Source organism: Psammomys obesus, unplaced genomic scaffold (genome assembly GCF_907164565.1).
Source record: "Psammomys obesus unplaced genomic scaffold, mPsaObe1.curated_primary_1811, whole genome shotgun sequence".
NCBI lineage: Eukaryota > Metazoa > Chordata > Mammalia > Rodentia > Muridae > Psammomys > Psammomys obesus.
Window position 1 is genome coordinate 4,758,228 of NW_026585580.1, and position 72,089 is coordinate 4,830,316.

Sequence of the window (72,089 nt, forward strand, 5' to 3'; positions counted from 1 at the left end):
CTACCACGGGCCACATCCGAGCAGAAGTTCTAGGTTATATCCATAGATGGTCCTTGGTTGAGTGTCAGTCTCTTAAAAGACCCTGTGCCCGGATATATTTGGTCCTTGTAAGCCCCTATCCTTTCCATATCATACTAACTTCCCTTCTTTCATATGATTCCCTGCACTCTGCCAAGGGTTTGGTTATGAGTCTTAGTGTCTGCTTTGAAACACTGCTAGGTAGAGTCTTTCAGATGCCTTTTGTGGTAGACTCCTGTCATAAGTTCAATGCACATCCCATTTGTCTTTCTAAATGAGGATTAATCACCTTCGCCTGTGTCCACTTTCTTGATTATCTTCTTTAGGTGTGTAGATTTCATTATGTTTATCATATCTTGGAGGTCTATATAAGCGAGTATATACCAAGTTTGTCTTTCTCCTTCTGGGATACTTCACTCAGAATGATCTTTTCTAGATCCCACCACTTGCCTGCAAATTTCATGATTTCCTCCTTTTTGATTGCTGAGTAGTATTCCATTGTGTAAAAATACCACAATTTCTGTATCCATTCCTCCGTTGATGGACATCTGGGTTGGGTCCAAGTTCTGGCTATTACAAATAAAGCTGCTACGAACATGGTTGAACAAATGTCCTTGTTGTGTACTTGAGCAAATTTTGGGTATATACCTAGGAGTGGTATAGCTGGGTCTTGAGGTAGTACTACTCCTAGTTGTCTGAGAAAGCGCCAGATTGACTTCCAAAGTGGTTGTACCAGTTTACATTCCCACCAGCAATGGAGGAGGGTTCCCTTTTCTCCACAACCTCTCCAACATGTGCTATCACTTGAGTTTTTCATCTTGGCCATTCTGATGGGTGTAAGGTGAAATCTCAGGGTTGTTTTGATTTGCATTTCCCTAATGGCTAATGAGGTTGAGCATTTCTTTAAGTGTTTCTTTGCTATTTGATGTTCTTTTTTCGAGAATTTTCTGTTTAGCTCCGTTCCCCATTTTTTAATGGGATTACTTGGTTTGTTGCTTTTCTGCTTCTTTTGTTCTTTATATATACTGGATATTAGCCCTCTGTCAGATAAAGGGTTGGTGAAGATTCTTTCCCAATTTGTAGGCAGTCGTTTTGTTTTGATGACTGTGTCTTTTGCTTTAGAGAAGCTTTTCAGTTTCATGAGGTCTCATTTATTGATTGTTGCTCTTAGAGCCTGTGCTGTTGGTGTTCTGTTCAGGAAGTTGTCTCCTGTGCCAATGAGTTCTAGGCTGTTCCCCACTTTTTTTTCCAACTGATTTAGAGTATCTGGTTTTATGTTGAGGTCCTTGATCCACTTGGACTTTAGTTTTGTGCAGGGTGATAAATAGAGATCTATTTTCATTTTTCTGCATGTAGACATCCAGTTGGTCCAGCACCATTTGTTGAAGATGCTGTCTTTTTTCCATTGAATGGATTTGGCTTCTTTGTCAAATATTGAGTATTCATAGGTGTGTGGGTTTATTTCTGGGTCTTCTATGTGGTTCCATTGATCCTCCTTTCTGTTTCTATGCCAATACCATGCAGTTTTTATTACTGTTGCCCTGTAGTACAGCTTGAGATCGGGAATGGAGATACCTCCAGATGATTTGTTGTTGTACAGGATCGTTTTGGAGATTCTGGGTGTTTTGTTTCTCCATTTGAAGCTGAAAATCTTTTTTTCAAGGTCTGTAAATATTGAGTTGGTATTTTGATGGGAATTGCATTGAATCTGTAGATTGCTTTTGGCAGGATGGCCATTTTCACAATGTTAATCCTACCAATCGATGAGCACGGGAGATCTTTCCATCTTCTGAGATCTTCTTCAATTTCTTTCTTCAAAGACTTGAAGTTTTTCTCAAACAGGTTTTTCACTTGCTTGGTTAGAGTCACACCAAGGTACTTTATGTTATTAGTGGCTATTGTGAAGGGTGTTGTTTCCCTAATTTCTTTCTCAGCCTTTTTGTCTTTGGTATACAAGAGGGCTTCTGATTTTTTTGAGTTGATTTTGTATCCTGCCACTTTGCTGAAGGTGTTTATCAGCTGAAGAAGTTCTCTGGTTGAATCTTTAGGGTCGCTCATGTATACTATCATATCATCTGCAAATAGTGACACTTTGACCTCTTCCTTTCCGATTTGTATCCCCTTGATCTCCTTTAGTTGTCTTATTGCTCTGGCTAGGATTTCTAGTACAATGTTGAAGAGATATGGAGAAAGTGGGCAGCCTTGTCTTGTCCCTGATTTCAGTGGGATTGATTTAAGTTTCTCTCCATTGAGTTTGATGTTGGCTATAGGCTTGCTGTATATTGCCTTTACTATCTTTAGGTATGTGCCTTGTATCCCTGATCTCTCCAAGACTTTAAACATAAATGGGTGTTGGACTTTGTCAAATGCATTTTCAGCATCTAAGGAGATGATCATGTGGTTTTTCTCCTTCATTTTGTTTCTGTGGTGGATTACATTGATGGATTTCCGTATGTTGAACCACCCTTGCATTCCTGGGATGAAGCCTACTTGGTCATGGTGGATGATATCTTTGATGTGTTCTTGGATTCGGTTTGCAAGTATTTTATTGAGTATTTTTGCATCAATGTTCATAAGACAGATAGGTCTGAAGTACTCTTTTTTTGTTGGATCTTTGTGTGGTTTAGGTATCAAGGTGACTATGGCTTCATAGAATGAGTTTGGCAGTGTTCCTTCTATTTCTATTTTGTGGAATAGTTTGAGGAGAATTGGTGTTAGTACTTCTTTGAAGGTCTTGTAGAATTCTGCGCTGAAGCCATCTGGTCCAGGGCTTTTTTGGAGGGGAGACTGTTAATGACTGCTTCAATTTCCTTGGGAGATATAGGGCTATTCAGTCTTTCTACCTGATCTTGACTTAATTTTGGTAGATGGAATCTGTCAAGAAAGTTATCCATTTCATTTAGATTTTCAAATTTTGTGCCATATGGGCTTTTGTAGTATGACCTAATAATCGTTTGGATTTCCTCAGTGTCTGTAGTTATGTCCCCATTTTCCTTTCTGATTTTGCTGATTTGGATAGTTTCTCTCTGCTTTTTAGTTAGTTTGGCTAAGGGTTTGTCTATCTTGTTGATTTTCTCAAAGAACCAGCTTTTTGTTTCATTGATTCTTTGAATAGTTTTATTTGTTTCTAATTGATTGATTTCTGGCCTTAGTTTGATTATTTCCTGCTGTCTGCTCCTCTTGGGTGTATCTACGTCTTTTTTTTTCTAGGTTTTTCAGTTGGGCCATTAAGTTGTTTGTATGTGATGTTACGGAATTCTTCTTGTAGGCACTTAGTGCTATAAATTTTCCTCTGAGCACTGCTTTCAATGTGTCCCATAAATTTGTGTATGTTGTGCCTTCATTTTCATTGAATTCTAGAAAGTCTTTAATTTCTTTCTTTATTTCTTCCTTGACCCAGCTGTCATTGAGTAGTAAGTTGTTCAGTTTCCATGTGCGTGTCGGCTTTTTGTTGTTTCTGTTGTTGCTGATGTCCAGCTTTAGTCCATGGTGGTCAGATAGTATACAAGGGATTATTTCAATGCTTTTGTATCTGTTGAGGCTTGCTTTTTGACCAACTATATGGTCTATTTTGGAGAAGGTTCCATGTGGTGCTGAAAAGAAGGTGTACTCTTGTGAGTTTGGGTGAAAAGATCTGTAGATGTCTCTTAGGTCCATTTGATTTAGGGATTCTGTGAGTGCTTTTATTTCCCTATTTGGTGTCTGTCTGGTTGATCTGTCCCTTGATGAGAGTGGAGTGTTGAAGTCTCCCACTATTAAGGTATTAGGATCAATGTATGATTTAAGCTTTAATATTGTTTCATTTACGAATGTAGGTGCTCTTGTATTTGGGGCATAGATATTCAAAATTGTGATGTCCTCTTGTTGGATTTTTCCTTTGATGAGAATATAGTGGCCCTCCTTATCTTTTTTGATTAATTTCGGGTGAAAGTCTATTTTATTAGATATTAGGATGGCTACTCCAGCTTGTTTTCTGGAACCATTTGCTTGAAAAACATTTTTCCAGCCCTTTACTCTGAGGTAGTGTTTATCTTTGTTGCATAGGTGTGTTTCTTGGATGCAACAGAATGTTGGGTCCTGTTTCCATAACCATTCTGTTAGCCTGTGTCTTTTTATTGGTGAGTTGAGTCCATTAATATTGATAGATAATATTGACCAATGCATGTTAGTTCCTTTTGTAATGGAGTCGATGATCTTACCCTGTTTCATTGCTTGTTTTCTTTTCATTTTTGTTGGGATATTATCTGTATGCCCTGTTTTCTTGGGTGAATTCGTTTTCGTTGGATTGGAATTTTCCTTCTAGTATCTTCTGTAGGGTTGGTTTGCTGTATAGATATTGCGTAAATTTAGTCTTGTCATGGAATATTTTGTTTTCTCCATCTATGTTGATTGAAAGCTTTGCAGGGTATAGTAGTCTGGGTTGACATTTGTGATCTCGTAGAGTCTCCATGATGCTTGCCCAGGCCCTTCTGGCTTTCATAGTTTCTGATGAGAAGTCTGGTGTGATTCTGATAGGTCTACCTTCATATGTTACTTGGCCTTTTCCCTTGCTGCTTTTAATATCTTTTCTTTGTTCTGTAGATTTAGTGTTTGGACTATGATGTGACGTGATGTGTTTCTTTTCTGGTCTAGTCTATTTGGTGTTCTGTAGGCCTCTTGTATATTTATGGACATCTCTTTCTTTAAGTTGGGAAAATTTTCTTCTATGATTTTCTTGAAAATATTTTCTGGACCTTGGAGCCTGGAGTCTTCTTTTTCATCAATTCCTATTATTCTTAGATTTTGTCTTTTCATAGCATCCTTGATTTCTTGGATATTTTGTGATTGGAACTTTTCTGATTTTACTTTTTCTTTGAGAGAAGTATCAATTTCTGCAAGTGTGTCTTCAGCTCCGGAGATTCTCTCTTCCATCTCTTGTATTCTGATGGTGATGCTTACTTTTGTGGTTCCTGATCCTTTCTCCAAGTTCTCCAGCTCAAGAGTTTTCTCATTTTGTGTTTTCTTTATTGATTCTAATTCTGTTTTCATGCCTTGCACCATTTCTTCCATGTGTTTGAATTTGGATTCCTGTCTCTCTACGATGGACTCTATTTCTTTGTTCATTTCCTTTTTATATGCCACTATTTTTTTTCTCTACTTGTGCCTCTATTTGTTTGGCTATGTTTGCCTGTGTTTCTTTAAGGGTTTTGTCTATTTCTTCTTTCTTTACCTCCAATTGACTGGCCAACTCTTTGAAAGATTTGTTCATTTCCTCCTTATGAGTCTCAAATAATTGAACAAGCATGGCTTTAAGGTCTTTTTCCTATGCTTCTGATGAATTGGAGTATCCATCGATTTTGGGGTTTGCTGGTGAAGTCATGATGTCCTGATTTATGTTGGAAGTGTTCTTTCGCCTACCCCTGGCCATTGGCTTATCTGAGACCTTCCCTGTTTGTTTTTGGATTCTGCCGATCAGACTGGTACTGTCTCTCTCTCGAGTCTGGAGAATTCTTCAGGAAGTTGAGAGAGGTCCCGTGTCCTTAGCGTGTGCTGAGGACTAGCTGTACAGGCAGGTCACTTGGCAGAGATCGGGGTATCTGGGCTCTCTGTTCTCTGGTTTGGCTCTGCTTCTTTGATGTGCTCTGCCAGTTCCGTGCTGCTGTCACTGCCAGGTTATGAGGTCTTGCTGCAGCTGGAGATTTCAGGGTGGTCATGTCGTTGGGAATCGGGGTAACCAGCCTTTCTGTTCTCTGGTTTGGCCCTAGTTAGTCTTAAACTGGAGGGCTGATGTGCCCCGCCAGCTCAGTGCTGCTCCGCCGCCAGGTTAGAAAGTCCCGCTGTAACTGGAGACTGGGTTGCTAGTCCAGATGCTTTCTGGGAAGTCCTGGGGTCTCTTCACTGTGCTCTCCAAGCTTCGGAGGCCCAGCGTCTGGTGTGTCTAGCTTGTATGGTGTTTCTGTCTGGTTTTGGTGAGTATATAGCGTATTCTCTGTCACTGTGGGATTGGGCGGGCTGTACCGTCAGTGATGGCGCTCCTGCGGAGCTAGTATAGCGTCTAGCAGACTCGGGCCCTGGGAGGATGGTGCAGCCGCCGCGCGAATCTGGGGCCCCGAGACACAGTACTGCTGGCCTTTGCCGATAAAGGGCTTGGGGCTCCGCCTCAGTGGCTGCAGGCCCCAGGCAGTTAGGTCTGTGCTGAGAAAGCTGAGTCTGAGAAAGGCGAGTCCGCTGTGCTGAGGAGGAGGGAGGTCTGGGGGAGGGGAGTGCCGAGAGATCAAAGGATCGTTTCTCACCTTCCCCAAACAAGTCCCTGGGTGACCGGAGACCAAGGTTTTCACCTCCTGCGATGTTCCCTGTTTTTTAGAAATTCTCTCAGGTTGTTTCCCTGGCTTCAGAAGTTCTTCCACTCATCAACTCAGAACTTTATCTCTTCCACAGCTCGGAAACTGTGTGTGCTAGTCGCCATCTTGGCTCCGCCCCGATTAGGTCCATTTGAATTAGGGCCTCTGTAAGTGCCTTTATTTCCCTATTTTGCTTCTGTCTAGATGATCTGTCCTTTGGTGATGGTGGGGTGTTAAAATCTTATACTGTTAAGGTGTTGCGAATTATGTGTGATTTAAGTTTCCTTTACAAATGTAGGTGTTCTTGTATTTGGGGCATAGATGTTCAGAATTGTGATGTCTTCTTGGTGGATTTTTTTCCTTTGATGAGAATGTAGTGCCCCTCCTCATCTTTTTTGATTAATTTTGTTTGAATGTCTATTTTAGTAGATATTAGGATAGCTACCACGGCTTGTTTTCTGGGTCCATTTGCTTGAAAAACATTTTTCCAGCCCTTTACTCTGAGATAGTGTTTATCTTTTTTACAGAAGTGTGTTTCTTGGCTGCAGAAGAATGTTGGATCCTGTTTCTGAACCCATTCTGTTAGTCTTTGTCTTTTTATTGGATAATTAAGTCCATTGATGTTGATAGAAAATAGTGACCAATGAACGTTAGTTCCTTTTATTGTGGTGTTGGTGGTCTTACTGTGATTCATTGCTTGTTTTCTTTTAATTTTTGTAGGGACATTATCTGTATCCTATGTTTTCTTGGGTATAGTTGTTTTCATTGGATTGGAGTTTCCTTCTAGTATCTTCTATAGGGCTTGTTTGCTGTGTAGAAATTGCTTAAATTTTGTTTTATCATGGAATATATTGTTTTCTCCATCTATGTTGATTGAAAGCTTTGCTGGGTATAGTATTTTGGGTTGCCATCTGTGATCCTTTAAAAGTCTGCATGAACTCTGCCTAGGCCCTTCTGGCTTTCATAGTTTCTGATGAGAAATCTGGTGTGATTCTGATAGGTCTACCTTTATGTTACTTGTCCTTTCTCCCTTGCTGCTTTTAATATCTTCTCTTTGTTCTATATATTTAGTGTTTTGACAATGATGTGGCGTGAGGATCTTTTTTTTTTCTCTTCTAATCTGTTTGGTGTTCTGTAGGCCCTTTGTATGTTTATGGACATCTCTTTCTTAAAGTTGGGGAAATTTTCTTCTATGATTTACTTGAAGATATTTTCTGGACCTTGGAGACTGGAATCTTCTTTTTCATCAATTCCTATTATTCTTAGATTTCGTCTTTTCATGACATCTTATATTTCTTGGAAGTTTTGTGTTTGGAACTTTTCGGATAAATATAACTTTAAGGTCATTTTCCCTCTGTTTCTGATGAATTGGAATATCCATTGATTTGGGGAGTTACTGGTGAAGCCATGATTTCCTGATTTTTGGTGGGTGTGTTCTTTCACCTACCCTGGCCATTTGCTTAACTGTAACCTGCACTGTTTGTTCTTGGGTTCTGCAGTTCAGATTGGTACTGTCTTTCTCTGGCATCTGGAGAATTCTTCAGGAAGATGAGAGAGGTCCAATGGTTTCAGCATGTGCGTTGGTGCTTCAGCTGTACCTATCTAAGGAAAGTTCACAGGTGCAGAAGGACAAATTCGGCAAGTGTGTGTGTGTGCATGGAAGTTTGACTTTAGGTGCTAGAGAATGTAGAGGCCTTCAGTGTGAAGAAGGGGCGCTTTGTGGTCACTGAAGGTGTTGCAGGCACTGAAGTTATCACATGTGCTGGTGATGATTGCCTGTGCAAATTCTCTGAGTATGTCAGTGGCCTACAGCCTACTGGAAATCATCTCTAACTGAGCTCCAGGGGTTATTCGCCTAAACTTCACTAGTAGCTCCACAGAGCCCGGGCTTCCTTGGCGTACGAAACCCTCTGTTTCCCACCATGGATGTATAGGTGGGAGATTTCTGATGTCTAGCTGCTAGCTTAGAAGCATCCTGGATCTGGGGCTCTGCAGACACTTGGGAGTGCACTCACTCTCTATCAGGTCAAATCAAAATTCATAAGGGTTCCTCCTGTTCTCTACTGGCGGGTTTGGATCTGCTGAGCCAACTGTGTACTCAGACAGCTCAGTGGTGTCGCAGCCACTGTACCTGGGAATCCAATTGCAGCTGCAAAACTGGGGTGTCTAGGTGCCTGCCGGGAGTCTTGTGTAGCCACTACTGTGGCTCAGAGCTTGGTGCCCCTGGGCTGTTTTGCAGGTCCACTGGACTTTGGTGGCTGCACAGACTGCTGTGCTGTCTGCCACTGAGGGACTGAGCGGCTCTTTCAGTCAGGCTCTGTGGAGTTGGTGAGTCAGGCCACTTGCAGGCATGGGACCCAGGCAGGATTACACCTCAGATCTCGGGCTCGGGATGCAGGTGATGCTGGTGACTGGGGCTGCAGTGCTAGTATTCCAGCCTCTGCTGTCTTAGTTCTCAGGCAGCAAGATCTGTGCCCCTGGCTCTGTGGCTCAGCTCCTCCAAGGGGGAGGGAGGCCGGAAGAAGGAAAGCGCTCCTCTCCATTCCCAGAGAAGTCTGCCCTGAATCAAAAAGTTCTCTGCTCCTGTGGTGTCCCCCTCCTTCAGGGAGCCACAATGTTGATTTTCTGATTTCAGTTGCCCCTCCACTCACCAATTTCGGAGTTTCAAATCCTCTGCCTTTCAGAAACGGTGTGCAGTGATCACTGCCATCGTGAATCCCCCCACATTGCACTTTTCCGTGTGCATTAATTGTATAGATATCTATGTCAATGACTAAAAATCTGTGAATTGAAAAGAGTTCTTTCATTTGAAGAATGCACACAAGGCACATCAGAGACTGAACACATGAGCATGTGGTGAGTTTTTTCCGCACTGAGTACATGCTAAGAAAAGATAACGATGTAAGTGATGACATGATTTTCTATGTTTTCATAAAAGAGACAGAAATAGCTTTTAAGATGAATAGAAAATTATAATTAACTAGGGAGAAGCAACTGCCTGTGGAGATAAGAAAACACCGGGGACAGAAATATCTAGTAATTAAAGGTAGAGGGTGTGCTGGGTGTGTAAAGAGAAGTAAAAGCCTTAAGATCTATAAAGCAGGCTTCGTGAAAGAGGTAGAACTCAACCAATTTGTTTGCTTATTTTTCTTCTATACAATAATCACAGAGAAGTTAAAATGGGGATACCAACAGTGAAATTTTATCTTGAACCTGAAAATGACTAGTCAGAAAAGTGAGACCACAGCAGAAATGCGGCTAGCAATGCCCAGAAGAGCAAGAATAACCAGAAGAGGACAATGTCTCCAAAATGTCATTGAACTATCAACAGTCAGGAGCAGACCGAATAGGAGTATAAAAGTAAGCATTTCATTGAAAGACTGTCATGAATGTTGCCTTAATGAGCCACTTCCAGGGAAAGTAAAGGCAGTACTGGTGTGGTCAGAAGACAATTAAGACTATCACTGCCCAGAAATTTAAATTTAAATGCATCACAGGCTGTGCTTCAGAAATAATAATAATAATAATAATAATAATAATAATAATAATAATAAAACAGAACCTGAAATAAATGAGATCCCAGGCACTTCATAGCACATTGAATTTTGAAAAATTTTAAACAACATGTAATTGAAATTATTTTATAATTGAATATAATACATTTTAAACTGAAAATACAGCTGAGTTATTTTATAATTAGATTAGTTATCATGTAACAAAACAAGAAAATGGCTTATCTCATTAAATATAGAAAGGAGAATGTGGAGGTGCATGAATATAATAACTTAGCATTTTTTTTAGTAAAAGAGATAGACAGATATTGGTTAATTTAATCTTCTATGAGTTTGGGTACAAAGCATCACCATTCTACAAATGTATATGCTGAATCCTAGTCCCTAATGAGTTGTTAAGAATTTGAGCCATTGCAATTAGTCATGAGGTCAAGGCTCTCATAAATGAGATTAGTGTCCCAGGAAGCTGCTTTGGTCCTCATGCCATATAAGCAGTTAGAAAGCCCAATCTATGAACAAAGAGATGATGCCCTCTCAGACACGAAATACATAAATGTCTTTGATCTTTGACTCTGCATCCTTTAGTTTTGAGAGAAATAAATAGCTGTTGTTTCTAAGCTTCTGGGTTGATGGCACTTTGCTACAGCAATTCAAATACACTAAGATACAAAGTCAGAAATATTCAGAAATACTCAACCCTTTTAAATAGCTTTGGGATTGTGAGAAATAGCTGCTCAAAAACTCACAAGCCTGAGAAATATGTTTTTACATAGTAAGGTGGGACAAGAGTGGGCTGTAACTAAGATACTTCAGTGCTAGGCAACATATTATTTTTTCCCAGAAGTTTCCAATATGCTTAGAAACAGAAAATTCAGAAACCCATAGAGATATAATGTAGTGACAGGCTTTGAACGAAGGTAAGAAGGGGTTGAGCATGCTAGGTCAAGAGTAACAGTGGCATGGGAATGCCACAAAAGAGCAAAGAATCCCCAAGTATTTGAACTAGGTGGCATTAAAGAACGAACATGGTCGACAATGGAGAACACATTTAGAGGCCTACCAGAAAAATCATGAAGGGCTATAGATTATACTGAAAAACAGGATCGGATGAATGGGGAGGAGGTTCCCCCTATCAGTGGACTTGGCAAGGGGCACGGTGGAGATGAGGGAGGGAGGGACTGGGAGGGAATGAGGGATCAGGACACGGCTGGGATACAGAGTTAATAAAATGTAACTGATAAGAAAAAAATAAAATTAAAAAAAAAAGAAATCTGAGGAATCTTAATTTCTTAGATATTGATGAATCTGGAATAAAATAATCTAAACTTTAGAGAGTGAACTGCTAAGCCAAACAAAGAAATATTGCAGAAAAATATCAAGTAATTTTTTTTTTAAGTTAGAAAAAGGCATGTGGGGTTTGTTTTTTTGTTTGTTTTTGCAGTTGGGTCTGTATACCACTTGCATGCCTAGTTCAGGTACAGACATAAGAAGGGCGTTGTGTCTACTAAAGCTATGATGGCGAGGAGCTTCCATGTGAGTGCTGGGAACCTTTTTGAAGAACAACCAGCGTTCTTTTTTTTTCCAGTTTTTTTTTATTTATTACAGTTTATTCACTTTCTTTTTTTATTTTTTTATTAATTACACTTTATTCATTTTGTATCCCCCCAAAAGCCCCTCCCTCCTCCCCTCCCGATCCCACCCTCCCTCCCCTTTCTGCATGCATGCCCCTCCCCAAGTCCACTGATAGGGGAGGTCCTCCTCTCCTTCTTTCTGATCTTAGTCTATCAGTTCTCATCAAAAGTGGCTGCATTGTCCTCTTCTGTGGCCTGGTAAGGCTGCTCCCCCCCCTCAGGGGGAGGTGATCAAAGAGCAGGCCATTGAGCTATCTCTCTAGATCCTGTTTCTGTTCTTACTATTGAAGCAAAGCTACCAGAGTACCAAGGTAAGAGAGGTGAAGGCTCAGTCCATTGTTGTGACTGCCCTGAGGCATGGATCAGGTTCAGGGAAAGTAGCTGGACATATGTTCTAGAAGAGGTGGGTGTCCCACTCTCACATGGATAACTAAAGTTACAAAAGACCTGAGATACATATATGCTCAACTTGAAACATTGAATATTTGAAGAGAGAAACAAAACAAAACCACAGAAACAAAAACCAAAAACAAACAAACAAAAAAACAAAACAAAACAACAACAACAACAACAAAAAAACAAAAAAAACCTTCCAGTATAGAAGATCCTCTTGCCTTTGAGGGAAAAAGTGGCTTCATTTTAGCCCCTAGATTTGAAAAATAATTCTACATAAAGTTGAAGGACACATCAAATATTAATACAGAGAGAAGGACTGCAAACTGGTTAGACCAAAAATACTTTATGTGTTTGGAAAGGATCTTCTAAGTCCAAAGACATCTTGAAGGGCTGAAATCAATTTCTGTATCCACCAGCAAAATAATCTTCAGAGAGAGCTAGGAGAGAGACTTGAGAACTCACTGAGAATCACCCTTCCTTGATGTCAGCGATTTGGAGTATGCCGGCTGTGTCACCATCCCACGCAGCGCTTCAACCTCCAACATCCTGCCCCAAGCAGGCACTAATTCATGCACTGGGCTGGGACTCATGTGCCTTTCTTCTGTGGCTTTTGTGCATAATGTTTATAGACATCTTTCTCTGATTTAACAGAGATCCAACTGCAAGTCAGTTACAACCAAATGAAAAAAAAAAAATGGACATGGCTGATCAAAGGTATGGTTCACTGTAGATGGGAGGGAGAAGACAGCTAGAGTCATTTGGAAGGGTCCAGACTGAACTAGGTCAAGAGAGAAAGAGAGAGGAAGGGAGAGGGAAGACAATGGATCAAGAGAGATCCAGGAGTGGAGCCAGCTCAGAGTCAAGAGACCAAGAGACCAGCTTAACCAAAATGTTTGGGTTATACAGGAATCAGAGAAGCTGGGGGAAGGGAAGCCCAGCCTTGGGCTGGAGAGTTCAGGGTAGGGGGTGGGTTTTATTGGCCTAGAGAATTCTGTAACAGGTAGTTGCTGAGAAGTGGGAAGCCATCCTCTCCTTTGATAAGTTAAATAGGCACCCCAGTTGGACATTTGTCCTGAGTTTGAGACTAACATCCCAGCCTTTTGTTTATTGTAAATGTTGACTATTTCCGGTTTCAGCACCAGAGGAATGAAAAAAAAATTAAGTAAAGGAAATGAAGACATGATTCTCCCGGATATGGGTTGAAGAGAAGATTTGTTGTAGACATGAAGGAGGAAAACAGCTAAAAGCATATGGAATGTATGCCTTCAGGCCAGAAGAGGACACCAGATCTCATTATAGATGGTTGTGAGCCACCATGTAGTTGCTGGGAATTGAACTCAGGACCTTTGGAAGAACAACCAGTGCTCTTAACCTCTGACCCACCTCTCCTGCCCAATTATTTTCAATCAATTCTGTGCTTAAATTTATGTCAGTTTGTTTTTCCTATAGCATGCACATTTATAGCAATGTTTTTCAAAACCGAATTTTTCTTTGTCAAGAAAATACTTTGTTGGAAATAACAAAACCAAGCATTACATATACACTTGTTTTTTTTTTTTTTTTTTTTTTTTTTTTTTTTTTTTTTGCTTAATAGAAAGTCTGAAAACACAAAGACCAAAGTTGGGGTATAAGTTCAAGGATGCTCTTATGAACTAGAATGTTTTGAATAATTTGGTGTAACATTTATAGGATGTTGCTTTCTGTCCTGGAAAGAAAAGAGAAAACTTGTGGAAGGTTAAACAAATGCCCGGCACTTCAGTCTTTGGTAAGATGTTATTCTGGGAGTTCTAACCATAGAGCTCCTCTTTTATTCAGCTATCCACAACTAGTCTATCCTCCATTCCTATAAAAATCACACTGAGGGCCACCTGTGTAAAATGTACTCAAAATAAATAAAGGCTTAATATTATAGTTTATTCATGATGGAGCCCTTTACCTCTCACCTTTATGCTCAATTCAGATAGCATGTTGCATTTTATTTATTCATGTTTACCCATGTTTCCCATAAGGCTCCTTTGGAAACAAGGAAAATATCAAAAGTCTTTTATATCTACTAGGCATTTACTGAGTGCTTTAAGCAATTCTACGTCTAATGGTCTTATTTAGCATTTTTAATTCTGTGAGGTCTAAGATTATAGACAGAGCATGATGACAGATGTTAAAATATTCCTACTTCTGAATTTTGTTTAATTAAGTCTTAAACCCCTTCCTCCTCCTTGTCTTCTTTTTTCATCCTCTCTTTCCCTTGGCTATTACCATCATCACCTATCCTTAAAGAGCACTCTGACCTGGAAGGGAAGAGGACACTATTGCCTGTCAATGAAAGTGTATTTTAAGTGTTCAAAGTGACGAGGCGCAAAAGTAGTTATATAATCAAATGATTCTAAAAAACACTCCAGAAATTAGAGACAGACATTTATTTATTCAAGTATTTTATATTCATCTTAGCAGGTGAAGCCTGTGTTTCTGAGAGTTGTGCTGAGTCTGCCCTCCAGCTGATACCTGGTGTTTAGAACAAAACACATCACAAATACCGAGTTTAAATGAGTTCATTATTATTCCAATGAACTGAGTGAAACATTACAGATAATGCAGTGTTTAAGCCTCTGCTTAATGAAATAATTACCATCATTTTACTTGGGATATTTTCTTAGTAACATTTTAAATTAGCACACAGATCGATGAGTTTTTTTTTTTAATGACATTTTCAAAATATGTGTCATATAACTTTTTTTCATCCATCTACTTTAGTAGTCTTCCCTGCTTGCTGGTTCCACTGGACAAGCCTCTATGTTTTAGTGTTTGAATTAACAATACCTAACAAATACACAAATTTCCAAAAATAAAATAATAATATACTAATCTCTCCTTTAAATTTTTATTTTTTTATATTAATTATAGTTTATTTACTTTGTATCCCAGCTGTAGCCCCCTCCTTCTTTACCTCCCAATCTTACCCTCCCTCCCTCATCTGCTCTATGCCCCTCTCTAAGTCCACTGATAGGGGAGGTCCTCCTCCCCTTCCTTCTGACTTTAGCTTATCAGGTCTTATCAGGACTAGCTGCAATGTCCTCCTCTGTGGCCTAACAAGGCTGTTCCTCCCTGGCAGGGTTTTGGGGGGAGATCAAAGGGCCAGCCATTGAGTTCATGTCAGAAATAGTCCTTGTTCCCCTTACTATGGGAAACCAATTGGTTAGTGAGCTACCACGGACTTAATCCGAGCAAAGGTTCTAGGTTATATCCATACATGGTCCTTGGTGGAGTGTCAGTCTCAGAGAAGACTCCTGTGCCCAGATATATTTGGTCCCTGTGGAGCTCCTATCCTCTCCAGGTCTTACTAACTCCCATTCTTTTATATGATTTCCTGCACTCTGCCCATGGTTAAGATTTGAGTCCCAGTATCTACTTTGGTACACTGATAGGTAGTCTTTCAGAGGCCCTCTGCAGTAAGCTCCTGTCCTGTTACTTGTTTTCTCCTACTTCCAATGTCCATCTATTTGTCTTTCTGAGTGAAGATTGATCATCTTACCCTGGGTCCTCCTTCTTGTTTATCTTCTTTAGGTGTACAAATTTTAGTATGTTTATCCTATCTTATAGGTCTAGTATCCACTTAAATGTGAATATATACCGTGTGTGTCTTTCTGATTCCGAGATACCTCACTCAGAATGATCTTTTCTAGATCCCACCATTTACCTGCAAATTTCATTATTTCATGGAGCTAAACAGAGAATTCTCTGTAGAGGAATATAGAATGCAGAGAAACACTTAAAGAAATGTTTAGTGCAGGAACTCAATGGCTGGCTCTTTGACCTCCCTAACCCCCAAGGGAGGGGCAGTCCTGTTAGGCCACAGAGGAGGACTTGCAGCCAGTCCTGAAGATACCTCATAAAACAGTATCAGATAAATGGGGAGGAGGCCCCCCCATCAGTGGACTTGGAAAGGGGCCGGGTGGAGATAAGGAAGGGTGGGATTGGGAGGGAATGAGGGAATGGGATACAGCTGGGATACAGAGTTAATAAAATGTAACTGATAAGAAAAAATAAAAAAAAAAAGAAATGTTCAGTGTCCTTTGTCATCAGAAAGATACAAATCAAAACGACCCTGAGATTTCACCTTACACCCATCAGAATGATCAAAAACACATGCTGGAGAGGTTGTGGAGAAACTGGAACCCTACTCCATTGCTGGTGGGAATGTAAACTGGTACAACCACTTTGCAAATCAATCTGGTGTTTTCTCAGATAATTAGGAACAGTGCTTCCTCAAGATCCAGCTATACGACTCCTAGGCAGATATCCAAAAGAAGCTCAAGTACACAACAAGGACATTTGTTTAACCATGTTCATAGAAGCTTTATTTGTAATAGCCAGAACCTAGAAACAACCCAGTTGCCCTTCAGTTGAGGAATGGATACAGAAATTGTGGTACATTTACATAATGGAATACTACTCAGCAATTAAAAACAAGGAAATCACAAGTCTCTTTTTAATGTGCTTTTCTGCTGTTTGTTGTCCTTTCCGCATGGTGATTCCTGTTATGGATTGCCTGAATATCTGTTTAGAGGAGATCTGCAGACACAGATATACATAAAGGTACACAATTTTATAACTTTTTCGTTAACGGATATGGAGTTCATATTTGCTTTGCAATATGACTTTTGCTAAATAATATACTTGTGTACTATTTCAGAGAATACCATATCATTTCATTTTTTTATAGAGAGATTATTTTAATATAATTAAGTTTGTTATTTGATATCATGGTCATTATTTGATGAACATTACCTTGTCTGCAGGAAATATTTTATGCTCAGGATTTATTGGGTCAAAGTGCATGTAGAGGATTGGTAAACTTCTCTTCCATGATTTTTTTATGCCACTGTTGGTATAATGTTTTTTTGAAATGTATACACCTTACCCTTGTTCATTCAAATGCTGATTTCTTTCCCCCACTCTCTGGTTTCAATCTGGATATTGCATCGTGATACTTATTCTAAGCATCTTGTCCCAACTTGGTGTAAACTTCCAAATAAAGCAACTAGACACAATGTTGAGCAGGGAAAGGAAGTAGGCGGGAGAGGGGAGGAGTCAGAGGACATGAAGGAGAGGAGGAACCCGAGGACAGGAAAAGGTAGGAGGGAAAAAAGAGAGAGAGCTAGGAGAGAGGCTGGAGGAGAGATCTTGGAACTACGTGGAGAGATGGACTGGACCTAATATATCACTAAAAGCAAGTATAATGTGGGAAATCAAAATGTTAGGAAACTATGAGGGCTTGGAGGTTTAGGATGAAACAACTATTGTTCAGCATTGTGATCTAGGTTAACTGAATAAACCCAGTCTCTGTGTGGTTATTTGGTTATACAGCTGTTTAGGATTAACAGCAAGCTTTACTAAAAGATGTATCAATAGTAAATATTAATCATCACCTACAACAGACCACCTTCATGACAGTAATGGGATAATATCTATAGTCCCCCAGGCTGGATATGACTTCATGCCATCACTGTTACCCATTCATATTTAAAACAATTTTCTTGAGTTAGCTTTGAGCCAAGCGGTCGTTTATGCATTCTAAATTTATTCTGGTGTTATGTGCAAAATTATGTCTTATTTTAGGATTTGTGCTTTTTCTTTTCCTGCACTGTTAAGCTTGTGTTTCTTTCTTCCTCCCTTTCCTTCTTTAATTTTATAATTTAGCTAATTCTCTGTTGTTTGTGCTAACATCTTCTACATTGTAAATGTGTGTGGCCACAGGGGATATTTTGCTCTTTCTTTAATTATTAGTCATCATAGTTAGTTGTATTTATGCATTTACCTCAATTTAGAAATGACAAGTGAAAGCCTGGAGAGAAGGATCAGCTGTTATGAGCACTGGCTACTCTTTAAAATAACCTGGGTTCAATTCTCAGCATATAGTGGCTCACAACCATCTGTAATTCCAGTTCCAGCAGAACTCAACACCCTCTATGGCCTCCTTGGTGACCATACATGCATTTGGCACATATACATGCATGAAAGTATAACATCCATATACATAAATTTAAGTAAAATTATAACAATAAAAGAAATGACATGGGAGTAATTCATAGATATTGGACGCTTTGGTGTGGGAGAAAACACTTAAAGTGCTTGATTTCAAATTGAAAGAAGGGGCTTCCTGTTTATAATAGCATTGTCATCATAGCTTTGTGAATATTTATTCTTATATTTTATGATGCCAAATACTTTAATTAGAATACAAACTTTTTATTGATGTTTAATCATATAAACAAAGGAACAGAAAGTATTCTAAAATATAAATATTCTTGTGACTAAATTCTTAATGACTAAAATCAAATTCTCCAAAACACGATTTACATAATTTTAAACAAAAAGTGACAGGAATATTCATGAATAATCAAAATGAGACTAGCTCTCTCGAAGTGTCGTGGTACTTACAATCACGCCTTTTATATTGACTGTGCAGCAAACACATTCTTAAGAACTTTATTTATGAAGCTGCATCTTTACACAACTTTATGTGTCATATGTTGTGATTCTTTCCATTTTGTATCTGAGAATTGAAAGTGATGGGGTCAGAAACTGATATTTTACCAATTTCTAACTGGAAATGTTTCTTCTTTTGCTTGCAGAGTGATTCCAGTGTCAAACTTTGTTGAGTAAAATGGATCATTTCAATGCAAAATATGTGACTTGATTGAAGAGTACGGGAGAATTCAATGGACAGAGGTTGTGATGAATGGTAGCTTCAGACACAGCTCTGCTTGGCACAGTGTTTCCTAATGTGATAAACAGGTGAGTTTCCAGCATCCACTGAGAATCAGGTGAGCTCTGAGCATCAGATGAAAATATGGTGAGCATCCAGCACGTTTCTAGGTGCTGAGGCTTCTTATTGTGGATGATTCTGAGGTGAATGTGCATATTTTGGGGGAGATAATCTACCAGCTACAACTGGGCAGATGATTTCAGTTCCGTTTTTAATAGGCAGAAAGAATTAGATTATTTACAGCTATACCAATTAGCATTAAAAGGAATTGCCATACAATAATGTAAAAGTTTACTGTGTCCGTGAGACATAATTGTTGTCTCTGAGTCTTACTGCTGAATAAGCTCACCCTTTCTAGCTCTTTCTGAACTTTATCTGGATGATTCAACTTAGCTGTTCTGGCTCAAAACACCTCACCTAGCTAACTAATTCAAACTGGCTTCTCTCACTTCTCACTGGAGTGCTCTGCTTGGAAAACTGCCACTGAACTCCATGGATTGAACTGCACCAAACTGAACTCCACTGCACTCAGTTCCAACTGACTGCTCAATTCAACACCACTGCACTGAACTGACTGAACTTTCAGTTCTGTAGTGTGCTGAACTGTACTGTACTGTCTTCTCCATGGAACTCTATTTTATTCTCAACTCTATGGAATCATCTACACTCTCTCTCTACTGTACCCTACTCAACTGTCTCGATTCTACTGTACTATTCTTAAGTAGATTCTTTTTCCTGTCCTCTTGAGAGTTGGGCATATCCTATTTCTGTCTCATTCTTTCAAATCTTTCTCTAACTTGTCACTTTGTCTCTCAATTAAATGTCACTTTGACACATAGGTGCTTTCTTCTAAAACCTATCTTTACCTTCATTGTTTAAGATGAAAGGTGTGCAGTAATGGAGTATCTTTATTCCAGCCAGAGCGATTAAAAGGTGTTTCATTCTTGCCTGATCACAGACCTCAAGGTCTTTAGTTGTGATCCTTTGCCCTAGCTGGCATGTTGCTGAGTTAAAATTCTTCTAAACAATAATGAGAAGTTCCAAGAAAATTTTGGTACTAAATGTGAAGTCTGGAAATGTTTTAAACTCTGATTAAGTCTAATGAGTGATGGGAAAACTGAATAATTTTCTTTTGAAAGACATTGTAGTTAAATGTAAGTAATAACTACTGTTGGGATTTCCTACAATACAAATTATAGATATTTTCATTAAAATCAAGTCTGATGTTATAGTCCTTTGTTAAATTTATCAGGGACTAGTTATATATATATATATTAAACCCTATCATATAATTACACATATATGTACACATATGACTATAAAACATATTTAAAGCTTCATTTTATCTTTGGTGTGGGTGTCTATCATATTTTGCTTTCTTTATAATAGCAGTGTTACTATCTAAGGGTCTTCCTTCATCTGTTGCATTTTCTTTGCCAGTTAAAGAAAAATCTCAAGCTTGACAGGTAGCAGTGGGAAAATTTTCAGACCAGTAAACAGAAGACAAAATAAACATAAAGAAAGGCCTTTATTAGGGTGAGAAAACATACACACAAACAAAGACCTTTTGCAAAGCAAACAGTGATGGGGTTGAAGGTTTGGGTTCAGGTGGGAAGCCTATGCCAGATCTATTTCTGGAGGCTGAAGTTGTTATTTTTTGTTTGTTTGTTTGTTTGTTTTGTTTTGTCTTACATTTTCCTCATTTAAGTTATCATTATTCAGTTTGAAGTAAGGATGGCTGATTGACCCATAGTTGCTGTTTAAACATACCTGAATTTATGATCTGATCTGGCCTTGAATTTATAGAGCCAGTCCATCAGCAGTGGGCACTACTGATGGGAGATCATGGCTTCAGTGTCTTTGTTTCATGCTGCCAGGCTTTTATCTCAGGTTAGGAGAGTGAGGAGGAAGAATCCAGCCACTTCAGAAATTCACCATCATTATTATCTATTCATGGTGCCTCTTGACACCTGTCTGCCTATAAGGGACTCTGTCTACCTCTTACTTCTCAGAAGCATGTTCATTCTCAAATATCATTGGCCATATACTTTCAGTAAGATACAGCAGAAAGAGTTTGGATATGGAATGCCCTTATAGCTAGGTTTTGTTCCTAGAGTGTTTGACTTCAGAACATAGTCTACTTCTTGACTTTAAGTTCCCTTGTAAAAATAGAGGCACAATAACAAATTTTTTGAATTCTTAATACGTTATCCTGTTAATGGTTAGAGCTCAGTTACAAAGTAGGATATAACTCTACAGAGATAATCAATAAAGCCTCTATTTAAGGCTAAGATCACAATTTGCGGATTTGAATAATTCATTCTTTCATTCATTTGTTCATTTTGAATACCAACTACTGCTGAGCAATTTTTAATATCCAGCCTTTAATATTTGCTTCATCTAATGTGAACTTTTCCATATACTCTGTTGACTGACTCTATCTTCTCTGGTCATTCTGGAAAAAAATATCTGAATCAGACCTATCTTCATTTTTACCATAGACATCTAACAATTCATATTTATTTCCTTGTCATTTTATTATCTGTTTTCAGCATAAAATTATAAACATTAAAAGTGTAGCATCTTTGTTTATGTCTGGTTAAACCATGCGTTGAATTATATTTGACAAATTATATGTGCTAATAAATACACTTGAATAAATGAATACATAAAGCATTCTATATAACATGTGTTGGTTTCATTTGTCCTTGAAATATAATATTCATTTAAAATATTTTTTACTCTTAATGTGTTTCCATATTTATAAATAGACTATATTTTTTTTTGCCTCATTTATGTTCAGAACATTTTGACTTTTAAATAATGCTACAACTGACATCTTTATACATGAATGTCAGTGCATAATTCTGATTGCTTCTTTAGACTAAATTTCTACACTGGAATATCCTGATAAAATGACTCACATTTTATAACTTCTTACACATTCTGATATGCATTGTGGATCCACTAACAACAGTACAGTGATGATAATGACTCAGTAGAAACTTGTTTCGTTGAAATGTTGGCTATTAGAGAAAAAAAATCAGTGAGTTATATAGAACCAACTCAGAAATAAAGTGGTCTAGGGCAGTATGGGCAAACAGTTGCAAATAAAGGTTACAATCATGAACATGATTAGCTAGCACGTTACCTCACAGTTGCAGTAAAAATAATAATTATGCATGGGTGTGGCCACTCAGTAGACAGATTATAAAATTTTCAAATGTTTTTGAGCATTCTTTTCTTTTTTTTTGAAGGGAGGTATTCCACACCTGGCCCTGGGCTTTTATTTAGCAGTCCATGACTTCTGGGAACAGTATTATTTCTTATGTGGAATAATTACAATTAAAATCTTTCAAATGAATATCTACATATTACATATATGTATGTATGTATGTATGTATATGGTTCCATATGGCTTTTTTTTAAATTTTATTTTTCTCATTAGTTACATTTTGTTAATTCTGTATCCCAGCTGTATCCCTCATTTCCTCCCAATCCCACCCTCCATCCCTCATCTCCTCCCTGCCCCTTTCCAAGTCCACTGATAGGGGAGGACCTCCTCCCCTTTCATATGACTCCGTTTTGTCAGGTATTTTCAGGACTGGCTGCAAGGTCCTCCTCTGTGGCCTAACAGTACTGCTCCTTCCTTGGGAGGTGGGGAGGTCAAAGAGCCAGTCATTGAGTTCCTGTTAGAAATAGTCCTTCTTCCCCTTACTATGGGAAACCAGTTGATTACTGAGCTATCACGGGTCACATCCGAGCAGAGGTTCTAGGTTTTATCCTCTCATGGTCTTTGGTTGAGTGTCCATCTCAGAAAAGACCCTGTGCCCAGATATGTTTGGTCCTTGTGGAGCTCCTATCCTTTCCACATCAAACTCAGCTTCTTTCATATGATTCCCTGCACTCTGCCGAGGGTTTGGTTATGAGTCTTAGTATCTACTTTGGAACACTGCTAGGTAGAGTCTTTCAGATGCTTTCTGCAGTAGACTCCTGTCATACGTTCAATGCATATCCCATTTGTCTTTCTAAATGAGGATTGATCATCATACCCTGTGTCTGCTTTCTTGATTATCTTCTTTAGGTGTATAGATTTCATTATGTTTATCATATCTTTTAGGTCTATATAAGTGAGTATATTCCATGTTTGTCTTTCTCCTTTTGGGATACTTCACTCAGAGTGATCTTTTCTAGATCCCATCATTTGCCTGCAAATTTCATGATTTCCTCTTTTTTGATTGCTGTGTAATATTCCATTGTGTAAAAATACCACAATTTCTGTACCTATTCCTCCACTGATGGACATCTGGATTGTTTCCAGGTTCTGGCTATTACAAATAAAACTGCTACAAACATAGTTGAGCAAATGTCCTTATTGTATACTTGAGCAAATTTTGGGTATATGCCTAGCAGTGGTATAGCTGGGTCTTGAGGAAGCACTATTCCTAGTTGTCTGAGAAAGCGCCAGATTGACTTCCAAAGTGGTTGTACAAGTTTACATTCCCACCAGCAAAGGAGGAGGGTTCCCCTTTCTCCACAACCGTTTTTGAGCATTCTTTGGGTTTGTGCCTGGACAAACAACAGGGTAAAATGTCCAGTTGACAAATATGGTATAACATTTTAGACTTGATGCTAAAAATTGGAAAAACATCAGAGTTCCACTTGTAATTTTATTTGAAGATGTAAGAATGTATGATTTTCATATTTTAATTCTAAATAGACACAAATGAATATTTTTCAAATATTTGAAGGTTTCATAAGCCTTAAATTAGTCTCAAATTCACTTATGACCGCTGGTAAAATAACACTTCCTCACTGTATATTTACTATGCACATAAGATGTGAACAAACACTGGGTTGGAATTGTTTATTAGCCCAGTGGTAGAGCACATGCTTAGCATGCGTGAAGCCTTAGGTTCGCTTCTAATCACTGCAACAAAGTACACACAAACAATGTTAGTTGTCATTGGGATAGGATAGGTCATTGTTCTTCTTCTTTAAAAAATTTAATGTCTTGGCTAAAAAGAAATGGAATGATAGAAATTGACAAAAGAAGGGTTGAAAAAATTCAAAGGAAGAGGAACCAGTAAAAAGTGTATATAACCCTACAACATAAATACAAATGTAACTTAAATTTAAAAGTAAGAGAGGTAACTACGTTTGAAGTTTCATGGAATATTGATTTGGACAGTCACTTGATGGAGATGATGGTATGTAAGGAGAAAGAACGAGGTAAAAGTAATGAGGCAAAACCACAACAATCCACAAACATGTAGGAAGCCAAGTGATGCTCATCTCATGAGAAATAAAATAGTTTGGAAGAAGATGATGCATGAAAAATATAGAGAGTTAGAAAACACATGATGTTGGAAGACAATAAAATAACCAAAGGCATTTAATCAAGGATAAAAATGTAATGGTGTATTCTTAAACGGTTTAGCCTAACCTTTGTGCTTTGACATTTTGACACTGATCCTCACACTCTCATAGAGAATTTTGAAGACCGGGGTTAATCCATGAATGAAGCTAATTGACACAAAATGAGTGTTGTTTTCACTTCAAGGAAGGAGTTTCATAAAATATTTAGCCTTTTTAAACCATCTCTATTCTGGAAGCCTATCGAGGAGGCAGTTTGAGCAAACACGGGGACAGACCAGAGTAACTAATGGGCTGAGAACATTTCATAAACACAGAGGTTGTGACTCATACCCCTGTTCTTACAGTTAACACAGTATGTGGTGTTTCTGCATTAATTCCTCTTGTTATAAAAGAGCTGTTTTCCACAAGTCTCAAGGGGATCTTATAAAATCAATTGAATAACAACAGATAAGTACTTTGAGCTTCTCAGAAAGAAAACTAAATCTTATAATTGCCTTCTTCAACCACCTTCATATTACTTTATAGAGTGACTTAGAGCAAATACAAGAGAGATTAATCTTTTATTTATCGCAAAAAATGTGAAAAAAGAGACACTGACACATAAATGCAGTGCATAGACAGTTTTCATTAATGCTAAATATGATACAGCAGGCAATAAAATCACTGTGACATATTTAAGAAATAAGTGAAATGTTTATATATATATATTCAGACATGAAGTTATGTTTGTATATTATAGCTCACTTTTAGAATGATTATATGCATAATTTTCCAGAGAGAGGATAGAGTTTCATTAATTAACCTATACTTTGGGTCCAGAGTTAACTTTACTCACAGCAGGGATTTTTCAGAAATTATCTGGTGTAGTGTAAATAGTCTGTCTCTGGGCTTAGAATATTTGTCTGTGGAGCACTAATGGGCTTATGAGATCATTGAAGGTTCTTAAATATGTGAAATAGTAAGCAATTTATCTTTGCTTATATATATGCCAAGGAAATTATTTATGAAGTTGCCTTGCTTCCCAAAGGCAAAAGAATATTCGAAAAGTAGAGTCTCTGCAAGGGCAAGCACATTGGTTCCAGCAAAAAGAAATTCCTAGATGCCAAAGCACAGTCATCATCATCAACATGCCTCATCATCCAAGAAATTCCAGCTCTGCCAACCTGTGTATGATCAAGTTTCTCAAAGATACGTAATGTCTGATTGTCTCTTGTTGAATCTACCCTTTAAATTACTTGTGTGCAGAGAACATACTTGGTGCTTCAGTGATATATGTGGAATTGGTCAAATTGTTGGCTAATTAATACTGCCATACTTGGTAACTCCTAGGAATTGCTCCTCATGACTAAACTCTTTTCCACTATATGCTAACAGGTCAGAGAGAGAGAAAAAAAATGAATTGCTATATTTTCTCAGTTATTTGTAGAAACTAAGTTGTTACACGAAGACAAAATTGAGTAGTTACCACTAGATGCTGGGAAGATCAGAGGGTGATGGAAAGAAGGAACTTAGAAAACAGTACACACAGCACACTGAGACAGCAAGAAGGATTTTCAGGGTTCAATAAACAGAGAAGGCTAAAACATCAGCTTCAGAATGTCTAGGCCATGGTAGGGAGTAACTAGAAAAAATTTTAAAGTTTACAGTTTTGTAACTGATGATAAGAATGCACTGCTCTGATTTAATTATTATATGCTGCATACCCAGTCAATTATCTGACTTTACCCCCCCAAAATGACAAAACTGTCGTTTTAAAAGTTTTGAAAGATATAAATAGAAAGATGGCAGTAGCTAAATTCTTATGTTATATACATATATATATGAGATATATATCATATGAGATACAGCACATCTACTCCAAAAGCTTACTAAACTATAAATATAAAAATTAGAATAGAGAATCTATAGTATTAAAGAAACATTTTAGAATAAGTCAATGCAATTTCATATGCGTTGATTTTTATGAAGGAAAAGACTTCATGGTATTATTTTTTTTCTTACCATATAGATAGAAGAGAATTGGATGAGGCAAATCTCAGCATTCCATGGAGGTGTTTCTCTGTAATCCACATTTTGAGCGTAGATCACAGTTGAGAATTTTTGAGTGAGGATGAAAGAAAAACAAAAGGCATCATTGATGTTGCTATGGAAACAGACGAGGGCTCACTCAGCCCAGCAGATGCTGCCCCAGTACAGTACTGAAACTGTCACAAAAGGAAGATATAGCAGCAAAGCAGAGCATTGGATGCCCGGACATCTGCTAGGAGTCTTGCTTAGCTTAAAGCACCCACTTTAATAAACAGAAGAAAGGCAAATAACATGTTTCCTCCTTACTGCCTCAATGTTCTTTTTTATGGAGCCATGTGAAACCTACGCTATCCAGGAAAGAATGACAGTCTCATGTAATCAAAACCCCTCACCAAGCTATGGAATATTCTCTCCTCAATTAATACCTATTTCTTTTCTAAGACATTTACTTCAATTTCTTTTGTAAGTGTACATTTCTTTTTTAAAATTTATTTTTAAATTTTACTTAAGTATAGTTTAATCATTTCTACCTTCCCTCTTATTCCTCCCATACCTGCCTCTGGCTCTCCCAAATTTGTGGTCTCGTCTTTTATAAACGTTGTTTTTATATATTCATGTCAACGTATAAACATCACCTAATGATTCTGTTCAGTGTTGATTGTACTTACATATTTCTAGCACTGACCATTTAGTATTGGATAATCAATCAGAAGGCAGTTCACTGGGGAACTGCTTTTATCAGTTGCTAATTGCTTGCTTATAGGTCTTCCTTTAGTGTGGACCAGTGAGATTTCCTTATTTATGTTAGGGTATTAAGTGATATTGGAATTGTCCTTGTCCTGCTTAGACAGCCTTATTGAGATTTAATAAATTTAGTTTAGTTTTGTCTTTATTTGTTTTTTTTTTATTAATTACACTTTGTTCACTTTGTATCCCCCCATAAGCCTCCCCCTCCTCCCCTCCCTGTTCTACCCACCCTCCCCCCTTCTTCACTCATGCCCCTCCCCAAGTCCACTGATAGAGGAGGTTCTCCTCTCCTTCCTTCTGATCTTAGTCTATCAGATCACATCAGGAGTGGCTGCATTGTCATCTTCTGTGGCCTGGTAAGGCTGCTCCCCCCTCAGGGGGAGGTGATCAAAGAGCAGGCCAATCAGATTATGTCAGAGGCAGTCCCTCTTCCCATTACTATGGAACCCACTTGGACACTGAACTGCCATGGGCTACATCTGTGCAGGGGTTCTAGGTTATCTCCATGCCTGGTACTTGGTTGGAGTATGAGTCTCTGGGAAGACCCCTGTGTTCAAATTTCTGGTTCTGTTGCTCTCCTTGTGGAGCTCCTGTCCAAGGCACAGTCTCACAGTGGATGTCTTTGTTACAGCTTATCCTGATATGCTAAAATACCATGACCTTAAACAACTTTGGTAGGAAGATGTTTGTTTCACCTTCCAACTAACTCTTTAGTCACAATCTGTTGCTGAGAGAAATCAAGGTTTTCAGGATATTCAAGAAATCTCGTAAAGGAACCTGCAGGCATGAATTGACACAGAGGCCGTGGAAGAAATTTACTTGGTGTTGGTCTTTCTCCCTTTTTATACTACCCAGGTACACCAGCCCAGGGATAACCCTGACTACACTGGGCCTTTATCATCAATCATCAATCAAAAAAATGTACCAAAGGCCTGCACAAAGGATAATCTAGTGGGGTCTCATGAGCCACTCATTCCATGCTGGAACTGGGCAGTAGGTCTTATGCAGGCAATGACAGCTACTATGAGTTCGTGAGCACAGAGGTCCTGTCCAGAAGATCCAGAAGATCCTGTTTTGCTCTGGTCTTCCCTGAAATCCCCCTCTCTGTTTCCTCTTTCATGATAACTCTTCTATATTGAGCATTCCACAGACACTTACTCTCTGACATTTTATTAGTTGTGAGTTTCTTAACTGCCATCCATTGCACAATGAAACTTGTCTGATTGTGTCTGAGAGCTGACTTACTCTCTGTATGTAGAGATAGAAATTTACAGGACAGTTTGATAATATGTCTGCCTAGTCAACTAACTAGAAGCAGTAGTTTCATCCCTGTGGCTTGTGGGCTCCATAACAATGTGTTGTTGGCAAGATGTACAGTACTAGACTTGTATTTTCTCTGGTTAACTGGGCCTTAAAGCTAAGTAAAGAGTGATTGGTTACTCCATAATGTATGTATGTACCACTCTTTTACCCTTTCACCTATAGGCATGTTTTTCACAGTGTTTGTTATTGTAGCTCACAATAGTCACAATTTGAAAATTATGTGTGTGTGTGTGTGTTGGGGGAGGGGGTGTATTCCAGCAGTCTGGACTGCATTTTCTGGTACTAGGAAAGTTAATCAGCAGAAAGAAAACTTCCAGATTGGTACCAGCTTGACTTTTTCATGTTCTGTTACCAATGTATTTAGTGTCTTCAACAGTAAAGTCTTAATATTAAGTTATGGTGTGCACCAGTGACTATACCCGACCCAAGCCCACCAAAAATAAGAAGAGCACCCTACCCCACACCTACAAACAGACAGATATAATAACAATATGGGCCTGCCTTCTAAGGCACCAGAGTCTATAAGCCACAAAAAATCAGCTCGCTTCTGTATCTTGGAAGGACTGTCTCAGTAGGATAGTGAAAATATGCTCAACGGGCAGGAAAGAAAATATACTTAACAGGCGCTGTACTATCTGTGACAACTGTGAATAGCAACAACTACCAGCATGGCATGATACCGCTAAGCTGTAACAGTAGCTTCCATAATTATTGGTAACAACAACTGTCTACTTGGGCTTAAGACCTGATCGATAAGGTGGAAGTCATTCCTGGTACTAGAAACCTAGCAAACTTCCAGGACTACTGAAGTCATAGATACTGGAGGTGAACCCTACAACCACAACTTCACTAAAGCAGAATAATCTCTTAACTGTATCCTAATATTTGTCCTAATGCACACAGATAAGTATAGTATTCACCTTACATCTAAGAAACTTTTTGCAACAAATTGAGAAAAATGCAACCCATCACAATGCAGATTTCTGAGGTCCAATTCTGATGGATAAATCTACAAAATAACTTCTGCAGCTCATTTTCAGGCAACATGGTGGAAGAGCAAGTGGGAAGAGTATAATAGCCAGAGAAGCAGGGCGTTTTCTCTGAGACATTGTCTCCTAATAATGTCAGAAGCTGTACTCATAGAGTCTCCCCAACATGACTGCCTAATCATGAACTGAACAAGGATCATAGCAGTGGACATTTCAAAGTGGGTGAGAAAAAATTCCTTAAGACCTCAACCCTACATAAAATAGTATCAACAATTAAGGGATTCTACAAGTGGGAGAGCAGTCTTCGCTGGGGGAGAACACACCATTTGCTTTACCAATACAAACAGGCAGCTCTGAAAACAAACATGCAATTAACATTACACATACTGACCGGGTTATATTTGGGAGAGCAAGAAGAACATATCATCAGGGACTTGCTGGGAAGAAAGGGAAAGACAAATGATGCAATTAGATTACAATTAAAAAAAATAAAACAAATAAGGAGAAAGGATCTGTGGACAGAAGTATAGTGAAGATGGAGGAACTTGCTGCAATGGAAGAGCAGGAATTTGTTGAGAATTTCTTTCTTGGCCTAAACCAAGAGGCTCAGTCCACCACTGTGATGTAAATAAATAACTTAGAGGAGGAATTTTTTACCCTACAATGGATTTCTCAAGGAAGCTAGTTGATTTTATTTATTTCTTTCTTTTTTTCTTTTTCTTTTGCTTTTTTAATTAATGCTGTAAAACCTAATGGTCTTTCCTCTGGGTGCCACCTTCCTTTGGAAAAATCAGGTAAAACACTTAGGGAAGTAATTTAATTTGTTTCATTTTCCCCTGAAGAGGCAAAGTTGAGAAAGCCAAGGCAGGACAGAAACTCTACCTTACGAAACATACCTCTGAATAATACGCCAAATTTCTTTTTGTATAATTTGCAGATACATGTGAATACATGCATTCTGTACTCACTAAAGAACCTGGTATTTTGTGATTTAATGTAGTTATAACTCTGTTATTGAAATGAATTATCTCCGAAATCCTCTAAAACATATTTAATGTTACTAAAGCCACATGGGCAATAAATTTACTTTACTGATGTGTAGGTATTAGCTACTGGACAAGTTCACTTATGTTAAGTATGTAACCCATGACAGCCCTTTAGCTATCCTGGGCATCTACTTTGCATGTTTCTTGCTCTTCTTGTTCTTGCTCTCCTTCTTCCTGTTCTTTTTCCTCCTCCTCTTGTCCTCCTTTCCTCCTTTCCTTCCTTCCTTCTTTCCTACCCATTTTTCTTTCATTTTATTCTAACAATTTGAAAATTTTAAAATAAAAAATAACAATTGATTTTTTTTTTCATTGTAAATGGATTATTCGGTCACACAATAATCCTGGCCACAGTTTCTCCTCTCTCCACTCCTGCAAGCTTTCCCTTCCCCACCACCTCTCTTCCCCAGATTTACCCCCACCCCCTACCAACACTGTTGCCTCATTAGAAAAGAACAGGCCTACAAGAGACAGCAACCAAACATGAAAAAACAAGATAGCATAACACAAGCCCTCATATCAAGGATGGACAGGGCAACCCAGTAGGAAGAAAAGTGTCTCAAGAGCAGACAAGAGTCACAGAAGCACCTGTTTCCGCTGTTAGGAGTCCCACTAAGGCATTCATCTAATAGCCATGACATACATGCAGAGGGCCAGGGGTAGACACATGCAGGCCCCGTGCTTGCAGCTTTAGTCTCCACGAACCTTTATGAGCCCTGTGTAGTTGATTCAGCCAGCCATGTTCTAGCGTCCTCCATCTCAGTTGACTCCTCCAATCTTTCCTCCACCTTCTCTGTAGGCTTTCAGTAACCTTTCAGGATATGTGTGATGATTCATCTTGACTGCCAACTCGATGAGATTTAGAATCAACATGGAAAACATCCTCAGGGATTTGACAGTGCAGGCTTCTAGATTAAGTTAACTGTAGTGGGTAGATCCACCTTGAATATGGGTGCCGTATTTCCATGGGCTAGGGTGCTAGACTGAATAAAAGGGAGAAAGCAGCTGAGAAATGACATTAATTGTACCGCCTGAGTGTAAGGGTAATGAGACTAGCTTGAGAGACGTGGATGAAATCAGGATATTCAAAATACATAGTCTTAAATAAATAGTATCTTTCTTTTTATTTTCTTTATAAATAAATACATAATACAGCTGGTCTTTCTAATGCTGTTTTCCTTCCTCAGTATGTCATTTCTTCAATTTTTGGCTTTTCTTCTTTTTCCATTATCCTATAAAACTATATACAAATAAAAGAGATATTGGGAAAAAAAGTTAAACCTAACCTATGCCTGTATCAATTTATTATAGAGCCTGTCAGTTATCTAAAAATAGATTATGCTTATGTAGGTTAATTCTCTAACTCAACTGGAATTCATTATCTCTCATAGTTATTTTGATTCTAATGTAAAATATAAAAATGATGAGTCATTGTTCATTAACTACTCTCTTCCCTTCAAATTCATTATTCTTTAAGTAGTCAAGCAAACAAAGAGATTTTGACATTACTTGCAATCATTTACTTCATTCTGTACATTGGATTCTAAAAGCATTTTAGAAATTATAGTAATGGAACATTTTAACACATACTCAAAATACAATCTTCCCATGTGCTGTTTATTAAATATGTATTAAAACTGTCTTGTTAGTTCTCTGGGTTTTGCATATGAAGTGTATACTGTGGAAATCCTATATCCGTAGCTTATATTATTGAAGGTTTTAAGAAACTGGTTTGGAAAATCATATGTTTCAATTTATCTGGACCTAACTTGTCTACACAACAGTAAAGTTATATACTTCATTTATTTATTCATTGTTCTCACTTTGTGCTGTCCTTGAAAACCTTACTCATGGAATCAGTGAGGTCCACCTTCATTATGCCTATATCCATGCTGGAAAGAACCATTACAAGAAGACTTAGATTCCCTAATGTCTGTACCAACCACACGCAACCTGGCTCTGACCACCGCTCAGCAGGCTTGATGTTTCTCCCTCATTGACTTCTTGGCTCTTTATCTAAAAAATGTTCCAAATCCCTTTAGCCCATAATTTTCCAACTATTTCTCCTCAGTTCCAGATAATGCAGATATCCCTTAACTATAAATTCTCTATTATATATAGAAAGAGGGTTCTTCTTTATCCCAGTATTTCTTGTACCCTTTTACTCCTTCATATACTCTTAGGAGAAAAATTATCATCATGTCCAAAGTCCAGAAATTTATTTTTGTTTGAATTATTAGAATCTTAGGACACTGAATGCATGTTATTCCTGATAGATTTTACATCATTAATGACATTCACCTAATTTTAAAACTTTATTCAGTCATGAGATTATCAAATATTTAAATAGGGCTTATTGCACTAGGCTACTTTCCTGTTAAAAGAGAAAAGACAGTGAGTTCTGATATAAGAGTTTATATTATTTAAATGAGTGTTCTAAATGTGCTGAGTGAAATAGAGAATTACTGAATATTACTTTGAAGTTGACTTTAGCCACACATTGTAGTAAATATAAATTTTCATGAAATAAAAATCTGTGTCGGGCGTTTCATGCTTGTATTAATTTTCTAACGATAACATTGGGCGTATGAGGCTATCTCTTCAAATTATAGCTTTAAGAATACAGGATATGGAGATTAGGAATGTCTAATCTAGAATGAATATGGCAAGAATCCCCTTGGAAGTTTTGTTTCACCATCTTCCTGGTTGATCCTGGATTTAGACCAGAACGTACCTGAGTGTTTCCTGTCATTTCATGACAAGAAGCTACATGAGATAAGGCAAAATCTTTCATATCAGTAGGACAAAAGTGGTATAGTATGCAGGAGCTTGGAGTAGAAAACAAAAGTGGGAGAAGACTGTGATGGGCAGTTGTCTTAGCTTTTAAGCATGTGGTACTATGGTGAACAGTAATTCACATTAGAAGTAACTAGGAGCCAATACAGTCTGAGTAAAATAATTTACAACATCAGACTTACTTTCTTATGATTCTCTGTAGAATAGGAGAGATGAACAAACAAACAACAAAAATACCACCAAGAAAAACAGAAACAGAAGCTTGACAATTGTTTTCATTATCCAGGCGAGAGGTGATTAATGAGAGCCATACTATGGACTGGCATCAGCACATATGGGCCTGGGCTTCCTTTTGGCTTCAGTATCTGCCAGCTGTGTGACTTCAAGCTTATTTGTGATCTTGGTAATTTCTATGTTCTTAAAATGGTACTAGAATAACTTCTTTATGAATGTATTAAATGAGTATATGATATGAACCACAAAAATGCTTACATAACCTATTACCTACTTTCAAATAGTCAGCAAAATCGTGATGACAGTACTAATGGTACATCTACTTGTAACTCACGGTGGGAAGTAGACCATGAAAAAATCAACACAACTTTCTAACTTAGAAACTAATCGTATATGTCACAGTGGACGGAACAGGCTCTCATGTTGAACCGCAAAGATTGCAGGAAACCTGTTTATCAGATAGGAAAATTAGTAAATATGCCTAAGCTAACAATCACACTAAAACTCAAATGCTTCTGCTCATATAAGAATTTTCCTCTGGTTCTAGTGGGAATTCCCCCAGACAGTGTCCCCATGTTATTTATCATCTCAGGAAAATGCCCAATTCTAATCCAAACAAATATATTAACTTTCTTGGACTTATTTGCTATCCAATAATATAATAGGAGTAGACCTTCAAACTTTTGTAGAGCACTTTTCACAGTAAATTTAACAACAGTGTAACAATAAAGCGCCATATACATCGATACCTTCACCACCTACAATCTTGGGCCTTAGTGACCTTTATCCTTTCTTTTAGTCTGGAAGTGAAATATCTAGACTTGAGTTGTTAACAACAGCAAAATCCAACATGGGGCATTATTTACTGAATATTGACGGGAGCATTGTCTTTGCTATACTGAAAGAATGCCTCAAATCATTTTTCTGATGAATTTTCACCTTCCTAGATTGGGCAACCTTGGCTCCGTTGGGCTCAGGCTTTTTCACCATATCAAAATGTGTGCAAAGAGAACTTCTAAATATAAAAGGTTTAATATTTAACTATCAACCATTTGCCCCAACCCTACCCAGTCCTCTAAGTGAAAAGCTCTGAAATGAATGCTAAGGCAACTCCATGAGATGGAAAAAGGAGAAAATGTCTTCAGTTGTGAGAAAAAAAAATATTTTTGTGTAAAAGAAGTTTCAACATCTGCTCCACAAGGACCTAATACATCTGGGCACAGGGGTCTTTTATGAGACCAAACCAAAAACCATGTATGGATATAATAGTGAAGCTATCAATGGATTATCTACTGATGAATGCTGAACCCACATTACTCGATCATCTCTCAACAACTGAGTTTACACCCTAGAGACCAACCCCTCAACACATCCCTTATCTGTGGAATACCTCATACTCAAACTATATTACTCATATGCTAAACTCAAATTTAAAGTTCTGTTTCATCTTACTTAACCCCCCACCTGGTTTCTTTGTCATGGATCAATCCCTCCTCCTCAATATATTGATGTTGCTTTTTCCCCCCAATCCTGTATAGTGTGGATGTTCAATGACTCTTCTTTCTCCAGTCCTTCCACCTTCTGCCAACTTGGCTTGGCCCTTGCCATTAATGCATCCTACCCACCCACAGACCGTCTGTTCTCCTGCATGCCAGTCTATGTTTAACATCCCTATTTTCTCAAACTACAACTTTCTTCTCAACTGTTCAATTTTCATTTTAATGAGCAATTCCCTAAAACATACAAACACTTCGTTTATCTAAATGTGTCTCACTATGGCCTGCGATCACTATTTTTGTTTTCCTATCTATAGATATACTCTTATTCCTTCCTGTGAACCCAGACATGCCCTTTCATCTTTGCATCAACTTTGATCTGAATCCTGTGACTCACAACTCCCTGACAACAGCCTTTTCTTTCCGGCAGCACAGTTAAGTTACCACATTTGTATCACAGACCCTCCTTCTCAGGCTTCTTTGAGTCTCCTTGCCTCTTTAAATCTTTGTCAACATTCGATAACCTACATATAATTATGTATGCAAATATATTTACAGTGTAATATTTAATGTCAGTAATAAAATTTGATGAAAAAAAAAAGAGCCTGTGATTGTCTTATCCAGGTTACCAAATTGGGGAATAGCAAGAAATTTGCTGCTATTAAAACTATGTTGCTTCATGAATTTATTGTTATTCAATAAATCTGAGCACTATGAAATGACACAAACATGCTCATGTTTGTTTCTGACATCACACACATATAATACCAACTCCTCCTATAGTTCCCACCCCAAATCTCATTCCTCTCTTTATCTCTCAAGAAAGTATTTAGCACCATACGTGACGTGTAAATGTTTCTACTCGTTTTTCTTTTTCTTTTTTTACTCAGTGTTCTTCTCTCGTGCATATGTGGCACCAATAGAAAAGATCTTTGTCATTTTACTAGTGCAATAACCTAGCTCAGATCACTGGGCAGAATAGCAGATCAGTAAAAATTTGCTGGCTGAATGAATAAAGTTTAGCATCTGTACTTGTATGTTAGTCATCATTTTTATGACGATGATTTAATTAATATTTTCTCTTCATATAAAGATTTAAAATACTATGAAATGTTCCCAATCAAAGATGACTAGTAAAAAGAAATTTCTGAGCTTCTTTAGAGCAAAGGACACTGTTGTCAGAACAAAATGACAACCTACAGACTGGGAAAGGATCTTCACCAACCTTCTATCTGACAGAGGGCTAATATCCAGAATACATAAAGAACTACAGAAGCTGAAAGCAACAAATCAAGTAATTTAATTAAAATACGGGGTACAGAGCTAAACAGAGAATTCTCAGTAGAGGAATATAGAATGGCAGAGAAATAATTAAAGAAATGCTCAATGTCCTTATTCATCAGGAAAATGCAAATCAAAACAACCCTAAGATTTCACCTTACACCCATCAGAATGGCTAAGATGAAAAACTCAAGTGGCAACACATGCTGGAGAGGATGTGAAGAAGGGTGAACCCTCCTCCATTGCTGGTGGGAATGTAAACTTGTACAACCATTTTGGAAATCAATCTGGTGCTTTCTCAGACAATTAGGAATAGTACTTCTGCAAAATCCAGCTATAGCAATCCTAGGCATATATCCAAAATATGTTCAAGTACACAAAAAAGACATTTGTTCAATCATTTTGATAGCAGCTTTATTTGTAATAGCCAGAATCTGGAAACAACCCAGATGTCCCTCAATGGAGGGATGGATACAGAAATTGTGGTACAATCATACATGGAATACTACTCAGCAGTTAAAAATAAGGAAATTATGAAATTTGCAAGCAAAAGATGGGAAGTACAAAAGTTCATCCTGAGTGAGGTATCCAGAAGCAGAAAAACACACATGGTATATACTCACTTATTAGTGGATATTAGACATATGATATAGGATAAACATACTAAAATCTGTACACTTAAAGAAGCTAAACAAGAAGGAGGAACCTGGTTAAGATGCTCAATCCTCACTCAGAAAGGCAAATGGGACAGACATCAGAAGAGGGAGAAAACAGGAAACAGGAAAGAAGCCTACCACAGAAAGCTTTTGAAAGACTCTACTCAGCAAGCTTTGAAAGCAGATGCTGAGATTCATAGCCAAACTTTGGGCAGAGTGCAGGGAATCTTATGAAAGAAGAAGGAGATAGAAAGATCTGGAGGGGACAGGAGCTCCACAAGGAGACCAACATAACCAAGAAATCTGGACACCAGGGTCTTTTCTGAGACTGATATTCTAACCAAAGACCATTCATGGAGATAACCTAGAACCCCTGCACAGATGTAGCCCATGGGAGCTCAGTCTCCAAGCGGGTTCCCTACTAATGGAAATAATTACTGTCTCTGACATGAACTCAGTGGCTGGCTCTTTGATTACTTCCCCCTGAGTGGAGGGAACAACCTTAACAGAGCACAGAGGAAGACAATGCAGCCAGTCCTGATAAGACAGGATAGGCTAGGGTCAGAGAGAAGGAGATGAGGACTTCCCCTGTCAGTGTACTTGGGGAGGGCCATGGGAGGAGATGAGGAAGGGAGGGTTGAATTGGGAGGAAGTAGTAGGGGGCTACAGGTGGGATACAAAGTGAATAAATTGTAATTTATAAAAAATAAAATTTAAAAATAAAATAGTTATAAATAGATGACAGTAGTATCTCAGAAAGTTGTGTCTGATCTGTCTGCTCATATATGCCACTCAATGCCTGTGAAAAGACTCGTGGGCTATTAGCATTTCTATGTATCATATTTCTCATTTGTAAGGTATAAGCAGTACCACATAGCCTAAGCTGGCAAATGTAAAATAATAATCTATGTAAGTTTAGGTTGGCCCCTGGTAGTCATACTACACATGTGCACTAAAGGAGAAGTGGTGTGTAAGAAGATCATTTGCTTTGCAGGTATGGGCCTGTTTTTCCTTTTATTCTTTGTCGTTCTTAACAATCCCTGTGACCTTCTGTAAGCTCACTTATGTGCTTAGAGTTTCGCTTTCTACTAAGAGTACTGATCTAAATGACTTCGTAGATTCCTAGCAACACTAAACGTTCACGCTTTTATGAATGTCCAGGGACAAAGCAAACTGTTCTTGCAACAATATCAACTCTCGCCATTGAACATGACAGCTTGGAGATATTTCTTTTCGCAGTGATGCTAATACCTGTATTCAGGGCCAGCATGGCATCTGTGCCCCACACTGATCAGGAGAGAGAACAGCTCATGTTCACCTCCACCTCAGGAGCAATGGTTCTTTCTAGTCAATGGAGAGAGTTCTTGAAAGGAAGCAAAAGGACAATCAGTGACTAAATAAGGATGATAATAGTAAGCAGGCACAGGTGATAGTGTAATTAACAATGAGAAGGGCATGGGTATTGAGAAAGAAAATATCTGGTGGGTTCATAAACACCTTCCTTCTGAATACTAAAGTCAGGAGAGTTGAAAAAGAAAAACTAAACTGGGGGGGGGCAATTTAGCATTGGTTTATTCTGGAAACAGTTGCAATTTTAAAATGACTTCACTAATTAGTCCTTTAAAGACATTGTGGTTCATGAATAGCTCTTCACATGTTCTGACACTTTGAGCTACTAAGTTGGTCAAATAAATTCTTTAAAGATGACTTGAAAATGTTCACAGAGAAAGTCAAGCCTTTAGAGAACAGGTTTCTTGTCATCATTTATTATTAGAAAACAACTGGTCCTCAGGAAAAAATAGATTTATATAAAATCTTCATTAAATATTCCACACTGGGGCTGGAGAGATAGCCCCAGTTAATAGCATTTAAGAGCACTGACAATTATTCTTCAGTACAGAACCTAGTTCTGTATCCAGCACCAACATGGTGGCTCACAACTATTTATAACTCAGGTTCCAGGAACTCTGAACACTTTACTGAATTCCTAGAGCTCCAGGAAACCAAGTGTTTCACAGGCATACATGAAAACAAAACAGCCACTCACATAAAATAAAATACCAATTCCAATTTAAAAAAAAAAAAAGCAACATTACTCTAAGAAGGTACCACATAGACTTGGATTCTGCACTGTGCCCTTATCTCTAACCCCATTGCACTATAAAGTAGTAGCAACTTCAATTCATTTGGGCTCATTAACAGCTGACATTTCTTGTACTTTGTGCCACTTGGAACTGGCTCCTGGCATCTCAACCTGGCATGAACAGTCTTCGTAGTTTCTAGATTCAGGGATGCAAATGAATATTGCAAAGTCGTTAAGAACACAGATTCCAATGCCAGATTGCTGGGATTCAGACCTTGATTCTGACAAAGACTAGATGCGTGCGACTTTGGGCAGCAGGTATCCTTCCTTCATGCCTCAGTTCCCTTACTTACCTGAAAAATTAGAGTAATGGTACTTAATAGATGTTATTGCCGTGGGATTAAAATCAGACTGTCGTACTTATTAAGTATTTAGCCAGCACATGCTGTTTTAAGCTTCGGTCAATTTCCTAATACTAAATTAATTTATAGAGACCTGGTCATGTTTCTAGTCTTTTTGTTTATTCTGAAAAATTTAAAACATTTTTTAAAAAGAAAAATAAAGTACTGAAAACAATGGCAGCAGAAAATTTTAAGATATGTAAGTATTTGATGCATCATTCCTTTCATTAGTAAGCCCTATTCACTGATTTTTGAATTCAAATTGTTTTAATTGCATGCACACACATACAACTGAAACTTCGAGTCAAATATATTACTTTTGTAATTACTAAAACAGTGAGTACAGTGGTAGTGCATATTTCTCTGTATAGGGTTTGCAAAACTTGATCGCAACGACTGGCAATGATAATATTTTCTTGAAAATGTTTCTTGAAAGTGAGGGTCATACCATAGAACTTCATTAAGGTGGCACAGATGAGTTTTGACATTTCCTGACCCTTAGATGAATTGTGAAATACAGAAGAGTGCCAACTGCATTTGACACTCTCTGGAACATTCATCATCATTCCAATAAAAGAAGGACATAGTGATCAGCTCAGAAGCCCCTTATCTTTATCTAGTCTTTATGTCTTTAATTTTAATATCTGCCACAGTAGAGCTGGTTTTACCAGTTCAAGGATATAGATGATATTTCTTAAAGTCTTACATTATTGAGAGACTCTTAGAAACAGGAATTTAAAAAGAAAAGTAGTGCAGCACTTTCACGGCTGAGATAATGGAATACTTTTTTCTACCTGAATCTGGAAGCTAATGTTAAGATTCTAGTGTAGATATGTTTTGCCCAAAATGTATTATGAACCAAAGCTTTCTTTATACTGGTCAGCAAAGCCAAGAAGCCAGAAAAATGTTCTAAATCTATTATGTTAGGTACAACTCTAAGTTAAAGTAGATATAGCCAAAGTACCTCAGTCAATATTAATTAACCCTCCTCAACTTCATACATAACTTTTTTGGCAGAAGCTTGGGTGATAAAAAAGCCTCCATGAGATATCAGCTTTGCTTTGATACCACTGTCTCTGAGCAACAGGAATAAATTTGAAATTACTATGATTGGTAGAGGGTAGCTAGATATATTTAATTGTCTTACTAAATGTCTGATTCTTATTCGAAAAACAGGTCTTCTTGTGAATGACCATCGCTGAAACAGGGAGAATTTACAAATTACCCCAAGTTGTCAGTTTTTCCACCTTTAGAGAAGTAGAAACACCATAAAAATGCCTTAGATATCAGGAAAATCATGGAAGGTAAAGGCTACTGGATAGGATTACCAGTATGAACAAGGGATCTGGTTGTAGATCTGGAGAAAATCTAGCTATTGGGGTTGCTGGCAGGATAGGCTCAAGGGGACTTACCAGGATTGACTGGAGCAATGGATGTGTAGGCCAGATTAGACCTGAAAATTGGGATATGATGTAGGTATGATAGGGCCAGGCAGGTACAAGGAGTCCAAGCTCAAGCCTAGAGGTTAGAGACGGTATAGGGGTGACACATCAGACTGGGTTGGGGCACTGGTTGTGTAACATTGGCTAGGTCTGAAGGTTGGTGAGGGCACAGGCAGGATAGGGTCATGTAGACAGACACACCAAGATGGGATGGAGCAAAGGACCAGGCTTGGCCACCATAGCCTATATCGTAAGGGTATGATTTTACACCAAATAGTTATATCTTTTAAGCCTAGCATCAAGTTTTCTTTTGTAGAGGCTTTTTAATACCACAACATGGTGCTCTGGCAAGGAATCACATCTAAAGACCTTCCAGGGCTACGTGATCTGGCTGGAATATATACTTCCTTAGTACACATCTTTAATTCCAAACAATGAAAGTAAGATTAGTTTATAGAAGGAAACAGCCATGCTTCAGTGGATTTCTAATTGAGGGGCAGACAAAGTGAGGAATCAGAGAAAGATTTGGCAGAATGAGTCAGAGATAGGATATGCTCGACTCTCAAGAGAAGAACCGCACAGTAAGAAAGGCTATGTAAGAGCAATGCAGGGAGAAAATGGAATGTGGTTAATTCAGTAGTGTGTGTGGCAATTTTACCAGCACAGTTTTATAGAGACAGGATGCAGAGAGAATGAACAGGAGAATGAGAAACAACCAGAAGATTAGAACATATTGCCAGAGTTAGTTTGAGGCTAAACAGAGCAGTTAAGTCAGAAAACAAAGGAAGACAGATTGAATCAGGAGTTTGTGCCAGAACACCTGAGCTGAACTAGCCAGCAAGGAGTTCAGAAGAGCTAGCAAGAGGGAGTTTATTTAGCAGTAAGTCTTAGATTCTGAAACATTCTGGGCTTAGGTTAGGAGATGGAAGCTGGAAACTAAAGGCTTCAATGTTTGGGTTACAGATTTTTAGATTGTACAGGGGCTAGAAGCTTACAGGCCTAGACCTAGGGATAGCTAGAAAATATAAAGAAATGCTCTGAGATCAGCCTTAGTTGGGCATTCATACAGCTTGGGTAGGCTCTCACCTCATCTCCTCATCTGAGGAAATAAAACAAAACAAAACAAAAAAAATACATTCTTTCAAAAAACAGTCCAGTATGATAAGTTAAAAAAAAAAAGCATTATTGATATGAGTAAAATAGGTCACGGCACCACACTCCTTAACTTTGAGGGCCTGATGCTTCTCTGTAAAATCCCAGCATTCATCTTTCTACATGCTTTCAAAGTATTCATCATTTAAACATCAAGTTTCATCTACTGCATAAGTCTTCAAGTGAAAAACCCTTAAGTTTTCAAAGCCTTTAGTTGTATTTTAGGTATTTGTCTTCCACTTATTAGATCATAGCAAATTCTTATGTCTAAGGCATTGATAGAGGTACAGAATGCGTATGAGCTAGTGAAACACAAAGATGCCCGTTAGGTTTGCTGTGCCAGGCAGGTTTGCTGCAATTCAACAGTCTCACTGTATAAATACTATATTTTATCAACCTATGAGGGATCGCTCTATTCAGACATTCGAGTATCAGAAAGCATTGCCTAGGATTTCTAAGTTTCAACAGGCCTCTGAAATAGTAATTCACTCCTTATAATAGTTAATGGGCCTCAAATCAGAAGTTTGATTATGCCAATTCTCTGCTTAAAATATCTAATACATCTTTATTGTGTACAAATTAGTGATATGCCCTTAGGCAGTTACTGCATTGGGCTTAAATGGAAGTAAAGACAAAAGAAGGGAAAGCATTGATGTTTGTAATACAGATTACCTGAAAACGAGGAAGCAGGGCATGGCAGGCTAACAGTCATTCTGTCTTCTGCTACTACCCACATTTCCTTTTGAAAACAAATCAGAGTCCATTTGAATTTGATTCAATATGCATGAACATTTTTCAAGACTTCACTTCCAGATAGCAAACCCTTTGCATTAGAAAGTTTGCCCTTTACTTTCTAGAATATTATACGTGGATTATTTAATTTTATTGCATGCAATTAAATTGCTGATAGCTATATTCAGAAGAGAAAAAGATTGTTGACTAATAAAATATGTTGTTTGCTCCATATCAATTGTCAACTCTTCAACTACCACCAATTGTTAATTAATAGTGAAGTAACTACTCACTTCAAGAAAGGATTTTAATGAAGGCTCTTCTTTAATGTTTCTAGTTTATCCTCAGACAGCACAACTATATCTCTTATCAATTAAAGTTATCCACCTAAGATACCAGGAGTCCAGTAAAGGTTAATACCTCATGCATCAAAATTCTTTCATCTTTATTGAGTATTCTAAACTACAGCTTTATCGCCTTTCTTCCTGCATTGTTCTATCTGCCAGGATTTCTTTCATAGTCAGAGAAAATAGACATCCATCTATCCTCATATGTTCTGAGGAGGAACATAATCTAGCACCCAGGAAAGCAGGTACTCAGTAAACAGCACCACTGCTCCATGCCACTGCCTTTTCCCCTCACCACTCACAGCTCTCATCTTATTTCTTCTTATATGCTCTACAGTATTATTTTAGGAAATAGCAAAAATGAATGTTTGAGGTTCTTTCCGTTAACTACTATCTGCCCTTCAAAATAAGGCTGTGTGTGTTGACAAATTAATCCCATCTTTCATGGGCTGAACTGTATTTCCCTCCAGAATTTATAGTTAAAAGTTCCACCTACAATACCAGTGTTGAGACTCTTGTGGGAGGTAGGGACTTAAGAGATTAAGTATTCATATCCTTAGGACAGAAAAAAAAAAAAGTCTTAGGATGAAAAACCAGTTGGGTAGATGCAAAATAAAAGAAATGACAAGATAAAAGAAAGGCAAGCCAAGAACATTAAAAGAAAGATACTATGACACAAAAGAAAGGGATAGACTAATGAAATTGGAATATTTTAAAAATTATGATGTTATGATTACATTTTAATGAAAGTAATAGTTTAAATAAAGCCCTACTTTACTTCATGTGCTCTTATTTATTTAAGATCTCAATGTACACAAATATTTTAACCAGAAAGTCCATGAGAATGCTTTTGTTTTTTTCTATCAGTTTCAATTCTCGTTTCTACTGTGATGGAAACTTCTTTAGAAAGATATGCCTTCCATAAAATTGGGAGTTTTTCTTTTCTTGAGTAAAGTGAAAAGAGTGAGATTAGACATTAATCTGTCTTTCTACTCCCTTCCTTCCCCTTTCTCCCTCTTTTATCCTCCCACTTTGTTTTTCTCCCATTTCTACTTTCCCTCCTTCCTTCCCCCTCCTGTTCTCTCTTCTTCTATCCTGTTTAATGTGGATCCATTTAGCCAGTGTTTTCACTTTGTACATCAGTTTCTTTAGATTTTTTACATCTATGGGCATTGAGATGTTTAGAGAATTCTTCATTTATTTAAGATTTATAAGCTTTTGAATGATGTGACTTCCCTTTTTCCCCTCATATTAATCTTTGTTCTCCTCTCCATTTATTTGTTTATTTTTGTTTGTTTTACAGGCCAAGACTTTTACAATCATTATTTATCATTTATCTTCTGGATTTCTTAAATTATATTTGTCTTAATTTTATGTTTTCAATTAATCCATTTTTGCATAAAATATACTACTCCTTTTAGATTATTTTAATTTTCTATTTTTATATTGGCTTTTCTGACAAATTGGATTGTTGACTTAGACTTTTCTTCCATTCTATTATGTCTTTGAAGTCATGCATTTTCTTCTAAACTCTAGGTTCAGTTCATCCTACAAAGTTTAATAATATCTTTTTTTTCATTTTCATTGATTTAAATTTAAGATATTTTCAATTTCTCCTAAGATTTGTTGCTTAGACAATACATTCCTTTAAAAAATGTTTAACTCCAACACATACAAGAATGTTTTTTCAGTTATTTTTTTCTGTTATGGATTTCAACTTTAATTCCCGTTTGGTCTGACAGTAAATATTGTATGCTTTACATTCTTTTAAGCAAGATTAGGTGTATTTTCTAGCTAAGGATATGATTCTTTGGGATGAGTTTTACTTGGAAACGTAGTAAAAATATGTACTGGATAACAGTCTATATTTGTCAAATATATTTAGTTGATTGAGGATATTGCTGAATTCAGTGGTACTCTTAGCAAATCCTTGTCTTTTCGGCCTTCTTCCAAGGTGGGGGTTTTGAAATGACCAGTCCTGATGGTGGATCTATGTATTCCTTCTTACTGTTTTATTTCCTCTTCCAATATATAGCAAGAGGCAATGTTGTTAAGTAAACTTAGATTAAGAGCTTTGAAATCTGAGTTTATGTCTTCCTAGTTAAGTAGTACTCCCTACCCTATTCACTGCTTTGAAATCTGTTTTGCCCCAGTTAGCTGAACTATGCTCACTTTACTTTCCTTGGTGTTAGCATGACTTTCTTTCTGAACCCTCTCAAAGTTTTTTAGTCTGTGTAATTTATCTTTCTCATCTCTTTAAAATGCACATGGCATCTTGGCACAGATTTTATACACACACAATGTGTATAGATCTATGGGGCTTTATCTTCTACTTCTGTTGGGTTTATTTTCATGTTTATTATTTTATTATTGGATATTTCGTACATACACATAATATGTTCTTGAGGCACTCATTTTCCCACCCTGCCATATTTTCTTACCTTCCTATGTTCTCCTTCCACCAGTTCTCCGGCATCACACCTTTATGTCATTTTGTGTGTTTGTGTTCCTTACTGCGTTCTACCAGAACCACTTCCATGGGCCGAGTGTAAAACTACCCACTGGAACATGGGTAACTGACTAGTTGCTCTAACTTTCCCAGAAGCCCTTCATCGCTATCAGCTCCCCATGACAAGGTCCTGTGAGCCCCTTTCCCATCGTTGACAGTGTTTACTGGCTCAGTCTTGTGCGAGCCTTGTTGAGACAACTACAGGTGTAACTTCAGGAGTGTGGCCACGCTATGCCCACATGATACTGTTTCCTGCTCCCCCAACCCCCATCATCATCTGGCTCTTGCATTCTTCTATTACTTCACACACAATACTTTTAAGCCTTAGAGAAACTGATTTTCGTGTTCCTTTTCAGTCTCAGCTCTCAACAGGCACTTGTTCTCAGTACTTGTACTCAGCAATGAGTCTGCATTAGCTGCCATTTGCTTCACAAAGAAACTTCTTGATCAAGAGGAAGGATTGCATTTGGGTATATATATAAACATAGGAATTTCGTAGGCAGTTTGACAATGTGTCTGCTTAGCATGAAAAAAAGTAATAGATTCATCACTAGTGCCTTACAATCTTATTGGTCAGGAGCCTTTTCCCACATCCTTGGTACTGAGCATGACCACTCTCCTGCAGTAGAGGCAGTAGATATAATTTAATGTTAGGTCGTTACTGACATTAGAGCCATGGCACTATTGCACCAATAAGCAGGGAAAAAGCTAGCAGATCAGCCCAGTAGGGTTTTTGTTTGCAACCAAGATGTATAGTGTCTTACCTTACAATTATAGTGGGCGATAAAGTACTGTGACCATAATCAGTGTGGTTTGGTGCCAGTAGAGGTTTCCTAGCCAGAACTTCTAAGAGTAATGTATACAAAGCACTGAGATTTTCACTTAATAATTCCAGGCTCTAGATCTGAATTCCTGTCATGAGTACTTAGTTGGTAGTGATTTTCTCTCATTCTCTGGGCTCCTTTCATTGTGCTAATTACTTCCTGTTCTACCATATTCTTTTTTATTCTTTCTTAGACTTCTATCTCCCTGTCTGCAATACCCACCTCTGCATAAACACTGTCTTCCTCATTCTTTGTAGTCCTTAGTGTCTAAATCTTGGTCCACAGACTAAGCACAATTTCCCATCTTGTCTGATTTTAATGTGTGTTCTTTCTCTGCCAAATATGCTGGCAACTCCTGTGATGTGGTTCACCATGTTTACTCTGTAAGTGGGCATGGCGTACCAAGGAAAAAAAACAACTACTTTCCCTAAACCTTAAGTCATTTGTTGGCAAGAGGATGAAGGTGATGCATTTCACATGTGTATGGCTTGATCTCATATTTTGGTGAAATTCAACACCATACAGGTGATTCTCATTTTCTCTTTTACTTTTGAAAGAAAATACAGATAGAATGGGCTATGTAGGCAAATACTTCTTTTTCTTAACAGCATGTGTCATCATATTGTGGCTGCATTCACACCCCCCAATTTTTCAGTTACTGGAGTTTCCACTTTAAAGAGTTGTCCACATTGAACCCTTAGTGACTCATTGCAGTTTAAATTTTTCAGTGGTTTTAGAGAATAAATCTCTCTCTCTCTCTCTCTCTCTCTCTCTCTCTCTCTCTCTCTGATAAGCCACAGCACAGCTTGTGCTTGTATGCCTGTCCAATGTAAAGGCAAAAGATTTTCCTATGTCTTTCGGTACCATTTGGACAAAAGAGGAATTGGTAGTTCTTTCCCTCTATTTAGATTTTAACTTGCTGTTAAGGAAAGAAGGCATATTCCAAATTCCTTGCTTGTGCACTCCAACCTGTTCAATTATAATGTAACACTCTCATTGTCCACTCTTAAGATATGAATTACTTAACTGTATTTGCAGAAATCAACATGTTAATTGTGCACGGAAAACCTGATTTAAGATAAAATGATTTTGACAATACTAAAATGAAAATAACTAAACATCTTCATGTACTTAGACTCTCTTAAAAATCTGTCTCATTATCTTCAACATTTCATGTCAGTTTGTATGATTTTTCAAAACATCTTCAATTTTTAGTTGCTTTTTAACTTATAAAGTCAATTGGACAGATTAATGTTTATTGCTAGTAGTTGTGAAAGTGTGACTCCCAGGGCAAACAACTCACCGTCAACATCTTCAGTGATCTAGTGAGAAACACAGATTTGTGATCTACCTCAGATTACTGAGCTAGATACTCCCGGGGTACTGCCAAATGGTCTTTGCTCCACCTTACCACTGGTGATCCAGCAGCCTGTTGAGGTGTAAAGTCCATTATTCTGTTCCATATGTGACTGAATAATCTCAATGCATCCTTCTCTCCACGGTATTTTTTACTGTAAGGAATAAATATAAGGAGTAAGGGAATTAAAGCTGGAAAGTGTATATCCAATGATTTTGAAAACACAACTTCCCCCTGTGGAGACTTAAATGTCTAGTCAGAGTAATTGAAGAGACACGAACAATGTTTTAACAGCTCTCAAAGACTTAACTGAACACATCGACCCTAAAATCAAAGGTGTTTAATTGATAGGAAAAAATATAGACATTTCACTCTGCTCCAGGCTGTCATTGCTATGATTCACAGCTTAAGAGATTTCCCTTCAAATGAACATCGAGGAAGAAAATGTGCTAAATGTTAACAACAGTTCCGAAGTTGTTTGTCAGAGTTGCCATACGTGGACAGAAAGAAACTTTTTTAAAATGTACCTTTTAAGTCGCTTGCTGTTGTATGTGCCCTTAATGACTGATGGGGCTTGATACTTTGGGTGCATAAGAATAGAAGATTGAATTTTCAATAACTATGATGGCACATTAAAGCTTTATAATTATTAATAAAAGTAGTTCTTTAACAGTAAAATATAGCAATGCTGTTTGGGAGGTGTTTGTTTCTACATGAAAGTATACAATAAGTAAAGGACTTAATCTTATTTTGATAACCCGAAACAAAACAGACAAGTTACTGCCATCCAACTTCTATGTCAAAAGAGTGTAGTTTCCACAACTGGGGCACAAAACAGTCTGTACAGTGCCTTCTGCACAAACATGAGATCAAGAGCTCAGCTCCTCAGATCCCACAGATGCAGAACGCCCATGTGGCAGTACACATTCTCAACCCCAGACTTTGGGAAGAGCAGAGAACAGATCCTGAAAGTCATTGGCAGGTGAACTGAAATAAAATGATGATAGTCACGTTCAGGTAGAGACTATGTTTCAAAATCTAAAGGTGGGAATGAATGAACGAGAGACACCATGCTTTGATTTCTGTCCTCCACATGAATGTGGTGTGTGTGTGTGGGGGGGGTGCAACCAACGAGTACATATGCCACAAACACATCCATACTGTAACATGAACATGCACGTCATGTAGCCTATTGGGCCTTTTAAGTAGGAGGAAGTTTCATTGCAGTCAGGAGGATCACTCAGGTCAAAGCTTTCTGTCCCCTGGGCTCTGAGTCCACCTCCACACCTTCTTTAGAGGATCCGTTCCACTACAACTAGAACTTGGAGAATTCACGATTAGCCTAGGATTGTGATTTTCTCACCAGCTTTTATTAAAATATGACAGTTTTGAACAATTGAACCCTGGTGTAAATAAGCCAAGACCAGTGTTTCATGAGCAGATTACACAAGCAATCCCTGGCTATGACGCACTTGCTGTTTGATCTGCCATGAAAGTGTATGGGAAAAGGTGGGCCACTCTTGTATTCTGTTTTACCTCAAATTTAACATAGGTAATAGATCAGTGCCAGTAGGTAGCATAGAAACTGAGAAAAAAAGTTGACAGGTTGTTGTTGTTGTTTTAAATAGCAAATCACTCTGGCTTTACTATGGGAGGTTTACATAAAGTGAGGCAAGCTCTTAATAGCAATTCTACCATCTGCTGTTTACTGCCCCTGAGTAGTTTAGACATAGTTCTTCCACCCTAGCATGGGTGTTAGGGCTTTCCTTGCTCAGGTTTTGTTTAGGTATGGGGGAGACATCACAAAGCCCCAACCCTTGACAAAGCACTAAGGAAGGCTGAGAACTGGAGAAATGGTCCTCCTGAGGGAAGAGGCATCAAAATGGTAATCCAACACCAAAAGATCAGACCTGAAATCACATGCAAATATGTCGTACAGTTAAGATTGCATAGACTGAACAGATTATATTAATAAATAATTAGGTATCTACATGTATGTAATTATTATACTTACATAATTTGGAATGAGATATTCTGACAGAATTCTTCATGTCATTATTAACTTATAAATTTAAATACGCTTGAATGTTTTTACATTATAATACGTTTAATGAAAGGTTTATTCCATTCCTTTTCTCTTTGTCTTCTATATTTTTTCTTCTGATCACTAAGTCTAATCATGTTGCTCATACGAGAATGGGAATCAACCTTACATAGTTTAGCATGAACAACCACACCACTGATGATCATGATTCCCATTCTCTCAGCAACTATTTACTGCCAATGTCTCCTCAGGGAAGGCTTGGTCTCAAGAATTTGTCACTCTCCTTTTTCTCTTAAACCTGTTACTTTCCACAGAAAAATGAAAATAGTGCTACTAGCATGAACAAGATACTCCTAAGGACAAGAAGGAACTCTATCTAAAGGACTGACGCGAGCATCTTACATATAACAGACATGCAGTAAGAGAGCTTTATCATAGTAACTGTCTGTGAGAGAATACTTGTATAATCTCAGTTTTATGATATAAAATTTTCTAGTTTGGGTATATATTGTGAAATAAGTGATAAATCATTGAAAACGGGAGTAAGCACTACTGCAGAGAAAATATGTTTTAATTGTGAAAGTCAATGAGAAAGAATACAATATTTGAAACGGTCACTTTGGATTTTTTTTTTTTTTTCCTTTTTAAGGTAAAGGTATCTCAACTCCCTGCTTGCTGGATATGCTTTTTGTCTACCTTCTGTTTTTGCCAATCTTCCCCACACTAAAGCAGTACATGCTTCATTTCCTAATATTCATTTCGTTGCACTGCTAAAGTTCAAACTCACACATCTTAACATGTACTCTATGTATTCTTGTGTTACTTCAATAATGATGCAAGTTTAGCATATGCAAAATAGATCACTGGAACTCAGCCCAGTGCTAGATACTTAAACAAGTGGCACTGTCATCCACAGGACCTGATTTAAAGTTCGAGACCATCTTTACCTCTTCCATATATGAATGCATCACACCCAGCTCCCAGAAAGTTTCTATGTCCTACCTCCACAGTCATCCCTACACAGCTCTAGTCTTTTCCAACTTCGTGTCTCCTTGTCTCTGTGCCAAAGGCTCTTTTCTGATTTCATCTCCTTACTTTGCAGGTTCCTTTCTACTATACAAAGAGATTGGAGAATTCAGAGTTCAATGAGGGTGATGAGTTACTCTGTGGCTCTTATTAACTATGACAGTTTTGAGTTTATTTTTATTTTTTTAAATATTAGTTACAGTTTATTAACTTTGTATCCCAGCTGTGGCCCGTTCCCCCATTCCCTCCCAATCCCACCCTCCCTCCCTCATCTCTTCCTTGTTCCTTTCCAAGTCCACAGATAGGGGAGGTCTCCTCCCTTTCCATCTGACCCTAGCTTATCAGGTATCTTCAGGACTGCTTGCAAAGTCCACCTTTGTGTGCTAGCAAGGCTGCTCCTCACTCGGGGGTGAGGGTAGGGGGCAGGTCAAAGAGCCAGCCATTGAGTTCATGTCAGAAATAGTTCCTGTTCCCCTTACTAGGGAACCCACTTGGATATTGAGCTACTATGGGCTACATCTGAGCAGGGGTTCTAGGTTATATCCATACATGGTCCTTGGTTGGAGAAACAGTTTCATAGAGGACCCCAGTGCCCTGATATATTTTGTCCTTGTGGAGCTCCTGTCCTCTTCCCGTCATATTAACTTCCCCTTTTATCATATGATCCCCTGCACTCTGCCAAAGGTTTGGTTATGAGTCTCAGCATCTGCTTTGATACACTGCTAGGGAGAGACTTTCAGAGGCCCTCTGAGGTAGGCTCCTTTCCTGTTACTTGTTTTCTCCTACTTTCCATGTCCATCCCATTTGTCTTATGTCAGAATTAGCTGAGCATGGACTGACAACTCAGAAACTATTTGCTAAAACAGTTCTTTCATCTAGTTTTTTTTTTTTTTCTTTTGACATTGCAAAAGAAAGCTGTTTAACAAGTAGATACTGGTCACAGTGACATACATCCTATTCTCAGAGAACCAAAGATGAAAGGTAGGATGCATGAGGAAAAAGAGGTTGACTATAGAAACAGAGGATGGAAGACAGGAAACACAGCAACCTGCAGGAGTATAGATATAGATGGGGAAATAAAAATAATAATAGCAGTTCATAGGGGGACACATTGAGACAGGTGAAGTGTTTGCATGTTTCAGGGAATTGCTTGTTAAAATGAAAACTGAAGAGTTGGGAAGAAAGTTTTATTTTTAGAAAATAGAGAAAATAAAGCTGTATAACAAGAAGAGGAGCTATGAAAGGAAAGTTTTATAGAAGAGAAGGAAAAGAATTATTAAAAACATATCTTATTTCTTACATGAATTTTGGAATAATGATTTAAGTTATAGTCTTTATATAAGTTGTAGTTTGAATATCACTGTTTTGTTTACAGTATTGGACAAAATAACACTCCCATAGGGAGTGGTGTTTAAGAAAATTGGATCTTACTGACCCTGATAGCAAACTGAGGATTTTCAGTTGCATCAAACACATTTAAATAAAATAGTACAATTTTTTTTATGAATTCATTATAGCTTAACTTCCAGAATTGGACTTGTGATAATGAAGCTCACAAAGAATACAAATTCATTTATTTAAATCAGGTACAATCTCTACTGACTAATGCTAGGAACATTATCAGGTTTTATCTTTTAGTTCCTTCTTTTTTATTCATGGTTTATCTCCCCTTTCTTCATATATTCTTCAATCTCTTTGAACACAGTTAAATATAATTACTTTAATGTGGGTTTCCTTAGTTACAGTCAAACCAACTCATGCCTTCATAAAAGCATCCTCAGGTCACCTTGATCAAATTACAGATGCACCAAGAACACCTCTTAAATCAAACAGTTCAGACAAATGTGCTGATGATTACGCTTATACTACATTTTGAAGCTCTCTAATTAATTTATCATAGCGTAACTTTCACTCCAGTCCTGGAGGAACTTTATATTCTGCAATTCGACTCATGAGTTCTGGTAAGATTGAAAAAAGAAAACTATGAGCTTTTTATGTGTCAGTCATTCAAAAAAATCAGTTGATAGTATTTTGCAGCTGTATAATACCCCCTTTTACATGCTTAAGGAAGAGAGTTCGGCATACAATTACTAAATTGGAGATATTAGAAGATAGTCATGAAAACCCAGCATCATTTCTCAGTTTAGTATTGTTATTAGCTACAGACATGAACATAATTAGGCAGGCTTTGAAATTTAAAAAATGAAAAAAAAATAAATTAAATTAAAAAAAACTAAAAAAAAAGAAAAAATTTCAAAAGCAATAGGTTACTTTATTTGTTGCTGTTTTAATTAATTAATTTTTTATTAATTACTGTTTATTCACTTTGTATCTCAGCTGTAGACCCCCTCACTCAGCCCCTCCCAATCCCACTCTCCCTCATATCCTCCCATGCTCCTCTCCAAGTCCACTGATAGGGGAGTTCCTCCTCCCATTCCTTCTGACCCTAGCCTATCAAGTCTCATTAGGACTGGCTGCATTGTCCTCCTCCATGGCCCAGCAAAGATTCTTCTACCTCAAGGAGAGGTGATCAAAGGGTCAGCCACTGAGTCTATGTCACTGACAGTTCCTGCTCTCCTCACCAGGGAACCTACTTGGAGAATGAGCTGTCATGGGCTACATCTGTGCAGGGGTTCTAGGTTATTTCATGCATGGTCCCCTGTTGGAGTATCAGTCTCAGAAAAGACCTCTTTGCCCAGAAACTTTAGTTCTGCTATTCTCTTTGTGGAGCTCCTGTCCTCTCCAGGTCCAACTTCTTGAGTTCTTTATGTATTCTGGATATTAGCCCTTTATCAGATATTGGCTTGGTGAAGATCTTTTCCCAGTCTGTAGGCTGTTGTTTTCATCTTACTACAGCTTCCTTTGCTTTACCCTTGCTCAAATGTAGCCCATAGACTCAGTCTCCAAGTGGGTTCCCTAGTAAGGGGAGCAGGGGCTGTTTCTGGCATGAACTTAGTGGCAGACTCTCTGATCACCTCCTCTTGAGGGGTGCATCCTTGCCAGGCCACAGAGGAAGACAATTCATCCAGTCCTGATTAGACCTGATAGACTAGGGTCAGATGGAAGAGGAGGAAGACCCCCCCTATCAGAGGACTGTGGGAGGAGCATATTGGGAGAAGAGGGAGGGATGGTGGGATTGGGAGGAAATGAGGGAGGGGGCCTCAGCCGAGATATATATATAATATATATAATGCATAGAAACCAGGACCTTACCTGGTAAGATGTAGATATTTTTCTGACGACTCTGAAAATAGGATAAGGATGAACATCCTTCTAAAGAAAGTATTTTCTGGGGGCGGAGCCAAGATGGCGACTAGCACACACAGTTTCCAAGCTGTGGAAGAGAAAAAGTTCTGAGTTGATGAGTGGAAGAACTTCTGAAGCCAGGGAAACAACGGAGAGACTTTCTAAACAACAGGGAACATCACCGGAGGTGAAAACCTTGGTCTCCGGTCACCCAGGGACTTGTTTGGGGAAGGTGAGAAACGATCCTTTGATCTCTCGGCACTCCCCTCCCCCAGACCTCCCTCCTCCTCCGCACAGCGGACTCGCCTTTCTCAGCGCAGACCTAACTGCCTGGGGCCTGCAGCCACTGAGGCTGAGCCCCAAGTCCTTTATCGGCAAAGGCCAGCAGTACTGTGTCTCGGAGCCCCAGATTCCCGCGCGGCGGCTGCACCATCCTCCCAGGGCCCGAGTCTGCTAGACGCCATACTAGCTCCACAGGATCGCGATCACTGACGGTACGGCCCGCCCAATACCACAGTGACAGAGAATACGCTATATACTCACCAAAACCAGACAGAAACGCCATACAAGCTAGACACACCAGGCGCTGGGCCTCCGAAGCTTGGAGAGCACAGTAAAGAGACCCCAGGACTTCCCAGAAAACATCTGGACTAGCAACCCAGTCTCCAGTTACAGCGGGACTTTCTAACCTGGCGGCGGAGCAGCACTGAGCTGGCGGGGCACATCAGCCCTCCAGTTTAAGACTAACCAGGGCCAAACCAGAGAACAGAAAGGCTGGTTACCCCGATTCCCACTGACGTGACCACCCTGAAATCTCCAGCTGCAGCAAGACCTCATAACCTGGCAGTGACAGCAGCACGGAACTGGCGGAGCACATCAAAGAAGCAGGGCCAAACCAGAGAGCAGACAGCCCAGATACGCCAATCTCTGCCAAGTGTCCTGCCTGTAAGTGAGTGCACCCTTGAGAGTCTGCAGCTCCACTGATCCTGGGTCCTTCTAAAACAGAAGCCAGGCATCGAACCCCCTCCCACCCATATACCCACTTTGGGAAACAGAGGGGCACTTGGAACATTGAAGTTCCTGCTCTGTGGGTCTAATTGAGGAGTTAAGGCAGTTAATGCCAGAAATTGCGCTGCAATCATCACTAACGCCTGCGACATATACATTGCAGAGCCCCTCCCACACACTCAAGGGTTCAACATTAGCCATCACTCTGTCCCTGGAGACACACGCCCACACCCACTTACACACACACACACACATATACACACACACGCACGCACGCTTGCATTTGCCTCTGTTTGCGCCTGCGTACTTTCCTCCCACAGGTACAGCTAGTCCTCAGCATACGCTAAGGACACGGGACCTCTCTCAACTTCCTGAAGAATTCTCCAGACTCGAGAGAGAGACAGTACCAGTCTGATCGGCTGAATCCAAAAACAAACAGGGAAGGTCTCAGATAAGCCAATGGCCAGGGGTAGGCGAAAGAACATTTCCAACATAAATCAGGACATCATGACTTCACCAGCAAACCCCAAAATCGATGGATATTCCAATTCATCAGAAGCACAGGAAAATGACCTTAAAGCCATGCTTGCTCAATTATTTGAGGCTCATAAGGAGGAAATGAACAAATCTTTCAAAGAGATGGCCAGTCAATTGGAGGTAAAGAAAGAAGAAATAGACAAAACCCTTAAAGAAACACAGGCAAACATAGCCAAACAAATAGAGGCACAAGTAGAGAAGAAATTAGTGGCATACAAAAAGGAAATGAACAAAGAAATAGAGTCCATCGTAGAGAGACAGGAATCCAAATTCAAACACATAAAAGAAATGGTGCAAGGCATGAAAACAGAATTAGAATCAATAAAGAAAACACAAAGTGAGAAAACTCTTGAGCTGGAGAACTTGGAGAAAAGATCAGGAACCACAAAAGTAAGCATCACCAACAGAATACAAGAGATGGAAGAGACAATCTCTGGAGCTGAAGACACACTTGCAGAAATTGATACTTCTCTCAAAGAAAAAGTAAAATCAGAAAAATTCCAATCACAAAATATCCAAGAAATCAAGGATGCTATGAAAAGACAAAATCTAAGAATAATAGGAATTGATGAAAAAGAAGACTCCAGGCTCCAAGGTCCAGAAAATATTTTCAAGAAAATCATAGAAGAAAATTTTCCCAACTTAAAGAAAGAGATGTCCATAAATATACAAGAGGCCTACAGAACACCAAATAGACTAGACCAGAAAAGAAAGACATCACATCACATCATAGTCAAAACACTAAATCTACAGAACAAAGAAAAGATATTAAAAGCAGCAAGGGAAAAAGGCCAAGTAACATATGAAGGTAGACCTATCAGAATCACACCAGACTTCTCATCAGAAACTATGAAAGCCAGAAGGGCCTGGGCAAGCATCATGGAGACTCTACGAGATCACAAATGTCAACCCAGACTACTATACCCTGCAAAGCTTTCAATCAGCATAGATGGAGAAAACAAAATATTCCATGACAAAACTAAATTTACGCAATATCTATACAGCAAACCAACCCTACAGAAGATACTAGAAGGAAAACTCCAATCCAACGAAAACGAATTCACCCAAGAAAACAGGGCATACAGATAATGTCCCAACAAAAATGAAAAGAAAACAAGCAATGAAACAAGGTAAGATCATCGACTCCATTACACAATGAACTAACATGCATTGGTCAATATTATCTATCAATATTAATGGAGTCAACTCACCAATAAAAAGAAACAGGCTAACAGAATGGTTACGGAAACAGGACCCAACATTCTGTTGCATCCAAGAAACACACCTATGCAACAAAGATAAACACTACCTCAGAGTAAAGGGCTGGAAAAATGTTTTTCAAGCAAATGGTTCCAGAAAACAAGCTGGAGTAGCCATCCTAATATCTAATAAAATAGACTTTCAACCCAAGTTAATCAAAAAAGATAAGGAGGGCCACTATATTCTCATCAAAGGAAAAATCCAACAAGAGGACATCACAATTTTGAATATCTATGCCCCAAATACAAGAGCACCTACATTCGTAAATGAAACAATATTAAAGCTTAAATCATACATTGATCCTAATACCTTAATAGTGGGAGACTTCAACACCCCACTCTCATCAAGGGACAGATCAACCAGACAGACACCAAATAGGGAAATGAAAGCACTCACAGAATCCCTAAATCAAATGGACCTAATAGATGTCTACAGATCTTTTCACCCAAACTCAAAAGAGTACACCTTCTTTTCAGCACCGCATGGAACCTTCTCCAAAATAGACCATATAGTTGGTCACAAAGAAGCCTCAACAGATACAAAAGGATTGAAATAATCCCTTGTATACTATCTGACCACCATGGACTAAAGCTGGACATCAACAACAACAGAAACAACAAAAAGCCGACACGCACATGGAAACTGAACAACTTACTACTCAATGACAGCTGGGTCAAGGAAGAAATAAAGAATGAAATTAAAGACTTTCTAGAATTCAATGAAAATGAAGGCACAACATACCCAAATTTATGGGACACATTGAAAGCAGTGCTCAGAGGAAAATTTATAGCACTAAGTGCCTACAAGAAGAAATCTGTAACATCACATACAAACAACTTAATGGCCCAACTGAAAAACCTAGAAAAAAAAGAAGCAGATACACCCAAGAGGAGCAGACGGCTGGAAATAATCAAACTAAGGGCAGAAATCAATCAATTAGAAACAAATAAAATTATCCAAAGAATCAATGAAACAAAAAGCTGGTTCTTTGAGAAAATCAACAAGATAGACAAACCCTTAGCCAAACTAACTAAAAAGCAGAGAGAAACCATACAAATCAGCAAAATCAGAAAGGAAAATGGGGACATAACTACAGACACTGAGGAAATCCAAACGATTATTAGGTCATACTACAAAAGCCTATATGGCACAAAATTTGAAAATCTAAATGAAATGGATAACTTTCTTGACAGATTCCATCTACCAAAATTAAGTCAAGATCAGGTAGAAAGACTGAATAGCCCTATATCTCCCAAGGAAATAGAAGCAGTCATTAACAGTCTCCCCTCCAAAAAAAGCCCTGGACCAGATGGCTTCAGCGCAGAATTCTACAAGACCTTCAAAGAAGTACTAACACCAATTCTCCTCAAACTATTCCATAAAATAGAAACAGAAGGAACACTACCAAACTCATTCTATGAAGCCACAGTCACTTTGATACCTAAACCACACAAAGATCCAACAAAAAAAGAGAACTTCAGACCTATCTCTCTTATGAACATTGATGCAAAAATACTCAATAAAATACTTGCAAACCGAATCCAAGAACACATCAAAGATATCATCCACCATGACCAAGTAGGCTTCATCCCAGGAATGCAAGGGTGGTTCAACATACGGAAATCCATCAATGTAATCCACCACATAAACAAAATGAAGGAGAAAAACCACATGATCATCTCCTTAGATGCTGAAAAAGCATTTGACAAAGTCCAACACCCATTTATGTTTAAAGTCTTGGAGCGATCAGGGATACAAGGCAAATACCTAAAGATAGTAAAGGCAATATACAGCAAGCCTATAGCCAACATCAAACTCAATGGAGAGAAACTTAAATCAATCCCACTGAAATCAGGGACAAGACAAGGCTGCCCACTCTCTCCATATCTCTTTAACATTGTACTTGAAGTCCTAGCCAGAGCAATAAGACAACTAAAGGAGATCAAGGGGATACAAATCGGAAAGGAAGAGGTCAAAGTGTCACTATTTGCAGATGATATGATAGTATACATGAGCGAACCCAAAGATTCAACCAGAGAACTTCTTCAGCTGATAAACACCTTCAGCAAAGTGGCAGGATACAAAATCAACTCAAAAAAATCAGAGGCCCTCTTGTATACCAAAGACAAAAAGGCTGAGAAAGAAATTAGGGAAACAACACCCTTCACAATAGCCACTAACAACATAAAGTACCTTGGTGTGACTCTAACCAAGCAAGTGAAAGACCTATTTGAGAAAAACTTCAAGTCTTTGAAGAAAGAAATTGAAGAAGATCTCAGAAGATGGAAAGATCTCCCGTGCTCATGGATTGGTAGGATTGACATTGTGAAAATGGCCATCCTGCCAAAAGCAATCTACAGATTCAATGCAATTCCCATCAAAATACCAACTCAATTCTTTACAGACCTTGAAAAAAAGATTCTCAGCTTCATATGGAGAAACAAAAAACCCAGAATCTCCAAAACGATCCTGTACAACAACAGATCATCTGGAGGTATCTCCATTCCCGATCTCAAGCTGTACTACAGGGCAACAGTAATAAAAACTGCATGGTATTGGCATAGAAACAGAAAGGAGGATCAATGGAATCGCATAGAAGACCCAGAAATAAACCCACACACCTATGAATTCTCAATATTTGACAAAGAAGCCAAATCCATTCAATGGAAAAAAGACAGCATCTTCAACAAATGGTGCTGGACCAACTGGATGTCTACATGCAGAAAAATGAAAATAGATCCATATCTATCACCCTGCACAAAACTAAAGTCCAAGTGGATCAAGGACCTCAACATAAAACCAGATACTCTAAATCAGCTGGAAAAAAAAGTGGGAAACAGCCTAGAATTCATTGGCACAGGAGACAACTTCCTGAACAGAACACCAACAGCACAGGCTCTAAGAGCAACAATCAATAAATGGGACCTCATGAAACTGAAAAGCTTCTGTAAAGCAAAAGACACTGTCATCAAAACAAATAGACAGCCTACAGATTGGGAAAGAATCTTCACCAACCCTTTATCTGACAGAGGGCTAATATCAAGTGTATATAAAGAACTAAAAAAGCAGAAAAGCAACAAACCAAGTAATCTACTTAAAAAATGGGGAACAGAGCTAAACAGAGAATTCTCGAAAGAGGAATGTCGAATGGCAGAGAAACACTTAAAGAAATGCTCAACCTCATTAGCCATTAGGGAAATGCAAATCAAAACGACCCTGAGATATCACCTTACACCCATCAGAATGGCCAAGATGAAAAACTCAAGTGATAGCAAATGCTGGAGAGGTTGTGGAGAAAAGGGAACCCTCCTCCATTGCTGGTGGGAATGTAAACTGGTTCAACCACTTTGGAAGTCAATCTGGCGCTTTCTCAGACAACTAGGAGTAGTGCTACCTCAAGACCCAGCTATACCACTCCTAGGTATATACCCAAAATTTGCTCAAGTACACAACAAGGACATTTGTTCAACCATGTTCATAGCAGCTTTATTTGTAATAGCCAGAACTTGGAAACAACCCAGATGTCCATCAACGGAGGAATGGATACAGAAACTGTGGTATTTTTACACAATGGAATACTACTCAGCAATCAAAAAGGAAGAAATCATGAAATTTGCAGGCAAGTGGTGGGATCTAGAAAAGATCATTCTGAGTGAAGTATCCCAGAAGGAGAAAGACAAACTTGGTATATACTCGCTTATATAGACCTACAAGACATGATAAACATAATGAAATCTACACACCTAAAGAAGATAATCAAGAAAGTGGACACAGGCGAAGGTGATTAATCCTCATTTAGAAAGACAAATGGGATGTGCATTGAACTTATGACAGGAGTCTATCACAATAGGCATCTGAAAGACTCTACCTAGCAGTGTCTCAAAGCAGACACTAAGACTCATAACCAAACCCTCGGCAGAGTGCAGGGAATCATATGAAAGAAGGGAAGTTAGTATGATATGGAAAGGATAGGAGCTCCACAAGGACCAATTATATCTGGGCACAGGGTCTTTTCTGAGACTGACACTCAACCAAGGACCATCTATGGATATAACCTAGAACTTCTGCTCGGATGTGGCCTGTGGTAGCTCAGTAACCAAGTAGTTTTCCAAAGTAAGGGGAACACGGACTATTTCTAATAGGATCTCAAGGGCAGGCTGTTTGACCCCCACCCCAGGGGAGGAGCAGTCTGTTAGGCCACAGAGGAGGACTTTGCAGCCAGCCCTGAAGATACCTGATAAAACAGGGTCAGATGAAAGGGGAGGAGGTCCTCCCCTATCAGGGGACTTGGAAAGGGGCAGGGAGGAGACCAGGGAGGGAGTGTGGGGTTGGGGAGGGAATGAGGGAGCGGGAAACAGCTGGGACACAGAGTTAACAAAATGTAACTAAAAAGAAAAATAAAATAAAAATAAAAAAAAAATATAAAAAAAAAATAAAAAAAAAAAAGAAAGTATTTTCTGGGCTCATAAAGAAGAGTGGGGAAGAAGTTTCTCAACAACAGAGCCCATCAACACCACAAGGGTTGCAGTGTGTCCCATTGACAAGAAAAGGCAGAATGCACTAATCAGGTTTGTGCAAAGATATTACTACTAATAATATGGGGATTACCATATAGGCCAGAATCTCTCAGGTTGGTTTAATTGGAATTTATGATCCTCCTTTTACACCCCAGAATTTATGAAAAGATATGTTTGGGAAATACTGTATATTATCCTATCTTATTTTATTCAAAATGTCTTTAACCTGAAAACGTCCTGATAGGCTTTCAGAAATAAAAAAGGTTATATGCACTATTTCAGAAGCTTCCTGGTCCAGGGAACTTTGCTTTATTTCCTCCTAATCTCATGCTGGATTTTAATTGATCACCCACAGAGCAGAATATAGAAACTATTGTGGGCTATGCAGGAAGCTTTGAATGGGGCATCAAAACCAGTGTGCTTTGCGCATTTCACTATCACACTTTGCAGTTTTACTAAGCTAGGAAGTTGGTTGTGTTAGAATCCAGACACCAGTTCACAGACTATTGTGGCAGTTCACAAAGCAGGATCCCTCGTGAAACATTGTAAGTGAAGAATCAGAGAGAATTTCAAAAGGTAGTGTGAGAATGTTTGTCCAATATGAAATAACAGTTATGCATGATCAGGTGATGAAATCCAGATCATTGCAATAGAAAATAGACAATGTTGACACAGATTAATCAAGTCTCAAAAAATGATGACCGTATTCCTTGGAAACATACTTCTGAAATAGGGAAAGCTGGTTGACTGTTAGCAGAGATCAAAGTCTCCCGATGTGAGATGGCAAAAATGAAAAGCAAATATTTTAGCTCAAAATAAAATTACATCTGAGAACTTTTGAGTGGAATGCAATTCAGTGAGAAAAAATAGGATTTCTCACCATAAACGTGTCAGCAAACATGCTAATGTCATCAGAGGAGTAGTATCAGGTTGAGACTTAGGACATGGTCTGATGGCATCAGCTTTAATTAGGATATAAAGGAATGTTACCTGAGAAATAACGTAAAAGTGAGTGTCAATTTGAGGCCTCGTGGGCTTTTCCCTGTCTACCTTAGTATGTCTATTTGCATCATCCTTGTTCATATCACTTTTGGGAAGTGAGACTTTATGAGTGTAGATTCTGACATTACGAGGAAACATAATCTCACAGCAAACTCCCTGAACTTCTGGTTCTTACAAACCTCTGTGTCCTCTCTTCTGCAGAGGTATAGCAGAATGTTTGAAGGGATAAAAGGCAGATAAAAAACGATGTAATTATCTTATAATAATAGAAGTAAAAGTAAAACCTTAAACAATCAAATCATTAAAAAATTAGTGTCTTAGGGACCAGAAGAGGATTTTGGAACAATTTGTACAATCTGTGTTTGTGTGTGTGTGTGTGTGTGTGTGTGTGTGTGTGTGTGTGTGTGTGATGGAAAGATTTTGAAAATTTAAGACTTTAAAGCTGGCAGAACAATTTTATTTCTATCACCTAAATAGAGTGTACTTATTCTAATTATGCAATATGGAAGGATTAACAATTCATAATTTTTAACATTTGTTTCACATTATCTTCTCATTTTCTTAATTTTAAGCACCAAATTTCTTCCTTCTCCTTATTACTTCCAAAAACTTTCAACAATAATAAGAGCAAGTAGCTATTTATGTCAACATGTGACTAAAGATGAGTGATTATCCATCAAAATACTGTTTTATAGTATTTATTAAACACACAAAATATAAACAACCATTCAGCATGCAAAGAGTGACTGTGAGTGACTCTTTCATTTATTGGCTCTGTAGATTGTTCAAGTACCTGAATGTCACACTTGAAATAATAAAGGTTAATTCAAGATTTTTGCTCTTTTTAACATTACACAGATGTGGAGCTCTTTAAGCCTCTCAGCCAAATTAAGGTGAATATATATCATTAATAACTTAAATATAAGCTAACAAATTAACTCAAGTATTAAAAACTAAGTCCTTATAAATAAGTATATAATGTGTGTGTCTTTCTGCTTCTGGGATACTCAGAATGATCTTTTCTAGATCTCACCATTTGTCTGCAAATTTCATGATTTCCTTATGTTTAATGCTGAGTACTATTCCATAGTGTAAATGTACCACAATTTCAGTGTCCATTCCTCCATTGAGGGAAATCTGGGTTGTATACAGTTTCTGGCTATTACAAATAAAGCTGCTATGAACATGGTTGAGCAAATGTCCTTGTATACTTGAGCATCTTTTGGATATATGCTTAGGAGTGGTATAGCTGGATCTTGAGGAAGTGTTATTTCTAATTGTCTGAGAAAGCGCCAGATTGATTTCCAAAATGGTTGTACAAGTTTACATTTCCACCAGCAATGGAGGAGGGTTCCCATTTCTCCACATCCTCTCCAGCAGCTATGGTCACTTGACTTTTTGATCTTAGCCATTCTGAAGGGTGTAAGGTGAAATCTCAAGGTCGTTTTGATTTACATTTCCGTTATGACTTAAGGGTGTTGAGCATTTCTTTAAGTGTTTCTCTGCCATTCTATATTACTCTATGGAGAATTCTTTATTTAGCTCTGTACCCAATTTTTAATTGGATTACTTGACTTGTTGTTTTTTAACATCTTTAGTTCTTTATATATTCTGGATATTAGCCATATGTCAGATAAAGAGTTGATGAAGATCCTTTCACTGTCTGTAGGCTGTCATTTTGTTCTGATGACAGTGTTCACTTATAAGTGGATATTAGACATATAATACAGGATAAACATACTAAAAACTTTACAGCTAAAGAAGCTAATCAAGAAGGAGGACTCTGGGTAATATGATCAGTCCTCATTCAGAAAGACAAATGGGATGGACACTGGAAGAAGTAGAAAACAAGGAACAGGACAGGAGCCTACCCCACAGGGCCTAATAAAGACTCTACCCAGCAGTGTATTAATGTACTTGCTGAGACTCACAACCAAACTTTTGGCAGATTGCAGGGAATTTTATTTAAAAAAGGGAAGATAATAAGACCTGGATTGGACAGGAGTTCTACAAGGAGAGAAACAGAACCAAAAAATTTGGCCACAGTGTTTTTTCTGAAACTGGAACTCCAACCAAGGACCATGTATGAAGATAACCTAGAACCCCTGCTCAGATGTAGCCCATGACAGCTCAGTCTCCAAGTGGGTATCCTAGTAAGGGGAACAGGAACTGTCTCTGACATGAAGTCAGTGGCTGGCTTTTTGACCCTCCCCCCAGGGGGGAGCAGCCTTGCCCAGCACAGAGGAGGACAATGCAGCCAGCCTTGATGAGACCTGATAAGCTGAGGTCAGATGGAAGGGGAGAAAGACCTCCCATATCAGTGGACTTGGGGTTGGGCGTGGGAGGAGATGATAAAGAGAGGGTAGGATTGGGAGGGAATAAAGGAGGGAGCTAGAGCTAAGATACAAAATGAATGAACTGTAATTAATATAAAAAATAAAAATTAAAAAAAAATTGTGAGAGAAAAAAAAAAAAACAACTAAGTCCTAAGATATAATGGCATCAACATAGTGAATAAGAATCTGGCACTTTCTCAGACAACTAGGAATAACGCTTTCTTCAGATCCAGCCTTAGCACTCCTAGGCATATATCCAAAAGAGGCTCAAGTACACAATAAGGACATTTGCTCAACCATGTTTGTTGCAGCTTTATTTGTAATAGCCAGAAGCTTGAAACAGCCCAGATGCCCCTCAACTGAAGAATGGATGCAGAAATTGTGGTGCATTTACACAATGGAATATAACTATGCAATGAAAAATGAGGAAATCATGAAATTTGCAGGTAAATGGTTGGACCTGGAAAAGATCATCCTGAGTGAGCTGTCCCAGAAGCAAACACACACACATGGTATATACTCACTCATATAGACATATAACATAGGATAAACCTACTAAAATCCATAATATAAAAAAACTAATCAAGAGAGTGGGCCCTGACTAAAATGCTCAATCCCCATTCTGAAAGGCAAAGAGGATGGACATCAGAAGAAGAAGAAAACAGGAAACAACCTAGATGGCCAACTTTTGAGCTTAGTACATGGAATCTTATGTAAGAAGTGGGAAATAGTAAGATCTGGAGAGGACAGGAACTCCACAAGGAGAGCAACAGAATCAGAAAATTTGAACACAGTGGTCTTCCCAGAGACTCATACTCCAATCAAGTACCAGGCATGGAGATAACCTAGAACCCCTGCACAGATGTAGCCCATGGCAGTTTGGTGTCCAAGTGGGTTACATAGTAATGGGAAGAGGGACTGCCTCTGACATAATATGATTGGCCTGCTCTTTGATCACCTCCCCCTGAGTGGGGAGCAGCCTTACCAGGCCACAGAAGATGACAATGCAGCCACTCTTGATGTGATCTGATAGACTAAGATCAGAAGGAAGGAGAGGAGGACCTCCCCTATCAGTGGACTTGGGGAGGGGCATGCATGAAAAAGGAGGAGGGAGGGTTCAACCTGGAGGGGAGGAAGAAAGGGCTTATGGGGGGATACAAAGTGAATAAAGTGTAATTAATAAAATAAAATTTAAAAAAGAATGTGTGTTCTAACAAAGATATTTAACCGTCTATTGAATGCATTCAGTGATGTGTCTGAAATTTGCATTCTCTTCCATTTTCTTCTCTTGCTTTCCTGTTGATTACAAAGAGAAATAGAAAGTTCTCTGAAAAAGACACAAATCCATCTGCTTTGTGTTTTTATTTTTTAAAACCACCCAGGCTTTTTTTAAAAGAATTATTTATTTATATGTATGAGCACTCTATTTGCATGTGTGCCTGCATGACAGAAGAGAGCATCAGATCCCATTATAGGTGATTGTCAGCCATGTGGTTGCTGGGAATTGAACTGAGGACCTCTGGAAGAGCAGATAGTGCTCTTACCTGCTGAGCCATCTCCCCCTTTGTTATTATTTTTTATGTTTGAAATTTTCAAATTAAATTTAAGACAATTTGTAAAGCTGATCTAAAAGAACTTTAATGTTTAGACTTGGCATGGAGAAGAGAGGTACAAATCCTGATTTTCAACTTACTTTTGCTGAAGTATCTGATAACGTATCATTAAATTGTTTCTTTTCCAAATAAAAATCATTATTAGCTTTGAAAAGTTTTATCAACATAGTTATGCTAGAAGCCAGTAGAAAAGGAAAAGCATCACATTCCAATTCATTTATAACTCATATCTATCCACATGGAGCCCTGAGTAGTTTGTAAATGTAAGTTCCTTTTCAAATAAACATTATCTTTTGAAAAAATTGGTTCCACATATTTGTAATTATAACATTAGCAATGGATTTTGTTACTTTCATTTGCTGAATGAATGATCATTTAGAACGGTGGTTCTCAACCTTCCTAATGTTATGACCCTTCAATGTTATTCCTCATATTGTGGTGACCTCAAACCATAAAATTATTTTCATTGCCACTTCATAACTGTAACTTTGCTATTTTTGTGAATTGCAGTGTAAATATCGGATATGCAGAATATCTAATATGTGACCCCTGTGAAAGGGTAATTCGAACCCCAGAGCGGTTGTGACCCATAGGTGAAGATCCACTAAAATAGAAGAAAAGAACCATCAGCTAGTAAAAATTAACTAAATTTTCTTTTTGATAGGAAATTAGGCTGCCAAAAAATGAAAATTGCAGCTCTTAATTTAATAGACACTCAAGTTTTTTAGTTGGAACTATCAAACTGGACAGTTAGAAATGACATTAAAAATAGAGACAGGCACTGTCCTTTATGCAGTTTGAATGCCTGTCATTTGAATTTGGGGCCTTCTGTGGAAAATCTTTGAAAATATCTACAATTATTAGATTTAGTGATTCAATAAAAGGTAAGCAGAAAATGCAGGAAGATGTGGAACTCTATTGTGCAGAATCAGAATTTGAACTCAGAGATATCCGACTGTGCATGCTAGGAAAATGCTCTAACACTGATCCTTTGCCAAAATCCTGTTTCCATCTCCGCCAACTGAGTCACAAGCCATTTGTCTTGTAGGTAAAAATAAAAGACAAACCAACTATTCTCCATGATTCCTAACAAGCAGGAACTGTAGGTAGCTAAGCAAGCACTTCTGGATGCCAGACACTAATTTCAACAGGCACTAGGGGAAAAAAAAAAATCCCAGCTCCATGGCTTGCTTCATAGCATATATTGGGAAATGTGTAGGAAGTGTGAAAAAACATGGTGTTGTAAAGAGATAGTGAGTCTGATAGTGTGAAATATTTTGTGGGTATTTAGGAAGCGCATTCTGCACCACAGATACCATGTTGCCACAGATCTTTCAGAAATGAAGGGTGAAGAAGTTTGATTCCCACCAATGAGAGGAACAGGGATTCTGTATTCTCAATTCAGAAGTGAAATTTCCGTTTCATCAGTAGTTAGTGCCCTATCTAGAGTGAACAGACACTTGTTCACTTCTCTCCAGGATAAGTGATGAAACAGAAAGCCTGATGCTTCCTGGTCTTTAAACTGCTTAATAGAATTTATATTATAATTAGTCAGTAAGCAGTTTATTATACATTCCAAGAAATGCTGGCGATGGGAAACTGTCTGCGGGGCATATTTAAATAAGGTAAAGCCATTCGTAAAGAGTTGGGAGGACTCTGCTGCAGCTTACAAAAGGGCATTTTCAAGCGTGAAGGTCATCAGTGTCTATATGTTTCCAGCTTTGGGAATAGAGCGCACTGGGGTTACTTAACTAAGCTGTACCGATTTCATTTATAGTCACAGGTACCTCACAGGTAAGCCACTGACAATGCTTGTAAAATTCCACATTCGATACATTATTTCAAACCACTTAAGTACAATTGTAATCCATCACTTAATCTGAAGAAATACAACTGGTAAAATACACATACCATTCCAAATGATATAAAACATAATATGAAGACATGAACAAGTTTAATGTTAGCATGCCCCCAAAACATCCTTACCTATTCCTAATTGTGTTTTTCAATATATAGTGATGTTTTAGTAGAACATATCTAGGCATTATTTTAATGAAATTAATCCGGGTAGATTACATTATATTCACATATCTCCACATGTACATTTCCCAAACTAGAGATGAGACCTGGAGGGATGTATCTTATAGCAATTGCCTAGCGTATGCCTAGCTAGGCAATTGCTATAAGATACATCCCTAGTCCTCCTTCATATTTTTAGTGAAATATGTTATCTCTAAAGATCAGCATTTTCTCCCATATATGGAGAAACTTTATATGCAAGAATCTTTGAAAGCTCACATTTATTTTCAGTAAACTCTTATTTCTTGGTAAGTAATTTAATAAGTTGCAGTGTCGTATCTAGGGCTCTCTTCAACGACATATTGTAGTCATAATATCAATGCTACATTTTCAAACTACATGTTTTGCTTTTCCTTGATAGTTAGCCTTAACTACTGCCACAAAGCTGGATCCCTATGAGCCACTATATAAAAGATATGTAGGATTGCAAACACTCATACTAGGACTCTTCTTAATTATTTCCACCAAATTCTGCAAGGTTTGGATGGTGGATTATGTGCTTTCAGTTCATCTGAGGTAGTCCCCTATTTCACGTTCACTTGCCATTTCTAGTGGAATTGAAAGCACTGAGGAGAAGATGCCAGAAAGTGATATTTTGATAACAAAGGAAAATCATCTCTCTCCTGTACGCACGGAGCACTCCAGTGATGAGGCTGTTTCATGGAGGAGGCAGGTCAGAGGCACTCGAGTTTTTCAGCAGTCTGAGAAGCCTGCTGGGCAATCATTCCCTGTATTTGGAGATGACAGAAACTATTGCTACTGGTCCCAGAGAGTGTCTTTTGGTATCTATAAATACAGGTAAAACAGATACTCTGTCACCCTAAAATTCTCCTCTCTCTCCGCACTCTAATATCTTCGATATCCATTATTTTTGTTATTTATTCTTTATTCATTATATTTGTTATTTATTCTTAACCTTTTGTGGTAAGGAAATGACAACTAGGATTGAGCTTGTTAGACCTAAAAGTGGAGACATAGAGTGATGCCTAAACAGATTTTATTCCACCCTGCTGGACAAGACCTCTTAATTTTTTGATGGTTGCTTAGTCCATTCATTTTCAATGCTAGGATGAAGGTTTATCTAGGGGCATAGAATAGGTTATTCCATTAGATTGTTACCTAGTACTCAGAACCTTTTCACACTAGAAATTATATGAAATTTATTGCATAATGGCAAAGGTTGAAATTAAAATGTTCCACATTGATCTATAAGTGACACAAAATAGAACAATAATTATAATTTGTAAGTTTTATTGTATTAAATATACCCTTTACAAGGACATTTTCAATTTTTGTAAAACATTTAAAAATTTTTAAGAATCCAAGGACTTTAGCAGTTTTCTCTTTGAGAGGCCTTGCAGTATTTATATTTTATTTGCTTATTTTTATGTTTGTTATTTTTATAGCACAACTGTTTTGAGGAGAGCATATAATATGAGAAACATCAGTATACTTAGTTTTAAAGAACTTAATTAAGAATTCCATCAGTTTACTAATTTTGTAAATATAAATACTTTGATTTTACTGTATCAAACCCTTATTGTACTGATTTTCAGAGCAAACATAGTAGGTTTTATGTTTGGTTAGCCAAAAAAAGCATGGTTCAGAGAGGTTTAATTTCACAAAATGATGTGGTTTGAACATGTTAAATTCCAAGGCTGACAGATACTTCCCACTATAACAAGAACTATGGAGAGAAAAAATGAAAATCCAGATATGATCACAGTGTCAGCAAGGATTCAGATTGTACTCTTTGTTAAAATAAACACATTTAACAGCCTCCATTTCTCACTAAAACTCCATTTCTTTAAAAACCCTACTAATTGGAGTACTACTTATCTCACTCACATTGTGTGACATTTCTATCACTCCCAAGTGATAAAGATGTCTCCAGATAAGCATTTGTGTGATACTCAATTCTGAAGATATCGTCACAAAAATCTGACAACCGTGTTTATAGCAAAAGTTCAATTTTGTTGTTGTTGGTTGGTTATGCAAGTGTCTGGTGTATGTTCCAAGCCTCGACTTCTCTCATTGTATTCCTAGGGTGCTTCATCCATGTATATTTAAGACAGCAAGGCACACATGACATGGTCTTTGGAATGTAGTAGTTCATAGAGTCATTGTGGACTATCAGATCCAGGAGCATTTCCTTCATGTCATAGGACTAAAGTTGTTCAGATGAGGTCGGAACCCAAAAGCATCTGGATGGCATGGACAGTGTGACCATCACAATCTGGGAGTACTGGTCTGATCTACAGTGGACTTCTGCAAAAGCTATGAATTGTTACAAACAAGAGGAAACATGTGTGAGCTGAGCATATTAAAGGTAGATTATATCAATCCAGAGCTAACATCAAAACAAGTGATGTCCAAAATTAAGAAAACTCATAGAAAGTTAAAAAGTCTCACACTGTTCACAGAAACAAGGAACAGATGTCTAAAAGCACACAGAGGAGGTTCACTGTCGCAGTTGAATTTAAGTAAAACAAACACAAATATTTCCCCTTCTTTATTTCCTCTACCCTTTCTGAATATAAGTTCAGTTTTAAAATATAAGCCAGACATTTATGACCAAAGCAGGCAGAGTAAGAGACAGAACCAAAAATCATTTATTAAGATGCTTTAATAAGGTGACAGTTGACAACTGCCCAGCAGTAGCATTAATCTCACAGTTACGACATCTGAAGACAGTTTAATTTCTCCTCAATATTCAAATTTGTTCCTTTATATTTTCCTCCTACAAATATGCAAAGTCCTTGATAGATTAGGGAATTGGCAGGAAAAGTGATACAGAATGTAACACAAGTTCTTGAAATGCTAATCCCATTGCTGCTCTATCCTAATCTATATATCTTAATCATATTTCCGAAGAAGTTCAACAAAGTTTTAGGCTCAACAAAAGTTGTGTGGTTATTTTACTATTTAAAATATAATCAATGAAATAATGTGTAATAATTACAGTTTAAAGAAACATTCTATGTCAACATTTGGTTTCTAAATATGTTTTGAATTTATTTTTTTTTAAAATTTTATGTTTGTGAGTGTCTTGCTGTGTATATGTCATGAGCCTAAAGGTGTCTGAGGTCAGAAATGGGCATCAAATCCCCATGAACTGCAGTTTTAGGCAGTTGTAAGCTACTCAACACAGCTGTTTGCAACTGGACTTGTGGTCCTATTAATTGCTGAAGCATCTTTTCAGCAACTAATCATAATTTTATTTTCAGTAACTTTGTAGTTCCTCATATTACATGACATTAATGAAAATAACACACTTGTATTAATGTTGAAATCACATAATTATGGTTATTACTTAATTACTCATTACCTGATATTTGAATACTTATTCTTCAACATTTTACACACTTTAAATATTACTTTTGATATGTAGTATTTGATAGATAATAAATAAACATTTAAGGAGGCTTTAAAAATATTAATTCGATTTTCTCTCATTTGCTCTTACTCAATATCTTTTTTAATATATTGTAAATTGTTGTTATCCAAGATAGTTAATTGCATGAAAACAATGTCAGGGGCCAGAGAGATGGCTTAGTGGTGAAGAACACTTGCATGCCTTTAATTCCAGCATCTGGGAATCAGAGGTAGATCAAACTCCATGAGTTCCGTACCTAGTCTAAATACTAAGTTCCATGCCAGCCAGAAATACATAGTCGGACTGGCCAAAAGAAGCAAAAATCAAACCAACCAACCAACTACCAATCAACCAACAAACAAAAAACAGAAAACTTACCATCATTAACAAAACACTTGCAGCTCATTCAAAAGACTGGGTTATAATTCTAGCATTAGCAAAGGACAGCTCCCAGCAGACTGCCAGCTTTTAGACTTTACAACTCTCTTAGGTTCAGTTGTGTCCCTCTCAACATCCATATTGATGACTGTGTCTCAGTGGGAGATCTGGACTTAGGGCTGGAAAAAAAATAACTATGTTTAGA